Source organism: Rutidosis leptorrhynchoides, chromosome 1 (genome assembly GCF_046630445.1).
Source record: "Rutidosis leptorrhynchoides isolate AG116_Rl617_1_P2 chromosome 1, CSIRO_AGI_Rlap_v1, whole genome shotgun sequence".
Lineage (NCBI taxonomy): Eukaryota > Viridiplantae > Streptophyta > Magnoliopsida > Asterales > Asteraceae > Rutidosis > Rutidosis leptorrhynchoides.
The window spans coordinates 718,253,587-718,314,534 of NC_092333.1; the positions used below are offsets into that span (position 1 = coordinate 718,253,587).

At 34.9% G+C, this 60,948-nt stretch overlaps 3 protein-coding genes, 1 long non-coding RNA gene and 2 pseudogenes across 4 annotated transcripts; 5 read left to right on the plus strand and 1 right to left on the minus strand.

Annotated features, from left to right (window-relative positions):
• The first annotated feature begins 29,054 nt into the window (after nt 1-29,054).
• LOC139886270 (probable receptor-like serine/threonine-protein kinase At4g34500) lies at nt 29,055-34,328 on the plus strand. Its single transcript, XM_071870040.1, has 8 exons — nt 29,055-29,310; nt 29,745-30,161; nt 31,897-32,001; nt 32,682-32,804; nt 33,044-33,214; nt 33,306-33,435; nt 33,684-33,893; nt 34,036-34,328. The coding sequence occupies exons 1-8, from the start codon at nt 29,132-29,134 to the stop codon at nt 34,111-34,113; spliced, it is 1,413 nt and encodes a 470-aa protein (XP_071726141.1). The 5' UTR covers nt 29,055-29,131; the 3' UTR covers nt 34,114-34,328.
• LOC139854582 (cyclase-associated protein 1-like) lies at nt 34,125-37,289 on the plus strand (annotated as a pseudogene).
• Nucleotides 37,290-38,336: 1,047 nt separating this feature from the next.
• Nucleotides 38,337-40,512, plus strand: LOC139886271 (uncharacterized). The gene is made up of 4 exons (XR_011772374.1): nt 38,337-38,671; nt 39,474-39,588; nt 39,869-39,948; nt 40,303-40,512. It is a non-coding gene; the product is annotated as an uncharacterized lncRNA (long non-coding RNA).
• A 5,328-nt stretch (nt 40,513-45,840) lies between these two features.
• On the plus strand, nt 45,841-48,339 carry LOC139886272 (guanine nucleotide-binding protein subunit beta-2-like; annotated as a pseudogene).
• A 1,869-nt stretch (nt 48,340-50,208) lies between these two features.
• LOC139886273 (transcription termination factor MTEF1, chloroplastic) lies at nt 50,209-51,134 on the plus strand. The gene has a single exon (XM_071870041.1). It carries the CDS (start codon nt 50,293-50,295, stop codon nt 51,097-51,099), a length of 807 nt encoding a protein of 268 aa, XP_071726142.1. The 5' UTR covers nt 50,209-50,292; the 3' UTR covers nt 51,100-51,134.
• Nucleotides 51,135-52,076: 942 nt separating this feature from the next.
• On the minus strand, nt 52,077-59,085 carry LOC139886274 (coatomer subunit gamma-2-like). The gene is made up of 18 exons (XM_071870042.1): nt 58,874-59,085; nt 58,536-58,630; nt 58,397-58,447; nt 57,133-57,246; nt 56,830-57,030; nt 56,649-56,750; nt 56,322-56,429; nt 56,008-56,241; nt 55,325-55,575; nt 55,058-55,229; nt 54,550-54,705; nt 54,416-54,466; nt 53,843-53,983; nt 53,554-53,751; nt 53,205-53,336; nt 52,929-53,102; nt 52,586-52,825; nt 52,077-52,497 (listed from the first exon to the last, which is right to left on the minus strand). Exons 1-18 carry the CDS (start codon nt 58,914-58,916, stop codon nt 52,306-52,308), a joined length of 2,655 nt encoding a protein of 884 aa, XP_071726143.1. The 5' UTR covers nt 58,917-59,085; the 3' UTR covers nt 52,077-52,305.
• Between the last annotated feature and the right edge of the window lie 1,863 nt (nt 59,086-60,948).

Sequence of the window (60,948 nt, forward strand, 5' to 3'; positions counted from 1 at the left end):
TTGCATCTCGGAAGGTGCGATTCTATAAGGTGCGCGAGCTACAGGTGCAGCTCCTGGCACTAAGTCAATCTGAAACTCTACTGCTCTCTGCGGCGGTAATCCAGGCAATTCCTCTGGGAAGACATCAGAAAATTCGTTCACAATTCGAACGTCGTTCACGTTCTTCACCTCAGTTTCTACCGCTTTCACATGTGCTAGGACAGCAAAGCGTCCCTTCTTCATAATCTTTTGCGCTTTCACGCAACTAATGAGGTTCAACTTCGAGGTACATCTCTCTCCATAGATAACCAGTGGTTCGCCATCTCCTTGTGGTATGCGAAGTGCTTTATCTCCACAGATAACATCGGCCTTTATCTTGCTCAACCAATCCATACCGACGATCACGTCAAAACTTCCCAGTTTGATAGGTATCAAATCAATTTCGAAATCTGCACCAGCTATGTTGATAATAGCTCCACGACTAATATGGTCAACCTTTTCAAGTTTTCCATTGGCGACCTCGACAAGCATACTTTCCTTCAAAGGAACTAACGACCAATCTAACTTATCACAAAAATGTCTACACACATAGCTCCTATCGGCACCAGTATCAAATAGGACAGAAGCTAAAAGATTGTTGATTTTGAATATACCTGTCACCAAGTCGGGGTTGTCGCGTGCGTCCCTTGCATTAACATTGAAGGCTCTAGCACGTGGTGGTCCGCCATCCTTACGCTTGTTTGGGCACTCTTTTCTGAAATGGCCCGTCTTTCCACACTCATAACATTTCCTAGGCCCATTGTTGTTGTGGTTTGGCTTCACGTTCAAAGTAGTAACCTTACAATCCTTACCAACATGTCCAGTCCGTTGGCATTTCTCACAGACAACATTGCAATACCCGGTGTGGTGCTTATAACACCTCTTGCATTGTGGTAAAGTTCCCTTGTAGTTCGGATTGGAGCTGTTGTTGTTGGGGTTGGTGTTGTTGTTGTTTTGCCTGAACCCTTCATGTCGCTTCGCCGGGTTTTGATCATAGTTCTTACCCCTGTTGTTGTTGTGGTTGTTGTCCCATTTCCTCTTCTCGCCACTACCAGTTTCAAACTTAGCCTTCTCCGGCTCTTCAAGGATGATTTGATTCAAGAGAGTATGCGCCATGCGCATTGCTTCGGGAATGCTTGGTGGTTTGGATGAGGTAACATTACCCTTGATGGACTTAGGAAGTCCCGAGAAGTATTTTTCCAAGCGCTTAAATTCGGGGGTGACCATGGTCGGACACATAAGAGCCAACTCCAAAAACCTACGGTTGTAACTGTTAAGGTCGTTCCCTACGGCCTTTAACTGCATAAATTCGATTTCCATCTTCTGAATTTCGGTTCTCGGACAGTATTCCTCGATCATAGCACATTTAAATTCTTCCCAAGGCGTAGCATACGCCTCATCAATTCCTTGCGCTTGGGCCATGGTATTCCACCATGTAAGCGCGCCATCAGAAAGCGTGCAAGATGCAAATTTCGTTTTGTTAGCTTCCGAACAATTGCTAACCCTGAATACCGATTCCAACTTTTCAAACCATCTGGTGAGACCAACTGGTCCCTCGGTGCCGCTGAAGTTATGCGGTTTGCAGCTCTGGAATTCCTTGTAAGTACACCCATCTCGGACTAGTGGAACGACAGGCGGTGGTACAATTGGAGGGTTCCTTTCTGCTAGAGCAGCAGCAACACGTTCGTTAATCATGTCCTCAATCTGGGCGGCGGTAGGTGTGGTTCTTCCGTTGGCCATGGTATTCTAAACAAAAATTTTGACCCAAGTCAAAATCCAGCATGCAAGTAGTAGTAATACAGTATATAGTGACTAACATGGAATCAAAACATCACATGTTATTAAATAATGCATCTAGGTACAAATACCACAGAATCCTCGTACAGCAATGTAAATAGAACATCGTGCAAGAATTAAATAATGCAAAGTTCCATTCGTTAATAATAATAAGTTTCATACATCTGAATAAGTTCGTACAATACATATGAAATACATGAAACTATGTCTAGATTACATCATGAAATCTAAATACAAGGTCCTACGGTGAAGGCGGGTGAACTGCTCCTCGAGCCAACTGCTCCTCGAGCTCAGTGACTCGAGCTCGGAGAGTCTCAATCTCCCTCATCAGTTCCTCGTTAGAGGGAGCTGGTGGGGCAGGCGGTGCAGGTGGGGCGGGTGGTGCGGGTGGTGCCGGTGGTGCTGATGTAGATGGTCCGGCTCCGGATGTAGACGGTACGTCCCTAGATGTAAGTGGTGCGTATCTGAATCTAGGTGGTACGGTTCCAGGAATAGTCAATACGTAACGGGGAACCTTACGTATCTGTGGGTCGGCAGGGTATGGCACAACTAGTTTACGAGCAGTAACCCTACGTCGATGTCCAAAAGCATCAGTAAAAACACGACCTCCATTCACCCCTGGAATGACGGTGCCATCGAAACGGTACCGCTTCTTCGGCGGGGTGGAGGGTGCCTGAATAGGTCTATCGGCAGGATCCTCATCATTGCTGGAGTCGTCAGATGAGGTGTCGTCTGAAGGAGCATCGGTGGAAGACCCGTCGTCTGAATCATGTGGTGGTGACGCGGGTGGCGGAGGTGGTAATCCGAAATGTCCGAAAGCGGCCAACATCTGTCGGTGTCGGCCTGGCGTAATCACGGCTAGGCGTCCGTCGGGAGTGCGTCGGCAAGGTGTGCGCCAGTGATTACGGAAGGGACCTTCCCCGAACTCCGCGGGGATCTCCATACCACCAATGCGAGCCAGTTGCCTCGGGGGTCTGGAAGCAGACGCTGGGGCAGGTGCGCTAGAGCTAGCTCCAGAAGTAGAAGCGCCGGGATTGCCAGTGGGTGTCGGGGCCGGAATATCGGCAGCAGCAGCAGCAGCAGGTGCAGCAGTAGGTGGAACAACGGGGTCTGAGCCTGTACTGCCCGGAATGTCAATAGGTGGAACGTCCGACATCTGAACAAGGAAAAGTAAATTTTCCCTGTCAATAAGCACGCAAATAATAGGCCAACAGTTTAAATCATGTATAACAGTAAGTAGCATGGCAATATCGGCAAATCGTATGAAAGTAGCATGCAATCGGAAGCAAGTAGCATCATGCAGTAGTGATATCATATAGTAGCATACAGCATATAGCAGTAAAAGTAAGCAGCAGCATGCAGTAAACACAGCGGAAACAAGTAAACTAGCAAGTTGTAGATTAGTCCTATTAGTGAATCCTACTCGGATCGGTCTTAGACTCACTAATGCAACCTAATTCCCTACAACCAATGCTCTGATACCAAATGTGACGCCCCGTACTAAATCATCATGTACGGACCATCATCAACAGGATCATTACAAGGTTAAGTACTATATGCGTTTTCAAAACAGGGTTTGCATTCGTTAATAAAAGTGACGTTATAACAAACGTCGAATGTTTTACAATCCAAAAGTAAGCTTCACTAAGTTGAAGCATTAAATAAGTGTACGTGACCACAAAGGTCGTTACATAACATAGTTTCAAAAGTAAATAAGTTTGAATGCAAGATAAGTAGTCATGCGATAACAACTCTAGGTAGCGGGTTCTACAGCACGACTAGTAAGATAGCGGAAGCGACTTCAAGCACCTGAGAAATACATGCTTAAAAAGGTCAACACAAAGGTTGGTGAGCTATAGTTTAAGTATAACAGTAATGTAAGTAGGCCACGAGATTTCAGTGCTACAACGAGCGTTCAAAAGTATGTAAAAGTATATGCTTAACCGTGGGCACCCGCTAACTAACTTAACGTTTAATGTACCCCCTTAAAGTGCACTTGGCAAGTGCGTATAACCTCGAAGTATTAAACACCCGTTAAATGCTAGCGCTACTAGCCCGAGTGGGGATGTCAAACCCTATGGATCCATATCTAAGATTCGCGTCCACGGTTCAAAAACCGATGATTAAACGTTACCGAGCTAAAGGGAATGTTTCTGCCGTTATATAACCCACACATATATAAAGTTTAAGTACTCATGCCTAGTATGTAACACATAAAATCCGCATGCATTCTCAGTTCCCAAAATAAGTTAAAGTAAAAAGGAAATGCTATAACTCACAATGATAGTAGTAGCGGTAATGTAGTAGTCGGGAAAGGTGTGCAAGTAACGGTCCGAATGTCCTCAACCTAAGTCAAATAGTACTAAATCAGTAAGTCGTCTCAAAAGGTTTATAAGTATGTAATTAAGGTCATAAGGGTCATCATCAATCATCATTAAACAAAAGGTAACAAGTAAGGTTCGTTTATGAAAGTAGTTTAAAACAAAGGCTGACTTGGATCAGTCACCACGGCCTCTACCCTTAGTGAATTAAGGTGAGACCAGTGGCCATGGCTCCGTATATGAGTCCCTTAAGTGTGGTAAAATTTACAGAAGCAAACTCGTCTTGGTTTGACCGTGGCGACGGTCTAAGTGCGAGTAGGTCAGAAATTTCTGCACAACGTTAAAGGACATAGTGACGATCGAAGGGCCATAAATCCTAAACCGTAATTCGGATTAAGACGAGTCCTATATGGAAAGTTATCTACACGAACGGAGATATCTGAAAATCAAGGTTACAGTAGCCCAGGTGTACTGGTCTGTTACAGAAACCAGAAAAACAGAAACTGTACACAGAAATCAGAAAAGTAATTGGACATAGTGACGCTCGGAGGGCCGTAGACTCTAAACCGTAACTCGGATTAAGACGAGTCTTATATGAAAAGTTATCTACTCGAAAAGTTCTATCTAAAAATCAAGGTTAGAACAGCCCAGGTCTACTGGTCTGTTCCAGAAGCATCAGGTCAGTAGGTTTTGGACAGAACAGTGAGTTTTTAAGGGTTCCGGTGGTCTTGGTGCTTGATGTTCATCATGGCTCTCATCCTTGATGCATATAGCTTCAAGTGTACAACTCATTGATGTATCTACATCATCTTAACCAAGTCTTGACCATCATAACCCATGTGCAAGTCTAAGACATGAAGCACAACTCACTTAAGAGTTGTATGATGTTTGATGAACCAAAGTTTCATCAAGGTCTTAGATCTAACACATACATCAACTTTAAAACTAGTCATAAGCTACAAGCTTGAAAATAAACTTAAGTACACAAGATCTTAGGTTGTAGAACTTAGTTCTTAGTAGATCTTGAAGATCTTAGTTTCAAATGTATAGATCTAGTACTTAAGTTAATCAACACAAGTGTGTGAAGTTGTAACTAGCAAGTTAAACTTCTATGTCTTGAACTTACAAAGTTTCAAGTATAATAATCAAGTTTTAACTAGTAAATACTTGACCATGAACATAAATCACAAATTTAACTAAGTAAAAGTGAAACAAATAACTAGATCTACAAGTTTTATGTTTACATTTGTTTCATACTTGAGAAGATCAAACCAAAGTGTAGATCTTAATAGTTCAAGTCAACAATATAAACAATAAGAAAGTTTTGAAACTTATGAACTTGAAAAAATGAAATTAAAGTGAACATAAATAAAGTAAGTAACTAGATCTTTAAGTATTTGTTCATGTTTGTATCATGCTTGAGAAGATTCAACTAAGTTTTGAATCTTAAGAGTTCAAGTCTACAAATCATGAAAACAAAGAAAGATCTTAAGGTTTATGAACTTGAAACATGAAATTACATAATTATGGAACTACAAACTAGTGAGTTTGAGTTCTTGTTCTTGGTTCTTCAAAATCAAAAGAAGAAACCAAGATCTAAGAAGATTCAAGCTAAAGAGACTTGATCTTTACAACAAACAAGTAATAATTACAAACAACAAGTAATAAACAAAAGATGATGATGATTATTGATGTTTATAGTTTCGGTTTTTGCAAGCAAAAGGAAGAAGAAAAAAAGTCTAATACTTACAAGAGGAAGAGAGAAAATTTAGAGAGTTTGAGAGTAGTTTGAATGTGTGAGAGAAAGAAATGAAATGCAAGTAATACAAGTATCAAATAAAAGAGAGAAAAAAATGAACTCCTTTAGTCCCTAGGTGGTGGACGGTTTTGTGGTTCAAAGGGGAGGGTCAAAAATTGCTTTCTTGTGTGGGATAATGGTGAGAGCTAAAATGGGTAACAAGTTAAAAGAAGTCTTGCATGCTTGAGACAACTTTGTCTCTAAATTAGCCTAATTAAACCTTGATTATACTTAACATAAACTAGCTTACTAGAATGGACTTACAAGTCCATTTAAGTGTAGGGTGGGCTTACTAGTCCAAGTCCATTAATTAAAGGCCCAAGTTTAATTAAAGATGCAATTTAAATAATTAAAGCCCAAGTAATTAATCACTGACCTTGATTAATTAAAATGATTAATAATAAATAATCATGAATGTAAATAATATTCTAAAAATATTATTCGCGAAGTTTCGTGTGTCGCAGAGACGTTTCGGGCCCTTAAAAGTCAAGTACGGGCAATCATGGAAACATGTAAATGTAATTATATACATTCGTTTAATCACACGTATTAATAATAATAATTATTAATAAATAAATGTTGGAAAATCCAGGGTCGTTACAATTTTCGTCATTTATATTTACGCTTGACTTAAAATCGACAAACCGATCATTAAACGGTAAATCCCCCTTTTATATATTATTATATATAATTATATATATTTTGTACAAATATAGTTATATAAAAATATAGTGTAAAATAAGCCAGCTCCCTGTGGAACGAACCGGACTTACTAAAAACTATACTACTCTACGATTAGGTACACTGCCTATAGTGTTGTAGCAGAGTTTAGGTATATCCCATTTGTAAATAAATAAATAAAACTTGTATCATATTTTGTCGTATTTCGTAATAATAATAATAGTATTTCGTACACCTCTGTTTCACACATCAATGAGGCTTAAAAGTGGAACTTTAGTTGCCGAGCATACCAGTGAGTTCCAGAGCTTGGTCAACCAGTTATCGTCTGTAGAGATGCCTCTTGGCGATGAAGTTCATGCGTTACTGCTACTTAGTTCTCTTCCTGATAGTTGGGAGACGCTGGTCGTAACACTCAACAACTCAGCCCTGAATGGCAAAATTACCATGTCAATGGTCAAGGATGCCCTATTCAGTGAAGAGGCAAGGAGAAAGGACATGGACAAAGATCAGACCCATACCTTTGTCACAGAGAATCGGGGGAGACAATGAATGAGTAGGAAAAACAAATGGAGAGGCAGAAACAAGAGCAGGGGCAGGTCCCTGATAGCAGAAAACCAATATATAAATGCTATCATTGTGGATTAGAGGGACATATGAAGAAGAACTTCTACAGACTGAAAGAATAACAAGGTCAGAGCAGTTCACAATCGAAGAATAAGGGTGGAGAAACATTAGTTACTATCACCGGTGATGTAGCTTATTGTTCAACTCATGATGAGACATGCCTTCACGTCTCACAAGAAGACACGAAATGGGTGGTAGATACTGCAACATCCTACCACGTGACTCCATACAAGGAATACTTCACAACATACAAAGCTGGTGACTTTGGAGCTGTGAAAATGGGAAATTCCAGCTCCGCTGAGATTGTCGGAATTGGTGATGTCACGATAAATACAAGTTCCGGGAGCACAATCACTCTGATGGATGTCCGCCATGTGCCAGATCTTCGGCTGAATCTACTTTCTGGAGTAGCTCTTGATAAACAGGGCTATGATTGTCATTTCAGTAGAGGCACATAGAAATTGTCAAGAGGCGCTATGATAGTCGCTCGAGAACACATTTGTGGCACACTATACAAAACTCATGTGAAGATCTGTACAGACTTCCTTAATGTTGAAGAAAAAGAGGCGTCACAAAATTTATGGCACCAGAGACTTGGTCACATGAGTGAAAAAGGGTTGTCTACCCTAATAAAGAAGGATCTTATCAATGTAGACAAGGACGCTGCACTACATCTTTGCAATCATTGTCTGTTTGGTAAGCAGTATAGAGTCTCGTTTAATTCCTCTTCAACGAGAAGATCAGAGTTACTCAGTCTGGTGCACTCTGATGTTTGCAGTCCCTTAGAGGTTGAATCAATTGGCGGCAATCGATACTTTCTAACATTTATCGATGATGCTTCTCGAAAGGTGTGGATATATTTCTTGCGGACGAAGGACCGGGTTTTCGATTACTTCAAACAGTTCCATGTCATGGTAGAACGTGAGATGGGAAAGAAGTTAAAGTATCTTCAATCTGACAACGGCAGTGAATACTCTTCCAGGCAGTTCGATGCCTATTGCAGATCATATGGCATCCGACATGAGAAGACAGTTCCACGTACCCCTCAACACAATGGTATAGCAGAAAGAATGAACCGAACAATCATGAAATGTGTTCGGAGCATGCTCAGTATGGATAAGCTGCCAAAGCCATTCTGGGGAGAAACAGTCAGAGCTGCATGTTACTTGATCAACCGATCTCCATCAGTACCATTAGATTTTGAAGTTCCGAAGAAACTTTAGTCTGGAAAGGACCCATCATACTCTCACTTAAGAGTATTTGGATGTTTGGCGTACGCACACGTATCCAAAGAGCTCAGACAGAAGGTGATCAGAAGTATGTACATGGTATTCCATGAAAGCCAGACAATAGAAGATATTGAAAAGCCCACAATATCTCAGAAGTCAAATGTTGCTGCTCAGGTGCCAGAGGCAACAACAGAATCATTTATGAGAAATGAACATACATTGCAAGATGAAATACCGAAAGTAGAAGATAATGAGGAAAATGACGATGCTGAGTAGGAGGAGCCACAACCCCATCTGCCAGACGTTCCAGGACCATCACAAGGCGAAGAAGATGGTAGATCTCCTCAGTATATTCCAGAAGTTCGTAGATCTGAACGAGGTCGGATTCCATCGAGTAGATATCCGGAATCCGAGTACCTTCTACTTACTGAAGATGGAGAACCAGAGAGTTTTCATGAAGCAGTATCTCATAAGGATAAAGAAAAATGGTTGCTCGCAATGCAGGATGAGATGGATTCTCTGCAGAAAAATCAGACTTATGAGATCGTAGAACATCCACAAGGGAAGAAGGCACTGAAAAATAAATGAGTGTTCAAGCTGAAAAAGGATGGCAGTGGAAAAGTGGTGAAATACAAAGCACGACTTGTAGTCAAAGGATTCTAACAGAAGAAAGGGATTGATTTTGATGAGATATTTTCACCAGTAGTCAAGATGACTTCAATTAGAGTCATGCTTAGTTTGGTCACAAGTATGAACTTGGAACCTGAACAGATGGATGTAAAGACAGCTTTTCTTCATGGAGATTTACATGAAGAAATTTACATGGAGCAGCCAGAAGGTTTTGAGGTTTCAGGAGATAACCTCGTATGCAAGTTGAAGAAAAGTTTGTACGGTTTAAAGCAGGCACCTAGGCAGTGGTACAAGAAGTTTGACTCGTGTATGGTGAGTCAAGGGTACAAGAAAACTGCAGCAGATGAGTGTGTCTACATTCAGAAGTTTTCTGAAGGAGATTTCGTTGCTCTTCTACTATATGTAGACGATATTTTAATCGTAGGGAAAGATGCAACGAAGATCAACCAGCTGAAGAAGGAACTCTCTAAGTCTTTTGACATGAAAGACTTAGGACAGGCTCAACAAATTTTGGGAATGCAGAGATAGGAAGAATCGAAGGTTATGGCTATCTCAGGAGAAGTATATTGAATGAGTCCTTTCACGATTCAATATGAACAATGCCAAACCTGTTAGCATTCCATTAGCCAACCATTTCAAGTTAAGCAAGAGTTCTTGTCCCTCATCCAAGGAAGAGATCAGGGAGAAGTCGTCAGTACCATATTCTTCAGCGGTTGGAAGTTTGATGTATGCAATGGTGTGTACGAGGCCCGATATTGCTCACACAGTGGGAACAGTGAGTCGTTTTCTCTCTAACCCCGGGAAAGAGTATTGGAATGCAGTAAAATGGATTCTCAGATATCTTAAAGGTACAACGAAGATATTTCTTTGTTACGGGGGAGCTGATCCAATCTTGGAAGGCTATACAGATGCAGATATGGATGGAGATCCTGATAGTAGAAAATCTACTTCAGGATTCATTTACACTTTTGCAGGGGGAGCTGTTTTCATGACAGTCAAGACTACAGAAGTGTGTTGCATTATCCACAACTGAAGCAGAGTATATTGCTGCCATAGAAGCTGGAAAAGAAATGTTGTGGTTAAAGCGTTATCTACAAGAATTTGGAATCAATCAAAAGGAGTACAAGGTACATCGTGACAGTCAGAGTGCTCTAGATTTGAGTAAGAACTCCAAGTACCATTCCTGTACAAAACATATTGATATTCGCTATCATTGGATACACGAGGTAATTAATCGACAACTGTTGAGACTAGTCAAGATCCACACAAAGGAGAATCATACAGATATGTTGACAAAGGTGGTGACTCGAGAGAAGTTGGAGTTATGCAGAGACATAACAGGAATGTCCGTGGATTCGGCTGGAGGGGAAAATTGATGGTTTCCAGCCTACAATCTAGAAGCCGTGAAACAACCCCAAATTCGTTTACCAAAAACGGAGTACACATTTTTTTTTATATATAATAAGGTAGGTCCCAATAACATCCAAGTATACAAACCATTTCAAAATAGTTATTCATATACAATTTATCATAATAACACGTTAAACGTTTTATCTCGACTCTTGGTTTACAAATGACACCATACATCCTTACGAGAATGTATTTCACATACAAAATTTGACTCTACACAACCAAACGATGCGACCTCAAAACATTTACTCAACACCATGGTTAAGACACAATAGCCCAACCCGATACCAAGAGCATAATCCTGAGAATCTACCAAAACCCCAATCTACGTCCAATATCCAATAGCTACCCCATCGAGCCCAAGTGCTCCTACGCATCTAGTCTAATAAATAGATAGCTTCATAACACAATACATGTAAAAAGGTAAACAACGAGAGGGGTAAGCTTACGCTTAGTGAATGCAATAATTATACATATACATATATAATTTACCTACTTGCAATCACTTACACAATTACCGCTTACACGCTAGCATTTTAATTAGCATATCATCGCAAAGTATAACGCTAAAATCCCCAATACGCAAGCTAGCACAAACAATAGCATATAATCCGAACAATATAATATGCTACACTACAACACATAACACATTGATGTTCACAACATCCATTAGTAATCAAGATTTCAAGGCTAGCCCAACGAATGCTATCGTCAACATCGAACTTAATTCCCATTTGTCCTAATAAATGTGGTATCTTCAACATCGAACTTAAACCCACATATGAGGTATCGTCAACATCAAACTTAAACCCTCATCAAATGTCACTACAATAGTGGTATGACTTCGTCAACATCGAACTTTAAATCCATACATGAGGTATCGTCAACATCGAAATTTAACCCTCATCAAAACAAACAATATACTCTAGGATATGGTATCGTCAACATCGAACTTCAACCCATACCCCACAAGTAAATAAATCATATACATACATATATAATTATTCCACTCACCTTGTGAACTCGAGCATTACAAACCATACGCGAAATCTCCACCACACGCAACCGAGCAAGATTTTACCTATAATACGCATATGGGTATACACATAATCAACATACAACCTCATTTGGACTCTTGACCCACCCAAATGAACCATAAGTGAAAAATACACCCTTTTGCACTTTTAACGCTACCCGAAGGTCTAAAACTAACGAGACTAGTTCCCGCATTCTCAAAATACCCAAATACCAACTTTAACCTTTAAACGCATAATAGTTCGCATTTTACACAAAAACCTATTCCATGGTTGACCAAGTTTGACTTTATTGCCAAAACACCAAATTTCAACCCAAAATCATTTTAAACGATTAACTCACATCCAAACACGTCCTTTAACACTTAACACTAGTGTTTAAATAATCGTTTGACCAAAACTAGTGTCATCATCAAGTTTGACCCAATTCAATTTACCCATTTTGACCAAAGTCATAAAAATGCCCAAACTAACCAATAATCATTAACACAAGTGAAAATGGCCCTAATACACCAATTAAATCAAATCACAAGTGTTAAACACTTAGCTCACCCAATTTGACACATAAACCCTAATTTTGACCCATTTCAAAATTAGTCAACCCAAATACACCCAAAAGGGTTCCAACACTACCAAAATCACTAAACTAAGTGATTACACCCAAAACCAAAGCCTAATCATGGCTAAAATGTTAATCAACTCAAAACCCGCCATGTATAAAAAATAACTAGTTTCCATAAACGCACTTCATCATCTAAATAGGTTTTACAACTAAAAAGCTCAAAACCCTAACTTGAATATCAAAACATAAAGATGAATTTCGGAGTTAGAACTTACCATCACTACCACAACATAGCCATGAATGAGGAGAACAACTTTAACTCTTGAGACCCGACCCGAATCACTCTTCTTCTTCCCCGATTCGAGCTTTCTCTCTCTAAACCCTTTACTCTGTCTCTAGTGTTTGGTGTGTGAGTGGCAAGGACGGAGCATAGTAGTGTTTTGATGGGGCTGAGGCCACCCCAAGATTATTGACCAATAGTATAAAAGTAAGGGTATTTTTGAACAAATTTACTACTTTTATCTTTTTGGCCCTCCCAAGACTCAAATAGCCAAACATCTAGCGGAAAAAAATATAGTATTATCCATCTAATGGTGAACCCGTGTTTACTTTTATACTATTACGGAGTATAATCTAAATAATTATTCGTCTACCTACAGTTTTCATATAAATATAAAAGATTTTTAAGTAAATTTAATTACATTTTACTAGTATTTAACTTGACAGTAAAGTTTCATACTATTGTAAACATTTACTAATTAATAAATAATATACTGACTCTTTAACATGTGAATATTCAAGTTCGGCCTTGAAAATATACAACTTCGGCCCCCTTTGTGAAATTGTTCAAGCTCCGTCACTGGTGAGTGGGAGGGAAGAAATGAGAAGGAAATGAGGTTTGGATAAGATTGGGATCAGTTTTATGGTCAAAAACCCGTCCACATGTGAAATACCAACTTTTCCCTTCATTTAACTCATTAAAAGGCTGAACAGCATCAGATCGTGCCTATTGTCGCGCCACGGAGTAAACCCTCCGCGCCATGGCCCAAAGGGTGATTTTAGATCACATTTTCAAGCTTTCTGACCCACAAAATAGGCATTTGTCGCGCCGTGGCCATTCTGGTCGCACTGTGACAATAGCCTATTTCATTCGAACTTCAACAACTTGTTTTGGCCATAACTTTTTGACGTAACTCCGTTTTCGATGAATCAAGTATCGTTGGAAACGTAATAAGATTTCCTTTCTAATGGTAAGATTTTGAAAATATCAACTCAAACTTTATTTGGGGTCGAAAAGGTACGTACACACCTTGTAACTCAAACAACGTTCAGTTTTCTTCGACATTCGAACAAGCAACACGTACATGCTTGGTACCCTTCATACACACATCGTACAAATCCTCTTTATACAATTATACAACCAAGTATGAACATTCTAAAGATCAATCACGTACCTCGAACATGTATGATGAAAAACGGGATGTTACAAGCCGTAATCTAGATGTTTTTCTCATGAAGAAGAAGCAAACTTGAACACGATGACGGCTAGCAACTTTGTTCTCCGTTCACACCATTCCAAGGAAGTAGCAAAATTGAACTCAATTACGGCTAGCCACCATATTGTGTTCACACTGATCTGCGTTCACACCTTCCACCTCCTCAATGTTTTTCTATAAATAGGGGAGTAAGCCTCATTTGTAATGCATTCAGAAAAGTGTAATCACACCTAGTTAGTGTGTGTGAGTTAAAGTGTAATCATAACCAAGAGTGAATACATCCTAAATAGTGGTGAGATTTCTAGTGTGTTAGTTTGAGAGTTTTTTTTTGTAAGAGTTTTGTAATACTCTGTAATCTATTCTTGTGAGTAATAGAGTTATTTTTTCTCAAATTTGTGTCGACCAACGTCCAGTCGATCCCCTCTTAATCACAACATAACCCACCGTAAATCTCACCAAAATTTGAACTACACCCAAACTACATATAAGAAAACATGTATACCACAATCCTAAACTAACAAAGTAGATTTTGACCAAACCGGTCAGAAAAATACACATGTTGCCACCGAAAAATGCATCACACAAACCATCTTTGAAACCTCTAAATCGCAATATGAGTGAGAATGGTTAATATTGTTGTTGTTGTTGTTGTTGTTATTATTATTAATTACTCCATCCGTCTCATCTTAAGTGTCCACTATTGTCTTTTTAAAGTATTTCTTTGTTAACTTTGACCGTAAATATTTTTATTTATGTTATATAATACTTGATAAAAATTATATGGAATGAAAATACATATAAAACTAAATTCATTCATATAAGTTCCATCAAATATTATATAGCACAAATAGAAATATTTACAGTCAAAGTTGAAAAAGAAATATTTTGAAAAGTCAACAAACAGTGGACATTTAAGATGGGACAAAGAAACTATTAATTATTAATTATTACTCGTATTATTATTATTATTATTATTATTATTATTATTATTATTATTATTATTATTATTATTATTATTATTATTAATTGTTTATTGTTATTGTTGAATTTATGTGTGAAGAGTAGGACCCAAGGTTTTGATAGCAACCTTACCTGGCGTGGAGCGTCCACCATGATTCATACGAACAATGATGCTTCATTTATTGTCCATTAACCACAACACTATGCACGTCAAAACGATCATTTTCCCTTGATTTCATTCTACTTGTTAGAACTAAAAATGTGAAAAGATAAACAATATAACAAAATATCTTCCTATTGCTCAAAATAGTTAATGACTCAAATAACCTTACCTTGCTCGTGGTTTTAGTGCCAATTTGACAGAATATTATTGGCAGATGTTCTATCTTTTTGTATAAAAACTACGAAGTAAACTAGAACTTTAACGAAAACGCGCTAACCATTTTCGAGCAAACAAGTTATTCAGATTTATGCTATTAGAAGAGAACGGATATCTTTACTCGACGCGACAACATAATTAACCATATCATTTCGTCGCCATTTCTCAGCCATTTCTAAGACCACTTAACATACGTTACTAGCGAGATTTGAATTTTAATGATACGCTATTCGGCTAGCGTACAGAAATTCAACAGAAAAGTACATTCGAATGAAGAACCAATAACCATAAACGTGAATAAAAGGCATAAACACCATAAGTTTGAATATAGCGGATAACGGATAGAAGATACAAGACGAGCGGACATCAGTTATATCTAAAAGTCATGTTCTGTATTTTATGAAGTTGACTGGTCAATCTCCGAAATATAAGAGTTGACTCACCAATCAAAGTGTGACGCGTGTCCTTTTATAGAAAAGAACCTTTGACTTTTTGCCTATAAATAGGCTACCCGTGCTCCATTAATTGACAGATCAGGTCATTTGTCAGAGCAGAACTTTCTCTCAATACAAGAGAAAAGAACTTTCTCTCCATACAAGAGAAAATAACTTTCTCTCTAGATGTTTAATCAAGTATGACCTTGACTGGATTCGAAACAAGTATTTGAATCCGGTAATCATAGTTATTCGAAAGAGTTCGCGAAGACCACACCGCTCATTGTTAACGTGATTGTGGTCTGCGCTCGTATCCTATCTGCATTTCAGATTTGGTACTATCAAATTTCAAACCTATTTTGAGGATATAAGGACCACAACCACGTATTGAGTTTTTTTTTTTTTTTTTTTTTTTTCCGAATGATTATTATAACAATGGAAACTTCGGACGCATTTTAGGTCTATATGTTTCGAAACCTAATGCATTTGTAACAAATAAATAATAGTCTAAGAGGCTTTTTATCAAATTCCCACGTTGGTTTTACGTACAATTCTCTCCTACTTTTTGTGGTTTCTGTTATAATAATAATAATAATATAGATATGGATAGTCAATTTTGGTGTATACATATAGTCAATTTTGGTACACAAAGTATGTATTTTTATATTGAGATTTTAGGCTATAAATACTCATGAATGCAAGCATTAAACTTGCACCATTTCTCACACTTACAAAGTGTTTCTTTCTTTCTCTCCATTATCATCTTTGTTCTTACACTTCATTATTAGTATTCTAAATCAAGAATCAAATCACTAAAGGTAGTTATAAGCCTACTGAATTATAACATCAAGAATCAAACCACTAAAGGTAGTTATAAGCCTACTGAATTATAACATCAAGAATCAAACCACTAAAGGTAGTTATAAGCCTACTGAATTATAACACGTTATCAGCACGATAATCTTAATACTAAATATGGTTGGCTCTGCCACCAAAATGATATATGGTCGGTTATACCACCAAAATGATATATGGTCGGTTATACCACCAGAATGATATAGGTCGGTTATACCACCTGAAAAAATATATGGTCGACACTGTCGCCAAATTTTCATTTATGTTTACTAATATTTATATTTTTGTTATATAACATTTATTTATGATTGCTTACACATGGTCGACACTGTCACCTACTTATCATTTATGTTATATTAAATTTATGTTTAATGTTTATATACTTATGAATATAAATTGACTCTAATTTATCATGATGTTTGTTTTAATTTTTGATAATAGAAAATGTCGAATCTGGAAAAGCTTAAATTTACTCCTTTAGAATCAACTGGAAACAACTACATGCCATGGGTTATAAAAGTAAAAATGCATCTTAAATCAATGGGCATTCTTGAAACCATAAATGAAAACAACACTTGTTCTGAAAAAGAACAAGCTACGGCATGTTGCTTTATTCATCAACATATTGATGAATGCTTACAAAATAATTATGTGACTGTAGAAGATCCCCATGTTTTATGGGAAGGTCTCAAAAGCAGATTCAATAATCAAAGAGAAATTTTACTTCCAGCTGCAATGGAACAATGGAGAACATTAAGGTTCCAAGACTTTAAGAAAGTAAATGAATACAGCTCAGCTCTGTATAATACATGTTCACAACTTAAATTCTGTGGACATGAAATTAGTGATGCAGACATGATGGAGAAAACTTTCTCCACAATGAATGCTGCAAACATCACAGTGCAAAGAAATTTGAGAATGCTAAAGTTCAAAACATATCCTGAACTTAATTCATATCTCTTAGTTGCAGAGCAAAATGATGAGCTATTAATGAAAAATCAGCAATCCCGTCCTACTGGTACACTTGCAATCCCTGAAGCAAATACTGCAAATAATTATAAACAGGGACAAGGACGCGGGCAAGGTCGTGGTTATAATAACCATCACCATCATCATGCCAAAAGCCATAACTATGGTAGAAACCATCCTTATGGTAATGGTAATGGGCGTGGACGTGGTCGTGGTCGTGGCCGTGGTGGTCAAAGAAATAGTAATCCACGAAAATATAAATATCAACCACAAAACAAGCCCATTAAACAAGATGTTGAAGAAAATTCTTCTAAAAATTCTGAAGAATCTTGCTACAGATGTGGTAGAATGGGCCACTGGGCTAATACTTGCCGAACATCTAAACATCTTGTTAAGATGTATCAGGATTCGCTGAAAGGTAAAGAAAAGGAAGTAAATTTTGTGGATAATATTGATCCAACAGTCACTGAGAAACCATCTGATTTATATGAAGATTTCTTGAATGTTTAAGTTGTGTGTCTTTTGAAAAATAAACGATTTAATATCGTCTGTCTTTGTCATTATGTTTGCTAAATGTTTCAGTACTATCTATTTGCGTTTAAAATATTGTGTAATATTAATGTACTCACTATTTATTTCTTATATATGAAGTTCAATATGAATTTTGCTGGAATACAACATCAATCAAGTGGTGGAGATCTCTGTATAGCAGACAGTGGAACTACACACACTATACTTAAATCCGAGAAATATTTTATTGATCTAAAACCAACGGAAGGAACTATACATACAATATCAGGACCTGCTAACTTGATAAAAGGGATAGGAAAGGCAAATTTCATACTACCAAATGGTACAAAATTTTTAATAAATGATGCCTTATTTTCTCCCAAGTCAAGCAGAAATTTATTGAGTTTCTCCGACATATACCTTAACGGGTATGATTATCAGTCAGTGACAACAGAAAATGAGAAATATTTAAGTATCACTGACAAGAGTCATGTGGTTGAAAAACTGCCAAGACTTAGTTCTGGATTACATTATACACATATAAATGTACCAGAAATACATATGGTAGTTAACGAAAAATATATTGATCCTGGTGTATTCAGTTTATGGCATAACAGATTAGGCCATCCAGGATCAACAATGATGAAAAGGATTATTGAATGTACTCATGGACATCCACTAAAGGATAGAAAAATCCATCATGATACAATGGTTCCATGTACATCTTGCTCTCTTGGAAAATTGATAACTAGACCCTCACCACTTAAGGTTGAGAAAGAATCACCAATGTTTCTTGAAAGAATTCAAGGTGATATATGTGGACCAATTCATCCACCATGTGGACCATTTAGATATTTCATGGTTCTAATAGACGCATCTAGCAGATGGTCTCATGTTTGTCTGTTATCAAGCCGTAATGTGGCATTTGCAAAATTTCTTGCCCAAATTATTAAATTGAGAGCTCATTTTCCTGATTACACCATTAAAAGGGTGAGACTTGATAATGCTGGTGAATTTACATCTCAAGCATTTAATGACTATTGCATGTCTATAGGAATTGTTGTTGAACATTCTGTTGCTCATGTGCATACACAAAATGGTTTAGCCGAGTCATTGATTAAACGTTTACAGTTAATCGCTAGACCATTGATAATGAGAACAAAACTCCCTGTATCTATATGGGGTCATGCAATTTTACATGCTGCTGCATTGATTCGCATCAGACCAAGTGCAAGTCATAAATATTCCCCCTACAACTTGCTTTTGGTCAAGAGCCAAATATTTCCCATCTTAGAACATTTGGTTGTGCAGTGTATGTTCCAATTGCGACACCACAACGTACAAAAATGGGTCCTCAAAGGAGGTTGGGAATATATGTTGGATATGAAACATCTTCAATATTAAGGTATATTGAACCTATGACAGGTGACGTTTTTACAGCACGTTTTGCTGATTGTCATTTTAATGAAACATTGTTCCCTAGATTAGGGGGAGAAATGAAAAATAAAGAAAATGATGTTTCATGGTGTGAACCTCAATTAAAGTATCTTGATCCTCGCACAAAAGAATGCGAGACAGAAGTTCAAAAGATAATGCATATACAAGAACTTGCAAATCAATTGCCTGATGCATTTACAGATACAAAAACGGTGACAAAATCATATATACCAGCAGTAAATACTCCAGCTCGAATTGAAATTCCAAAAGCTGGCAATAACGTCACTCATGAATCTTTGCCACGTCAGAAACGTGGAAGACCAATCGGTTCAAAGGATAAAAATCCTCGAAAAAGAAAATCAGCTGATAATGAAGTAAAAGAAAGTGTTCAAGAAGAACCACAAATCAGTACTCCTACTGCAGAGGAGATTGATGATGTCAATACAGAAATTGCAATCAATTATGCATATTCAAAAATATTATGGAACCGAAATGAAATGAAAAATCTTGATGAGAAATTTTCATTTAATGTTGCATATGACATCATGAATAATGATGATGATCCAGAACCAACATCTATGGTTGAATGTCAAAATAGACATGATTGGGCTCAATGGAAAGAAGCAATACGAGCTGAATTAGAATCACTCAATAAAAGAAAAGTTTTCGGATCCATCATTCTCACTCCTAAAGATGTGAAACCTGTAGGATACAGATGGATTTTTGTCCGAAAAAGAAATGAGAAAAATGAAGTTACAAGGTATAAAGCTAGACTTGTAGCTCAAGGTTTTTCTCAAAGACCGGGAATTGATTATGAAGAAACTTATTCTCCTGTTATGGATGCAATTACTTTTAGGTACTTAATCAGTCTGGCAGTTTCTAAAAATTTAGAAATGCATCTCATGGATGTTGTGACTGCTTATCTATATGGATCACTTGATAGTGATATATATATGAAGATACCTGAAGGATTTAAGGTACCAGAAGCATCAAATGCAAAACCCAAAGAAATGTATTCGATTAAATTACAAAGATCTTTATATGGGTTAAAACAATCGGGACGTATGTGGTATAACCGATTAAGTGATTACTTGATAAGCAAAGGGTATACAAATAATCTTACTTGCCCTTGTGTTTTCATTAAGAAAACAACATCCGGATATGTGATCATAGCTGTTTATGTTGATGATCTTAACATCATAGGTACAAATAAAGAGATCCATGAAGCCATTCAACTTCTAAAGAAAGAATTTGAAATGAAAGATCTCGGAAAAACCAAGTATTGCCTTGGTTTACAAATTGAGCATATGCCTAATGGTTTACTTGTACATCAAACAACATATACTGAAAAGATTTTGAAACGTTTCAATATGGACAAGGCAAAACCATTAAGTACTCCTATGGTTGTTAGATCACTCAATGTTGAAGCTGATCCATTTCGTCCATGTGAAGATCAAGAAGACATTCTTGGACCAGAAGTACCATATCTTAGTGCAATTGGAGCTCTTATGTATCTTACAAATTGTACAAGACCTGACATTTCTTTTGCAGTTAATTTGTTGGCAAGGTTCAGCTCTGCTCCTACCAAAAGACACTGGAATGGGATCAAACACATATTTCGATACCTTCGAGGAACTACTGATTTAGGATTATTTTATTCTAACGAATCAAAACAAGATTTGGTTGGTTATGCAGATGCAGGTTATTTATCTGATCCACATAAAGCTAAATCTCAAACTGGATATGTATTCCTAAATGGAGGTACTGCAATATCATGGCGTTCTCAAAAACAAACACTTGTTGCTACATCGTCAAATCATGCCGAAGTGATTGCATTACATGAAGCTACTCGAGAATGTTTTTGGTTGAGATCAATGACACAACTCATTACTGATTCTTGTGGACTAGAACGCGATAAAAGTTCAACAACTATCTATGAAGATAATGCAGCTTGCATAGCACAGATGAAAGAAGGGTATATCAAAAGTGACCGAACAAAACACATACCACCTAGATTCTTCTCATACACTCAAAATCTCATTAAGGACAACCAGATTGAAATGAGATATGTGCAATCTAGCAAAAACTCTGCTGATCTTTTCACGAAAGCACTTCCAACTGCTATTTTCAGAACACACGTTCATAACATTGGCATGAGACATGTTCAAAAGATGTAACAGCTGAAGCGATGTCTACTTGAGGGGGAGTCAACTCCATGCTGCACTCTTTTTCCCTTAGCTAAAGTTTTTTCCCACTGGGTTTTCTTTAGCAAGGTTTTTAACGAGGCAGTAATTTATAGTTGATCTTCAACAAAATAAAATTGCTATCCAAGGGGGAGTGTTATAATAATAATAATAATATAGATATGGATAGTCAATTTTGGTGTATACATATAGTCAATTTTGGTACACAAAGTATGTATTTTTATATTGAGATTTTAGGCTATAAATACTCATGAATGCAAGCATTAAACTTGCACCATTTCTCACACTTACAAAGTGTTTCTTTCTTTCTCTCCATTATCATCTTTGTTCTTACACTTCATTATTAGTATTCTAAATCAAGAATCAAATCACTAAAGGTAGTTATAAGCCTACTGAATTATAACATCAAGAATCAAACCACTAAAGGTAGTTATAAGCCTACTGAATTATAACATCAAGAATCAAACCACTAAAGGTAGTTATAAGCCTACTGAATTATAACAGTTTCTTGTAATGAACCATTGAAAATTGAAATATAAATATGATTATCAATTATCAATGGTTTGGGACAACATATTAAAAAATGGTAAATCTCACCTGCTATTATATACTTTCACGTCATTCGATTGGAAACGTTGTATTCTTGTAAAGGTATTGAGGGCATTATGGCAATTTTGTAGGAGATTGCTCGCTTGGAAAATAGGGTGTCAAAAGAAAAGGGTTGCAAGTAAAGCTACATTGTGTAATATATTAGTGTACTAATTACGAGTATATTTTTCATGATAGAAACCATCCGAATGAGGAATTTACCAAAAATATTTGGACAAATATTATTTGGATATAAAGTGTACACTTACTGATAAACATATAAATATATACTCCGTAAGATTTTTTATGTTAATGTTAGATAAAAAAAGAAGATATAAATACTCCTATAATGTTTCGATCGTGAACCATTGCTTGGTTAAGTATTGAGATTCTCGTAGAAGATCTCATGTTCAAATCTCTCTGATATCATATTTTTAATGTGGCAACGGAAGTCACAAAAATTCACGAGATTACCCAGATACAAGGATAGATCATTACAGGGGCAGGGGGTTGTGGGTCCCAATAGAAATAAAATTTGTATCTCTTTGAATTATGAGTGTTTGAGTTTTGAATAAAATAAATCGAATTCCGTATAAAGTAGATTTGATCAAAACGGTGATAACTCACTAAATCTGTAATATCAATCAAATTCACTTTTACTTCAAACTCTCGTGCATACACTTATCCAATTACTTTCCTCCTCCGACTTCTTTAGCTACTTCCGACTTTCTCGCTTTCGCATATGTCGTATTCGGAAGAGCTTGCTTCGTGGCGGAGCGTTAGCAATTAGGGGTGTGCACCATTATATTTGATGTATTATTACATTTTTATTAAACAATAAACATGTTATATACCCTATATACTTTCCACAACCGTTATTCTTAAGTTATATGTAAGTTTATGCTGGTTAGGATTTTTATTTTTAGTGATTTTTGGTTTTAACCGACACTAAATTCGGTTTTCGGTTCGGGTTTGGTTATGGTTTTGATATTTAAATTTGGTTTCGGTTTGGTTTTTGGTTTTGATTTTATAAGTTTCAAAACCGAACGAATAAACCGAAAAATCAAAAACCGAACCGATGAACACCCCTATTAGCAATGCTAAAACCTTGTGAGGGATGAATGTCTTTAATATTTGAAGGTATGGCTTGCTTATCATGAGATTGATTAAAGGAATTGGAATGGGCTCATAAATCGTGCGGGCTTTAGGCAAATCGAAAAGAGGAATTAGCTGATGGAGGGTGCTTGTGAGCTAGAGTCAGGGTGCAGTCGCTATAGCAGTTATGGTGAGTTTCCCTCACGTATATAAAAATAAATCTCAAACAAAATTAGTATTGAAACTTCATAGATCAACCTATGTAACGATATATATATATATATATATATATATATATATATATATATATATATATATATATATATATATATATATATATATATATATATATATATATATATTGTAACACCCGCATTTTGGGCCTAGATGAAATGACCATTGTACCCTGGGGTAGGGCGTAATTAGTGATTTTTATAATTATATGTTTATAATTATTTAGTTGTTTAGTTGAGACCAGTTTGTGACAAGGGTCACAGAACAGGTTGGTTTATTTAATTTGGACTCCGTTAGGACCGCCTAAGGAGATACGAAAGATTATCAGATAAGATAACTGGTAAATACCTGTGTGATATGGGGTATGAGTTTGTAACTCATTTAAGTGTATGTATCTGGATAGTTCTATCCATTTCTCATTTCATCAAACCCACACACGAACGTATACACAAACACACACATAAACCCTAATTTGATTTTGTGAGTCTTTGGATTAATTGAAGCTAGAGATATATTCCTTGTGATTTCGTGATCAATATAAGGTATGCATATCATAGATTCATGCTTTGATTCTTGCTCTAATTGGGTTTTTGTGTTAAATGAGTTTTTGATAGAAATTAGCTCAAATTTAGTTGTTTGATGTTTGTTATGCTCAATTGATGTTAGAAATAGGTTGTATATATGTTTAGTAGCTTCCATGTGCTTAAAATTTGATCAAAATCGCTCAAAAATCGAGTTTTGGGCGAAAAATGTTCGAAATCAGCGTAAGTGTTCGAACCAGTTGCTACAGTGTTTGCTACAGTATTTTGATACAGTATTTTGCTACAGTACCCGAACTGCTACAGTATCACTATTTGCTACATTGTTACTATTTGCTACAGTGTCACTATTTGCTACAGTGTCACTATTTGCTACAGTGTTCGGTATTGCTACAGTGCCCCCGTGTTGCTACAGTACCGAGTTGCTACAGTGTTCGGAAATCACTATTTGCTACAGTGCCTTTTATGAAATTGAAACGGGCGTAACTTTCAAACCGTAACTCCGTTTTTGATGAATAAACTATCGTTAGAATCGTAATAAAGAATACTTTTCAATGGTGAACTTTTAAGAAACTAGATCAAATTGTTTTTGGGTCGGAAAAGGAGTTTTAGTGTGTATGTCGTGTTTTGCACGCACCTGTATGCCATTATTGAATGAAGTCATGATGTAGACTCATAAAATTATGAATATATGGTGTTATGACCTAGTTTATAGTATGATTTGATTATACTATTGATTGAGATATGTATATTGACTTCGTTGTGTTGTTCTCAGGTGATAAGAACAAGGAAGAAGCTCAGAAGTAAGATAACTGAGCTGTAGCTGGTAATCGGTGAGTGGGATTATCTCCGGGTGTAGTATAGAGTAGCAAGTTGTGCTACTATGTTATACTGTTATAGTTGCTATGCTTAGTAGATATGTTTTAATAATGATCATTGTAGAGTTGCCATGCTAGTCGTAGGGACAGTTGTTCGTAGTGGTAGTTGCTTAACAGTTGTGTGCACAAGTTGTAGTTGCCTGTTGGAACCTATTGTTGTTAGGTTCAGCTCAGAGAGGTCAACCTTGTTGTGGTTGGGTCCAGTTGGCTACTGTTTGTTGAGTATAGTGCTGAATGACGCATCACCTGCGTGTGGATTTACTATACTGGGGATTCAGTAGTAAGGACTTTCGGTAGACGCTAGACTGATCAGCTAGTGGTCGTGTGCTCGTACAAGCCGCCGAGTCTCTAGTTGGAGCATAGTTGCTAGTTGATTGTTGCCAGTTGATAGTTACTAGTTATTAGTTGTCAGCTGCCTGTTATTGATTGTTGTAGTTGCTGTAGTTGTACAAGTTGGTACTGTATGCTAGATCTGTTAGATGATTCTATTCACTTAGCCTCGTGCTAACCCCCCTCACCTCCTCCCTTGCAGGTTTTGGATATTAGTGCTGGTAGGGACGGGCGTCGGGTTGACGATATGTTTGACAAGACGAACTCTGATGTCTTAACTTTTATAAATATGTAACTAGTTGTTTAACGTAACACCGGTGGTTTGTAATAAGTAACTAGATAATGATTTGTGATAATCATGTTTGTAATTAACTAAGGGTATTTATGTGAATTAAGTCTTCCGCTGTGTTTTAAAAAAAAAAAATCAGGGTGTTATATATATATATATATATATATATATATATATATATATATATATATATAATTTAACTACATGATATAGTGATCTCGACCCTTCATATGATAAATTTCAAGTTTCGATACTATTCAATTAGACTACATACACTCGGGTAAAAAGTAATCACCCTTTCTAAATTATATTGAATTAATCAGTATTAAAAATAAATAATAATATTTAAAGAAACTTTGAGTTTATTAAATTAACATATGCTTCCTGATATTGACATATTTTAGTGAAACTCATATATGATACGGAGTATATGATTATTAAATGATTTTTATGATATATCATATACTCCCTTATATCCAATATACGGTATATAAGAGCACTGGGAGTGGTGGTAGTCACTTACCCCGTCCCACACAAAGTGACCAGTCCTCCCCTTGAACTTCACTTGGACAAATCACCCCTATATCAGTCGCTCATGCGACGAGGTTTACCCCTCTTTTTTTTTTTTTTGCTTTTCTTTTTCAAAGGAATAATGTATTAAATATTTTAATTATTATTTTAACACACTAACTGACATATGTTATCACTCCCCACTTTTTTTGACTCTGCAAATCACGCCTGACATGCCAAATGACATCAGTCACCACTCTCAGTGCTCTAATAATAATAATAATAATAATAATAATGATAATATAATAATAAATTAATAATTGATGATAATAATAATAATAATAATAATAATAATAATAATAATAATAATAATAATAATAATAATAATAATAATAATTAATAATAATAATAATAATAAAATGAAAAGGACGTTGGTTGAGGATTGCTGTTGTCTTTCTTGTCTTAAAATGGAGGAAATGGTTCTCTTCTCTATTTGGTACACCCGACTTTGTAAACCAATTTTTCACTGTTTGTATTTCGAGAAATTTTATAAATGTTATGGGTTGCATATATTTAAATAAAAATATCTTTTTCTAACAATCCGAAGCGTAAACTTCTCTTAATTTTTTTTTTTTTTTTCTCTTAAATTTTTACGCTACATTCTTTTTATGCATTTTTGTTTTTTTTTATTGAATTTGTTAACATATGCTCATGAATTACTATAAAGAGATAAATGTTTTATAATTAGTTTTAACTAGTTGTGGAGCCCTCGCTTCGGGCTCCGTTTTGAATGCAAGTTAAAAAAAGTCTTTCCTTTTGTGGATCTATTTTGTAAAAACGAATTTTTTTTCGACATCTAACATTGAAGGGTTGTTCCTTTTGTGAAAGTTGCTTCTTTTAGCGTTAAAGTTAGTTGATCTATTTTGTAAAAAAAATATTTTTCGACATCTTTTGGTAGCATTGAAGGGTTGTTCCTTTTAAGAAAGTTGTTTCTTTTATCGTTGGAGACAAAAAAAAATGTAGCACAGTAGTGGCCTATGTGGGTCCTACTGTTTGAGCGCAGTGTAGAAGCCGGTAAAGCGTGGTGGGTGTTTTTGGTGTTAGTGATGAGATAAATAATAATTTATAATATATGTATAAAGTAGAGAGTTCAATTTGTATTTTAATGAAAGTTATGGGGTTGGTTTGTAAAAAATGAAAAACTGAATAATACTATTTATAACAAATAAGACAAATTTTGTCTGTTAGTTATATTGGTAATATGACAAAAACCACTTTTATAATTAGTTTCTTTATTTGTTATATAATATTTTAAATTTAATCTTTATCTACTACAAACATTAAAAGGTAAATGTTAAATTGTATGAATTGAATTAAGTATTAAATACAAATCTTAATATTAACAGAAAAGTTAGACTTAATTGAAAATATCTAAACGTGTGATATATGACAAAAACCACTTTTTATATAGATAAATAAATATTTATACCCGTAGGAAAATTATATTTATATTAAGCATACATTGCAACGGTATTATTAACGTATAGTTCCATTCCACCGACTAGAAGTAAGGAAAATATTACGAAGTAAAAGATAAAATTAAATGTATATATATAAAAAAATAAAATAAATAAACGTTACACTTATTGAACCAAAAGTCTATTAGATGATGTCATGCTCAATTACTTAATTTTTCTTTTCTTTTTAAGTTCTATTCTAAATTCTAAATTCTAATACTACTGGTAGTTCAATCTCAGTTTTAATATTTGTATATCATATCATAGCTTGAATGGCTACTGAGTTGCCCTAGCTGGCAGCCCACCCAGGTTCGAATATGAGTTCCGCCTCGTTCATTCAAAAAGGGAGGTTGACCATGAGGGGTGCCTTCACAGGCAATTCACCCGGTAGCGGGTCTGGCGCTCAGCAGGCTCGTTCCCCCAGGTTTACCCTCTGCGGGGGAGTCCAAAGGATTCGTTCGTAGGGGGTTCCTGAGTCACAAAAAAAAAAAAAAAAAAAAAAAAAAATCTAGAGGTGAAGACAATGGGGGACTGAGCGGTGCTCAGCCTCCCTCGAAGCCTAAATAGAGCCCGAATCTCAATTGCGTTTTATGTTTAAATTATCATATGTCTTCCTCAAAGATGAAGTCTCAAATATATTATTATTTCTAAATAATTGTAAATTAATTTGTCTAATTGTCTAAAACCTATATAATTTACTAGCAACCCATTATTATTTCGAAAATTAGTTTGTTTTACATTGTTATTAATTAAAAATTATAAAATACAGTATATGTTTATCGAGTAAGTCACTCTTATTTTCAAATTCCGACTTTGCCTCTGATCATATCTAACTTTTACTCTCTCCGTCCAACTTAATGTGTCCACATTTTCATTTTGGGATGTCCCATTACAAGTGTCCACTTTGTAATTCAACCAATGAGATTAGGTTATTCTGGAGAGAGAAGAATTCTTATTGGTGAAGAATGAAGTTAGTGAGATTTTCTTAAAAACTATGTGTAAATAGTAAGTGAACACTTGTAATGTGACGGAGAGAGTATATCTTTATCATTAAAAAAAATACAAATATAACACCCACCACAATTTTGCATGAGTATATAATATCCACCACAGACTTGAAGCCATGACTTCAAAATCAGAAGGTCACCTCCATACCGCAAAGTCAATGACTCTTTTATCACGTATAAAATCCGTTGTTAAGCATGGTTTACTCGTTTTAATAACATGATACCTTTTAGACATACTGATAAAACAATTCTTTCTTGTTGAGATAAACGTTTATAACTTTAACTAAATTCATTAGAAACTTACAAACACATCGAGAAAAAAAACTACGGAGTATATTTCATAATAAAGCTAATGATACTTCATTAGTAGATTGTATGTAAGCTTGTAAGATTATAATTAACGAAATCCTAAAAGTAATTTATAAACAAATTAAGATTAATAAAATTTGCTAATGAAATCGGTGACCGAGTTTTAATTGGTTAACTAAGATACTCTTGCCAAACTGATAATTACATTACAAGTTTGACTTTCTAAACACGCCGACGCCAGTGGTAATTCGGTCATTTCACGTAAGCAAATTCATATCTTTACACAATTATACAAAACAGTGGCACAACGGTAATAATTTTAATCTTTAAACCCAATTTATTTAATTTCACATCATTATTATGTCCGTTTAAAGACCTCTGCTCTCATTTCTCTCTTTCTTCTTTAACTATTTTGCTCTTTTCATTAACTACTCTACTTCCCTATTCAAATTACCACTGAATTCCACCACCGATCTCGTCGGAAACAATGGCTGTTTCCGACAACACACCATCCACCACCGGCGGAGTTAGTCTAACCTCTAAAACGACTATATTCGGCCAAAAGTTGTACGTCATCATTGCAATCACCGTCTTAATTGTTACAGTTGCTCTCGTTCTGATCTTCGTTTGTATTCGGCGTAATTTAAATAGCAAACGACGTCGTAGGTACTGATCGTGATATCTTTCGATTTTGCATATTTCGTAGTCTGTTATGTTTAATTGTATTTTAATTTCGACTGTATATTTTTAATTTAAATTATAATCTATGCTATTCGTCTGTGTATATATGTTTTTGAGATTAGATGATGTGTGCATTTAGCTACTTAGCTGTACGTGCTTTGCGTATAATTTACTTTATATCATAAGTCAATAAAATTAAACGTCACTGTAAAATAATTTTGCAGTCTCATTTTTTTCTTATTTGTTTAACCCTAAGTTTTGGTTTACAAAAACTATATATATTTCTGTAAATATTTATTCATCACGCGTTTTAAAGTGAAGGTGTACTGAAGCACACAAACTCCTTTTTATTATAAATGTCCATAAATTCAATATGCACAACTCTAATTATTCTTTGTGTATACATTATCATCGAGCAGGATGCGTCTGAAGTACAGCTCAAGAATGTTACCATTGGTTTCAAACACAAGCACTGTTGAAAAGAATGAAAAGGTTGACAATGTGTCAAAAGTAAGTGTGTTTGAGAAGAAGATGAGTGAGGAGGAAGAGATCAAACCAATAATTCAAGTTGTTGAGGGTAAAATAGGAAGTGATAATACGAATTCAGGAAGTAATGAATCGGGTACGTGGCGGAGTGAAGGGGCGTCTTCGTCTTTATCTGCAGAGGGTTTGAGTAATATGGGTTGGGGGAAATGGTACGGGTTGAATGAACTTGAAATGGCGACAGGTGATTTTGCGGTTGATAATGTGATTGGAGAAGGTGGGTACGGGGTCGTGTATCGAGGTGTGTTACGTGATGGTTCAGTTGTTGCTGTCAAGAATCTGCTTAATAACAAGTTAGTTTTCTTTCCATTTCTGTTATTAATTATTAATTATGAATTCTATTTTTTTCTGATTTAGTTTGGAGTAGTAGATGATCTGAGCTTGTTAGATCTAAAAATTGATGAAGTACTGGTTGCTTTATTGAAAATTAAAAAGAGTCTAGAATCTAACTACTAACGGCGTTTATTAAATTCACTATATTACTTATTGAAGCTAGTAAGCTCAAGTTGATCTCTGTTTCGGAAAACACATAATATAAGCAGACAGCAGTACGCTGAAACCAACTTAATTACCATAATCTATGCATATAAGCAGTTCTGTGAAACCAACTTATTTACCATAAACTCTGCTTAACTTTTGTTTTATATAAAACATAAACAACTATCTTCAAAGCTCACTGAGATTGTTTTTTTTAATAAATATAAAGCAAATGGTAACTTTATCATTCCTTCTTTTTAAAAGAAAAAAAAGGAAAACCTTTGATTTGGGGGATAAATTAAGTACTGTACTATTGCACACATATCTTACTTTATAAAGTGCCATACAATTCTTCCTTTTGGTTGAAATGTAACTCATCTAACATTTAAAATTAAGTATTGTTTAATGTTTAATGTTTATTGTTTATATTGAATTGAATGATTAGAGTATCTTATTCCTTCTAATTTCCTTTAATGTTTTACAGCTTAAACTTGTCTTTTTCTTTTCGTAAAGAACAAAAGAAATGTTTGTTATATACTCGTAGATGGTGTACAGATATAGAAATAATTAAAATGGTTAGGTTTTTGAAGCTGATCCATCTTTGGACTGGAGTAACTTCTATCCTAAGCATATTGGTTCTTCCATCTTAAAAAACTGCTAAATTTGTCTCGAATCTTGATTTTAACAATGATAAAATATCCTATTCATTCTCGAAAAATGTTACTGTATAGATTTATATTAAAATCCCGGGTCAAAATCTAAGCTTGAAAACTGGCATTTTCTAGACAAGATGATTATCAGCTATCATTAGTGGTCAAACTATTAAAGTAACTATGTTAAATTGCTAACATCTGTAAGTAAATAACCAAACTAAAAAATTTCTACTGCACTTTTTATGGCATTAAACCAAAGGCCACTAAGTTGGCTAATTTGATCGGATGAACATTTTCTAACATATGATAAATTGTTTTTAGTTATAATTTTTGCAAGTAAACTGTAGAGTTTTCTCTGATTACTTGCAAGAACTGTCCCTTGATTGCTATAAAAGCCAGTTAAAACTAATAATTGAGATGAAGATTAATATTTTGTAAAATGGATCTGATTACAATCTACATTGAAATTGATCGGTTTTATTAAAATAGAAACTGGATCACATGGTCATAGTTGTAAAATGGATCTGATCACATCTTGTTTGAGAAATTTAGGTGCAGGAAAATGAATTAATGAAATATAATATATATCACGTCCATGAGTTAGGAGACAGAGTTTTGTAACATATTTTTTAATCTCTAATTTTTTAATGTTGCCTACTTGCACTGGTCTTATTTTATTCACTTGATCTGCATCAAGTAACGATACTTCATAATTTAATTATATAGTAAAGGGGCTCGAGGCGACTTTAGATGTAGATGATCTATTTACATTTATTATCTTTATGCAAGTACATTTATTTAATATATTTTGGCACTGTTCTTTCTTCTACGACCAATATAATGTATCTAGTACAGGCTTACCGCTCACTTAGCTTCGTTGATATCACGTGTTCTGTAGGGGGCAGGCAGAGAAGGAATTTAAGGTGGAGGTTGAAGCCATTGGAAAAGTAAGACATAAAAACCTTGTGGGTCTAATTGGATTTTGCGCTGATGGTGCTAAGAGGTAATTAAGGGTTCATTTTCATATAATTTACTCTCTCAACGTTCAAAACTGGCAATGAAATGGTGAATGCAATTATTATTAGTCAGTTTGTAACAGTTATAAATTTTGGTTGATGATATTTCCACCTACTTTTTTGACAAGTCCATTTTATTGTGCATTATTTATGTGTACCATACAAGTCATCAATGCAGAATGTAAGTGGATTATTTGTCCGTATTGTACAAATCCACTTTTATTGTGCATTATTTGTGTGTACTGTATTAGTCAGTTTTTAATTTTATATAAAGTGGTTAGTATGATAAATCTGATTAGGTGTATGAGTTCGATATTAGTTGTAATATTTTGAAATGAATGATTTTGGAAGTTATATGCATTAACAATACACTTTGGATGAATTCCAACCCTTTTGACCCGTTTCCTTATAAGTTACTACATTTTTTATTTATGTGCTTGAACCATTGGTGATAAAACATAGCCGGATAAATGAATCAAAAATACCACCTTTTGTGATTAAGTTATTCAATATTGAAAGATCTGATTGGGTGTATTTAAGCTAAAGTATTGCGTGATCGCTCTTGTAACTGCTAAACAAGTGACGTGAAGACAAAAACTTAAGTGATCAAAAAATTACTACTTGTACTAACTACTAAATAGTGTGGCTGTGTTTCATTGTAAATCAGGTTACTCGTATACGAGTATGTTGACAACGGGAATTTGGAACAATGGTTGCATGGGGAGGTTGGACCTATCAGCCCTTTAACTTGGGATATTCGAATGAAGATTGCAGTCGGGACTGCAAAAGGGTATGCTTTTTCTAACCATAATTGTCTATTATAATAACATTAACCGATTTGTAAGATAAAACATGCAAATAATGTTAGATGTAGGTAAATTGCTGAACCTTTAGTAGTAGGGATGACATCTTCGACCCGTACTTGAGAAAGACCCATTTCATCCCGAACTGATACCAACCCGCCTGTCTTACTAGCTGTAACTATAAGCTCATATGGTTTATGACACTCACAATGTTCATTTGCATTAGGCTAGCATATTTACATGAAGGACTGGAACCAAAAGTTGTACATCGTGATGTTAAATCAAGCAATATTCTCCTGGATAAAAAATTTAATGCTAAAGTATCTGACTTCGGACTAGCCAAGTTGTTAGGATCCGAAAAAAGTTACGTGACAACACGTGTAATGGGCACATTCGGGTTAGTAACTTCACCAATCTTGTTATATTTCAAATACTTTTTTACACATTAAACTTATAGTCTTATCTTATACGACACATTAAATATCCAGATATGTATCGCCTGATTATGCAAGCACAGGGATGTTAAACGAGTGTAGTGATGTCTACAGCTTTGGTGTTTTACTTATGGAAATAGTTACAGGAAGAAGCCCTGTTGATTATACCAAAGCCCCCGGAGAGGTAAGTACTACAATACTAAATATGCCAATTTCGATCCTTTTACTTATTACCCTGTCGATTTAATGTGCTTGTTATATCTTTAAATGGTGAAGCTGTTTTTTTTTTTTTTTTTTTTTTTCCTTTTTTTCAAGAAAAGCTAAAAAGAAAATGTAAAACAGGTTAAAAGTTACCCAAAATGTATATATTTAGATGCATAACGGTAAAGTTTCAAGCTTTTCACCAATATTTTTGTGTTGGATATATTTTAGATGAATTTGGTGGACTGGTTTAAAGGAATGGTGGCAAGTCGTCGGGGTGAAGAGTTAATAGACCCAAAGATTAGCGTACAACCTCCTTCAAGAGCATTAAAGCGCGTGTTATTGGTGTGTCTTCGTTGTATTGACATGGATGCAAATAAGCGCCCAAAGATGGGACAAATTGTGCACATGCTTGAGGCAGATGATTTCCCTTACCGCACAGTGAGTCTTCTGTATTCAGTTACAAATATTAATTTGCCAAATTCAGTTACATTTCACAAAAAAGTAATTTCCGTTAATTCAGTTACATTTATCGGGATCTGTAATATCCTTAAAATCGTGTTTGATATTTTGTATCTTGCAGGAACATCGTCCACCAAGAGACACGACCACTCTCATTACGGGTTCAGATGCTGCAAGTAAAGAGCCTTCAACAAACTAGTTTTCTCGAGTATGTATGTGCGTCTAGTTATCGCAATTTGTTTGTTCTTTGTTGCCAGTTTGACGGTATATACATATGCAAATGCTTCAAAATATTCACACCTCAAACAGCATTGTAAATATAGTGAGTAATTTTCGAGTTGTACTTGATATTGCTATATGTAAACAGATATACTTCACTGTAAACTTAGTAGAAGATCGGCAAAATTACAACTTCGGTACATTTGTTATGGTAAGATATATATAGGGTATTTGTTTCATCTGGGAAGAATATAGTACATAGTCTAGATTTATCTCAATATGGAGATTGAGATTTAGTAACCACGCAGGCTGTTGCCTGAGTGGCCACCGAGTTGCCCAATGAAGTACATCACCCGAATTCAATTCCCGGCTATGTCAAATTGTTCAAAAGAGAGTGTGACTAGAGGGTGCACAACCGTTTAACATTTAATCATTCAATTTTATCAAATGCATAATAAATATGTAAGTCTATTGTGTAGTATAATTAATGTTTAATTCTTTTACTTTGAGCACAAATTGGCCCAACAATATTATTATTATCTCTTTAATCATTTGGAAAACTTAAAAGAGAAAATAGTACTACTAACAAATGACATGTGTCACACGGACAATTGCATTCTAATCATTCCTATGAAACAACCAGTAAACTCACCTATCTACTTTAACGTTTCAAAACCAAAAAACTTGCCACCTTCACAAAACACCAGATCTATTCACAGGAAAAAACTACCTACAATAGAGAGAGATTAATACAAAGATTAGAGGCCGCTGTAACGCGGCTAGAATTGATATCAGTGGGTCGTTCACAGCCACAATCTGTGTCACTTGAGTCGGCATCGGGCTCATCAGAACCGTCCATATTTGCATTTGATGATCTGATCACACAATATGTTGGTAAAGTTTCAGCTATTGGTGACAAGATTGGTGGACAAGTTAAGGATGTTACGAATGTTCTTAGTCAGGCTTTTGCCACTCAAAAGGAGCTTCTTGTCAAAATCAAACAAACTCGGGAGCTACCGTATCGGGTCCCGCCAAAACTTTGAAACCAGGTGCTCCAAATCCTCCGTCATCATCACTTGCGAGCTCGAGTTCTTCATCAGCATCAGCATCATCATCATCTTTATCTAAACCAAAACAAGGAATGGCTGCTGTTTTTCAAGAAATTAGTTCAAAGCCTACTGCTGGTAGTTTTCCTTTCAAAAAATTAATATAATATTGTCTATAAATCCATTTTTCCATTTTGTGTTCTAGTAGAGGTGGCAAAATGGGTAAATTGGGTAACAAAAATGAGTTTCTATCAAATGGGTAGTTTTGTGCCGGTAAAAATGGGTCAGGTCGACCTTCCCTGCAAGACTTTCTTTTTAAAAGTTGTAAATTTCTATAAATAACTACTGTATCATAAAATGAATTATTTAGCAGGTTTTATCTATTGAAAACATAATCGATTTGTTCAACCTAGTTGACCCATTTATAAAGTTAAATTACTTATAAACGTCCGACCCATACATATATAATTTGATTGAAAAACAAACGTAGTATCTAGGTGCATTGAAAAGTTATTGACTTTTCAGTTTCATCTCTTCGGGATTAAGAAAAGTTACAGATGATATGAAGACCAAAAACCGCAGAGATAGAGCTGGATTTGTGAGTACTGGTGGTAAAAGAGGTCCACAAGACTGCACCAGCAACATCTGAAGTTAAACCTCCAAAACTCGAACTTGTGATGGGTCGAAAGTGAGTATATTGAATTCTTTGTAACAATGACTTATTACGTCCGGTTTATTCATGGTGCCTGCGTAACTTTTTACATGATATGCGGATGGGTTGTTGAGCATCAAACGGGCGTGAAGGATTTAATAATTGATGAGTGTGATCCAAGGCAGACAGTTTATATATTTGGATGCAAGGATTCAGGTCTTCAGATCATAGGTTAATCATTTTTTTCTAATATAATTTAATCTATGTTTTTCTTCACTAGGTTTTTTTGTATAAGAAATCTACTTACTTTGTGCAGGAAAAGTTAACATAACTGTTGACAAATGCACAAAAATGGGTGTTGTATCTATGGTCAGTAATAAATTTATAATTTTTTGTCAAAACATGACTGGTACTATAGAAGTGGGAAAATAGGCTGGTATAGGGGTCGTGTAGTGGGTGAAAATGGGTTCGGGTCGTAACTAGTAATTTTTGTACAGGTTGTGTTGACCCAACATTCTAAGTACAAAAAAGTTAATTATGTAGAAATATGATTAAATAACTTATATTATGGAGTATATTAGTACCACCTATATATATATATATGTAATGATTAATGAGGTTTTATATATTTTTAGGCTTTTATGGTTACTTTCAACCCGTTTGACCTATTCCTTTTTCACCCTTATAAATTACTTTATTTACTGGTATGACCTGCTAGAGTTGATTCCAGGACGTTGTTGCTGCTTTTGAGATTGTCAATTGTAACGGCGTTGAGGTGCAATGCCAGGTAAACATGTATCTTAAGTGTAACGGCGTTGAGGTGCAATGCCAGGTAAACATGTATCTTAAGTGTAACCTTAATGAACTTTTAGGCTGTAACAATTGTATAGACCAATAAGTGGGTTAACCACTAGTCCACAACACAATTATTGGTCATAAGCTGACCCATTTGAATGCATGTGATACACAGCAGGTTGCCAGTTATACTTGACCAAATATTCACTTGATTCTTCTATAACAACTGCTAAGGCAAGTGAAGTTAATGTCATGGTTCCTGATGAAGATTCTTATGCCGATCATGTATGTTTCCATCTTATTCTCAGATCTTTTTCAAAGTTTCACTTTTGGGTACTAAACTTAAAGGTGGGTAAATGGGCCGGCGAGATATTTAAAAGTAAACTATTTTAGAGGTTTTTTATATTGGGGATACACTTTGGACGACTTTCAACCTGTTCAACTCGTTCTCATATGCACTCTTTTATACTCATGTGACCCATTTATCCACTAATGGGTTGATATTGGCGTTTCTACCAAGTATGTCTGATGTTTTTTCCTTTTTTTTTTTTTTTTTTTTTTTTTTTTAATTTGCAGGCGGAACACGCATTGCCACAGCAGTACATTCACATGTGCCAGGATAGCCACTTTGTTACAACCCCTGTCTCCCAATCTGGAGGGTAATCGGTCATATAAGAATGCTGCAACTTCAGGCATTTCCAATATCAGAAGATATCGGAATCATGTGATTCCCATCTTATTTACATTTTTGACATTTACACTTTAAAATGATGTTGCTTTCTAGCTTTGAAGCTCGTTCTGATCGACCTTCTCAAGTCATTTAACGGGTCGTGTCTATCATACGTATCAGATCAGATCTTCTTTTCATTCTGAGACAGTGCTATGAATACAGGTACAGGTTATGCGCACCTTAAAGTTTAATGGAATTTGAGAGTAATGGCATTAGGGACAGTGGTTGTACTGTATGCTTATAGTTTTGCCAGTAGTCATTGCTTTGCTAGTAGCCCTACAAAATTACTCTCTAAACGTGCTCCCACATTATACATCTCACATTTTGAATTTTATACTAAAATTCTTTAATCCATATTTACATGTAAAGAAGTATACTTTATATTTATATTTATTACACAACAACAACAACAACAAAACCCAATACCACATAAGTGGTGTATGGGGGAGGTGAGATGTAGACAATCCTTCCCCTAACCGAGAATAAAGACAAGTCATTTCTCCACCCAGAGTGAAAAACACTCTCAAAAGTAGAGAAAGTCATCCCTCTCTCTATTCGACGGATAAAGAGATTGCTTCCGAGTGGACCTCCGGCCAATAAGTAGGCAAAAGTTTTTTATAAAATAAAATAAATTGAGACGCCATGAAAATGGTAAAATCAAATTTTCATGGGTTTTATATTTATTCTTATTCTTATTATAATTATAATTATAATTATAATTATAAATTATAAATTATATTATATTATATTATAATTATAATTATTATATTATATTATATTATATTATTATTATTATTATTATTATTATTAGTATTTTATTTTATTTAATATTCAATAGAGAGTACATTTTTTACTATTCACACCAATATTATATTCGAAAAGAGTATTTTCGTCATTTTACGATCTTAGATTTTTATTTACCCATCATATATCCATGTCTGCCTCTCCAGATGGTTCTACGGTTCGACCATTCTACCACCATCACGTTACCCGCTTCTACTCTCCCCCTCTACTACTTCTGGTAGTTTGTCCATCAAATTCCACACACAACAACCTTCTCCAGCTGATTGTTCACAAAATGAAAACCTAATCACCACCACCCTCTCCAGCCGATACCCTCCGCCACGTACATACGCGAAAAAACGAATCGTGAATCCACCGGGAAATTGATTTGGAGTTCAATCGATCGAACCATCGGCGGTGCTTACTTCGCACACCACATCTTCTGTCGTTTTTCAGTGTCTATGGATTAAGAGTCGCTGGCGACATCCGTTCATTCGATTCCGGTCACACCATCTTAAATCGATTACCTCAGGTACATAGGCTTCATATTCTAAATCCAATTTATGTAAAGTGTTTAGCAGATGATAGAGACTTATGAATCAAACAAAAGAGGTAAAAAAAATTAAACATATCAATATATCATCATACGATTTTGAGGTTTGGCGACTTCTTTCATCAAACAAAACTGATACTTTTATATTGAATGTTTTATCAAAAGGTTTAATTTTTTGGAGTATAACATATGAAATTTAATTATGTGAATTTTAATTTTAATAAACATGTTTATGTTTATGTTTATGTATTTATTTATATGCATATCGTGATTGTAATTGTGACTGTCATAGCTGTATAAACATATTATGTATTTTTTTAATTTAATCTTTCAAAATATAGCCAACCTAACTATATGATGTTTGTTCATTTCATGGTCCGCTTTTAATGCAATAATCGATAATATGTCTGTATAGGGTTTAGGTTTTTTTTCCCTCATTGTGTTGTTTTTAACGAGTACTTCTCATTACTCTTTGACGAAATCAGATAGTCATTGATAGATAGTTTTAACACTTTTATAATGCATTGAAAAGTTGTAGATGTGCGAATTAGGTATATATGCACAGATAATAGATGCACAAGTTCTGATGTTGTTGATTTTACTGCTACAAATGATATTAAACACTTCAATGGAGGCTTTAAGCTATACATTAGTCCACTATGGAGGAATTGTCCACCTATACTTTTATAATGTCCTTATCGTTTTTATTAACTGTTTTTATTTTATCCTGTTAGTCATAGCTAGCTGTTTTTGTGTACGGTATTTTTTTTTCCCTTTGTAGGTTGGAGCCAGACTTAGGATGTCTTCAATATGCGTTCCTTACAAGAAGTGGTGACGAATGGAATTGGGGTCAGCTGGAAAAGTAACTGTCTAGATTCACTTGATACCATAGATAGGTATGTAGTACTCCAACTTTTAGTTCTTTAAACGTGTTTTTAAGTACGCCACTTATATTACATATATTGATATTAATGCTACTGAACAGTTTACGTTTGACACACATTAGTAGAAGTAGGAGTTGTATTAATTACTAATACTTCTAATTGTCTATGATTTCTTCATCAAGTTGTAGGTAAACTTTGTTTTGTAGCAGCAATAATTAGAAAAGATGAACCATTTTTTATGTTGTATCTTAATTTTGAAGTTAGACATAACAATCATTTGTTATATATGCAGGTTTCAACTGTCATGGTTAACAATGATTTTGATTTTGTAAAAACATATTTTTAGTCAAAGAACACAGATTATGGTAAAAGGTAAGGTTTTTTTTTTTTTTTTATTATATATATATATATATATATATATATATATATATATATATATATATATATATATATATATATATATATATTATCTATTTTAGGTTAGATTACCGAGTTGATTATTAGTTGTGGATGCTGATACTTTGGACCATTTATAAGTAAATGGGTCAAAATTGCTCTTATCATAGCTACGATACGTCATGTTAGTATTCTTAGACCCATTTTTGTTTCCTTTTCCCTTATTATGAATTTGGTAGCTGAATTTTTACTCCAAATTGAATATACGTTCTAGATTTTTTACTATACTATTATTGGGTATTGTATATGATGAAATGAAGGGGACTGCAGATATTAAGTTCGAGTGATGGGAAGGTGTGTTGGCTACCAATAGTATGCAAATCCCCTCTAAAGGAACGCTACTTATCTCATTGCCAGTTACAGGACCAGTAGTATGCAAGACCATTCTCACATTCGAAATGTAATAGCTCTACCAATACCTTCGTAAACGATAAATGGAAACGTCGTCCGCCGCGGCAGCGCGCGGCTAACCAAACACTTGTTAAAGTTAAAATTTCAGTGAGGTCTAGAGTTCGAGTCTCACCTGAGGATTTCATAATGCAATTTGAATTGCAGTTAGTTATGGAGTCCTCTGGAGGTATCGCTGTCTGAGTCTGTCCTAGTGGCAGTTCTTCATGGGGTGTTTCTCAAGGGTGACTACACGCAAGCCTTTCCTACGACAGTTGTTCAGCGGAACATCCTTGACACGTGGAACAGATATGATCGGGAGGTGAGAATTCCTTTGGTGGTCCTCCGTATGTAACTCCAATCTCGCTGTTCATAAAATTTTTTTAGTACTTTGTAGTTACCAGAGTTGGTAATTATAGTGTTATCAATTATTATTTTGGATAATTGGTATTTACTGGAAAGCAATGGGTTATTAAATTATACTCAATAACGAGTTTCGAGAGTGCGGAGTGCACGCTCGTTCGGGATAATTCGATAATTTATTAGAAAATTTCACCTTTTGATGAAAAGGTAACAATAAATAATTACATCATTTCATGAAAAGTCGTCTCATTTTTCAAAAGGTGTAAACTAAGAGTTGCACACACGTTAAAAAGTTGCATCCTTTCATCATACACTTTCACCTTCTATATATATATACGGGGGATTTTGCTTTCATTAGAAATACTTATTCCAATTCGGATTTTGTGATAACCGAGGCTTATAAGGTCGAAATACTTAATTGAAAAAGTGATTACACGATTCAAATTATCAAATTAACCCTATTTTCTAACCACCAGTGCAGAATTGTAGGTACTTGCCAAAACATGTTAACAAACAATAATAATAATGAAATCCATCACCAACACATCAAAATACACGTAATATGTGCATCGAAATAAAAATAGAAAGTTATCAACAAGAATAATGTTCAGTGCTTTAAAATCATAGTATCAATGTAGAATATTTATACTTTTATCTCAAAACAAAATTTATACCTCTAACCTTTGTACACAAAATTACAATATACTTGAACCTATCATTAACCAATACATAAAATATAAGCATTCTTCAGTTTACTAAAGCACTAATAGACTAGCGGAAATGCGAACTTCAATCAAGAGTTAAGGGTTCAATCCCTAAATGTGACTTTTGTAATAAAAAAATAAAAAAAAAAGGTTTCATCATAAGTTTTACTTGTTCTACCATTATTATTATTATTATTATTATTATTATTATTATTATTATTATTATTATTATTATTATTATTATTATCTTTCAAAATATGTCTTAATAAATTATAACAAAAAGTTTTTAATATTTTATGCAAGTCTATCACTAAAGACATCTTAGACAATTTTGGTGTTGAACTAGTGAAATGACCCGTGGAATCACGGGTTTGTTTAAACGAAACAGTTTAATAATATGTTTTAGGTATTAAGTGAACGTAAATGTTAAAATTATTTAGTTTAATGACCCGTGGAACCACATAGTCCGACTAAGAAACTCGTCAGCTGAACATTTCATCGAACACCTAAAATGCATATTAAACAATTCTCATCCAATCATAAGAAATAATATTGGTTGTCATTTTATTTTAAAAGTGTAAATTAAAAATATAAATATAAATTTGGTTTCCTTCTGCCTAACTTTTATACCTTCTCGTACTCAATTCAAAATAATTAATTACAATAGTTTAAAATTATTTAATTTTAATAATTAAAATAATTATTAATAAGATTTAATAATAATAATAATTAATTAATAAGATTTAATTTTAATTCAAAATTATTTAGATTAATAACATCACCCACCATGCTTAGATTTTTTTCTTTTTCTTTTTGATTTTTTCTTAACAAAGGAATTAACTTAATAATGACATCATCATTTTAGCAATATAATAGAAACTATAGATTTGAAGTAGTAAGTCGTATTGCTAGGGGCAAATGGCCCGAAAGGGTAACCTATGTTGTTAAATTTGACAATCAAGGTAATCTCCAATTTGCCTAAGCCCGAAAGGGACTCTATTTTAATTTTTGCTCGCTAAAAGGACTGCGGTTTGAAAATTTTAAAATTGGGGTAATTTTCGTCAAATTCATTAACAATCGTTAATGATAAATACATAATTGATCCATGAGGTTTGTTAAAAAATTAGGTCAAAAGTCCTCTTCACCATCTTCATTATAAAATCTCAAAAATTCATGAAAATCACCTCAAAAGCCAACCTATGAGTCAATCATGTATTAATTCGAGCTAATTTGACCCAGTTAATATTTATCAAGTTCATGTTATAGTACAGAATTCTATGGCAAACAACTTGTGTTCATCATCATCACCAAACAGCTTCATCATCATCACCAAACAGCTTCATCTATGGTCTCATGATAACATCACAACAGCTTCATCATCATCACCAAACAGCTTTGTGTTCTTCGTTTTGCAGATTCCGGCGACCATTCCGGCGGCGACAGCTGGTGGTTGGTGGCTGCTAACATGGAAACCACCTCAAAACATGATATAAACGCACCAACTTGTGCAGATTGTAGCGGGTTACCATCACCAATCTTTCTCCATTCTTAGATTTCACAAAAACATAACTAAATCGTGCCCAAATGAACGAATTCGAAAACTATTTTTGAACACAAAAATGGTGAGATCTCGAGCAATACTTCGAATTAGGACCTGAGATTTAGAGGATATAATCACAAAATTATTTCCAACCTTTCCACGTTTTTAGATTTTTCAGATTCGGTCTAATTTTTTAAAACCCCAAAATGAAGCTGTGAATGTACGAATACAATTTGGGATACTGTATGTATTTTTTATTTGATTAATAATTTGAGGACTTTTGAAGCAACTTTTTAACAAACTTCAGGGACCAATCCGATAGTTTTAATAACGACCGTTAATGAATGAGGACCTATGGTACAATTTTATAACAAACATGAGGGACTAATTTTGTATGATTTTTGATGAATATTACCCCAATTTTAAAATTTTCAAACACGAAGTCCTTTTAGCGAGCAAAAATTAAAATAGAGTCCCTTTCGGGCTTAGGCAAATTGGGGGTTACCTTGATTGTCAAATTTGACAACATAGATTACCCTTTCGGGCCATTTGCCCTATTGCTAGGCATATTGGTTGTAGAGTAGGTAAATTCTCCTTTATTTACCTAGGATCTCCTATTTGTGCGAAGATGAGCAAGTTGAATAGTTAGAATCCGGTTCTTGAAAAATTCATAGCTAGACTTTCGGGTTGAAAAATGCGTTCGTTATCTTTTGGAGGAAGTTTGGTCCTAATCAAATCGGTTCTTAATAGTCTCCCATTGTACTACTTTACGTTATTTCGTGCTCCGCCGTGTGTGTTAAAAATACTTGAGAGAGTGTGGAGGGCCTTTTTTGGGGGTTTCTCGGGTTCGGGTCAAAAAATTACTTGGGTCAAATGGAAAAATGTCTTAAACACCTTCGGGAATGGGGGGCTAAATATCGGGACTTTAAATGATAAAAACTTGACTTTATTGGGTAAATGGTGGTGGAGGTTTAAAATCGAAACCGAATCTTTTTGGGTTAAAATCATTAGTAGCATTTACGGGTTCGGCGGTGACTTAATGGGTGAGGATGTAAATACACATTCTCCAACATTAAGTCTTTGGCATAACATTATAAATGCAGGTTCTTGATGAGCTACAAGTGGCGTTCGAAACTCATTCATTAAGATGATTGGTGATGGTGGCTCGACGTCCTTTTGGAACGAACATTGAATTGGTAACGATAAATTGTGAAGTCTATATCCGCGGTTATACAAGTTAGAAATGCAGCAGAATGTTTGTATTCAGGATCGAGTTAGAAAAGAAGAAGGCAACATTATCACTTCGTGGAATTGGTCTAGGATACCTTTGGGCAAAACGGGTTCTGAACTGAAGTCCTTTATTAATCTGTTACGAACGTACGAGTTTAACAACAACAGCATCGACACTTGGAAATGGGTTTTAGCTTCTAATGGACTGTACATAGTCAACAAGCTTACTTCCAATATCGACGAACAAGTCTTAGGTCCTTTCAGCTCTCAACAAAACCTTTTCCAAAAAAGGTAAAAATCTTCATTTGGAAGCTTCTCAAAAAGCGGGTACCGGTTAAAGTGGAACTTGACAATAGGGGTATCGATCTACACTCGGTGAGATGACCACTTTGTGATGACGAGTTGGAAACGGTTGATCACTCCTTCATCTTATGCAAACAAGTGGTTCAAGTGTGGTCTCGAGTTCATAAATGGTGGTGTCTTAGCAACGTGGCTTTCTCAAGTGTCTCAAATCTATGGTGTCCAAACAACTCATCTTCGAGGACATCATTCGGCGATTCACTTTGGCAAGCGATCAAGTGGGTGACGGTGTATCTTATTTGGAAAAATCGAAACAATACGGTGTTTAAAGGAAAAACTTGAAACACCCCGATGGCACTAAATGAGATACAAACCAAATCTTATTTGGGGATTTCTTCTAGAGCAAAAAGGAAAAACTTGGAATGGTTATTGTGGATTTCGAACCCTAATGTATATCTCAACACCTCGTGAACTTAGTGTAACATAGTTCGGGTTTCTATTGTACATAGTTTAGTCACTTCACAACCCTCTAGTTGTAGTGATTTGTTTCGTGTTTGATGTTTATGGCATTTTCGTTGTAAGCCTTACATCCGTTTGTAAATTCTTCGTGTTTTATATAATACCTTGCTATTATATTATATTATACCTATATCTAAAAGGTAAAGAGGAAATGAATAGTACTATTCATCTTTTCACTTTTTTCGAACTTAATCCCTTAACTTTCAATAACATACAAATTGAACCCCCCACTTTATACGTAAAGTTTTTTCAAATTTCACAAACTTAAACCACTAACTTTTATTAAAATACAAATCGAACCCCCACTTTACTAACTTTTTTTTTTAAATAAAACCTGAACGCTAAAAGCAGCAACTTTCACAAAAGGAACAACCCTTCAATGTTATGTCGAAAAAAATCTTTTTTACAAAATAGACCAAGACTTTTTTTTAACTCGCATTCAAAACGGAGCCCCCGACGCGAAGCGAGTGCTCCACAACTAGTTAAAAAAAAAAAGAAGAAGGTGGTTTATACTTTTATACTTAAAAATTCAAACTAAATAAAGTAAATTAAATTTTAGTGGAACCCGCAACACACCTTGTCAGGTCACATCAACACGAATCATGTGCGCCACATCAGACACTCTGTAGGTCCAAAACTGCAAATTGATTCTCATTTTCCCACATAAACACAAACCTACCATTTCAAAAAACCCTAATTTATTCAATCCCCAATGTTCGTCCCAAAATCCGATCACATCCACCAACTTACCTGAATTCTCAACTAATTCGAACAGAACCTCATAATCGAGTTTCAATTCCATTATTTTTTAGCTCAAAATCATGTCTGTAACGGAGCTTAAAGAGCGACACATAGCTGCTACAGAAACCGTGAATTCGCTCAGAGAACGATTAAAGCAGAAACGGCTTCAACTTCTCGATACTGATGGTATAATATTTAGTTCTATTTATTTTTATTATTTTTTAGTCATTGATTACTTTAACTGAATTGTAGTTGCCGGATATGCGAAATCACAAGGGAAGACTCCGGTTGCTTTTGGTCCGACCGATCTCGTTTGTTGTCGGACATTACAAGGACACACTGGGAAGGTAACATTATATATTCATGTAAATTTCTTAAATATATGAAACATTGAAACTTGATTGATAATAGTATGTTAATCGTTAAATATATATATTTACAATAATTAGTTACTTACAAAATCATTAATTTAATTACCTAAGTAAAATATGTAGTTTGTAAAGAAAATGCACTGTAAATAAATACCTTATAGTATATAGAGACTATGCTTTAGATGAAAATGAAGATAGTTGAAGCACATGTCCTGTTCAGTTGTGAAGCTTTAGATGAAAATAAAGATGGTTAAAGTAAATTTCTTGTTTTGTTTGAAGCTTCAGATATTAGTAATTGAACACATTCACAGTGCTTGCAGTTTATGCTATGAAGTAAAATTAGCGCTCCACTTTATGGTTCTGTTTTACGTTATGTGTGATGAGTTGGACCTTTTATGATAGCTTCCATCTTCATGTTGTAATGAATATAATGATTTTTTATCTTCTTCATGTAACCTGTATGTTTCTACATCAAGTATTTCTTCTACCTTGACATGTACTTACTTATAAACATTATAAGAAAACGCTCAGGTTTATTCAATGGATTGGACTATGGAAAAGAATCGAATAGTGAGTGCATCTCAAGATGGAAGATTGATAGTTTGGAACGCTCTCACAAGTCAGAAAACACATGCAATTAAACTACCATGTGCATGGGTGATGACATGTGCGTTCTCTCCAAGTGGACAATCAGTTGCATGTGGAGGTCTTGATAGTGTATGCTCTATCTTTAATCTTAGCTCGCCAATGGATAAAGATGGTAATATACCAGTATCAAGAATGCTGAGTGGACACAAGGGTTACGTGTCGTGTTGTCAGTATGTTCCTGATGAAGATAATCATTTAATAACGAGCTCTGGTGATCAGACGTGTGTCTTATGGGATATAACTACTGGACTTAGAACTTCAGTATTTGGAGGAGAGTTTCAATCAGGACATACTGCTGACGTTTTGAGGTATTTTATTTACCCCAAATAATTATTTGATTCTTTTTTAGCAATTGGTAGAGGTTGATTCTTTTATTTACAAATATGCTTGAATGATTACCTTAAGTCTACTTTTCCAAACTTACAACATTTTTTTTCATATATATTACAGTGTTTCTATTAATGGGTCAAACTCAAGAATGTTTGTATCTGGATCTTGTGATGCAACTGCACGCCTTTGGGACACTCGTGTTGCAAGTAGAGCAGTAAGAACATTCCATGGTCACGAAGGTGATGTAAATTCTGTAAAATTCTTTCCCGATGGAAATAGATTTGGAACTGGATCAGATGATGGAACTTGCAGACTGTATGACATCAGAACTGGACACCAGTTACAAGTTTACCAGCCACATCAGCAGCCAGGTGGCACAGACGCCCCTCTTGTGACGTCTATTGCATTTTCTATATCAGGGAGGCTTCTCTTTGCTGGTTACTCCAATGGTGATTGCTTTGTATGGGATACTTTATTGGCTAAGGTGACTGTTATGCATTATTAATTAATCTGTATTTAAATTAATTTTAGCCTGATTTATGTTTGATAACACAAGTTATAATGTTTGTGGGTTTTTTATATAGCTGGTGTTAAACTTGGGGTCTCTTCAGAATTCACATGAGGCTCGTGTCAGCTGTTTGGGTTTGTCGGCTGATGGCAGTGCGTTATGCACAGGGAGTTGGGATACAAATCTCAAGGTTAGTTATAATTCTGCCATCTCTCTCTCTCTCTCTCTTTTTTTTTTGGTCTAATGTGGTTTATTATGGAAGCCTGTATGATAATGTTTAGAGGTGGTTAAACGGGTGGGTTAGTTAATGGGTCACTTCTACTTATGTTCATCCTGACCTGAATGTTTTCATATAAATAGGTAGAAGTTGCTACCTGTATTATTTTGAGACATGGTATTAGGTTTAAAATCTACTATCTTCAAAACTTAATTTTATTTAAACCAAGAAGCAAACATAAATCATTCATTTTAGCTATTCATTTTAGCTTGCTATAAGTATCTGTTTGATTAACCAATTATAAATGTACAGATTTGGGCTTTTGGAGGACATAGAAGAGTGATTTGAACGGAGAGATGATTGAATTGAATCATGCTGGTGTGTATTGTTGTAACCTTTTGTTTGTGTAGCGAACGTTGACCATTCGAGTAGTAATAGTTGTAAATATGATCCTCTAATTATTCTTACTATTCTAATATCTTCACTGAGTTTATCGCTACTATGCTCTAGGTAATCTAACGAACGTTACCTGATCAGGAGATTTTAACTAATGGCCTCAATATACAAAAAATAAAAATAAAAAAATGATTGAGATTTGAGAGTTTCTGGTTTGTAGTTCTAACTTAACCACTGTTTCAATTTAAATATCCAACTTTTGTACACATTAGTTACATTCCCAATTCGATTATACCATTTTCTGAAAAATCCTGTATCTTATAGTAATTAAATTATTTAGTTATACGAGGATAAAGAAAATCTCTAACCTGTAGAAAACAAAATTTTTGCAAAACAATATAAACGCATAAAAACAAATCCATGATAACTTTAAGTTATTTTACGTCCATATAAAGGGAAAAAATTAATTTTCCTTTATCTTCACAACGACCACACAACGTTTGGACATCTAAACTACATGCATCTTCTTCTTTTTCGTCATCCTACACTCTGTTCTTCAGCTTCATCTTCATAGACTGCAAGACCCATTCTTGATTCTTCAGCCATTTCCTTTAGAACATCGTTTTGAACAATCCAGTACCTAGTTGAGGTCAAGATGAAAACCAAACAAATTGAAATCCATGTACGAGTAAATAATTGATAATATTTCATAAAAAGAACCCTACAGTGGAACTCATAACTCACTTCCCTTGAATAAAAACACAAAAATCATTAATAATTTTTTTTTGCAAGTTAATCATCATGATAGTTAAGATTGAACAACCTAATTAGAGATGTTGGAACTCCATATTATTCTATCTCAGCTTGTAAACTTCAAAACACATACCAGTACATGTCTCAGGTTTGACCGCAGCATCATCTTTCCCATTGACCTATAACAAAAACACAATACAATCCAAATCATTAACAGAAAGTAAACCCTAACAAATACTCCACATTAACCTCACAGAAGCAACAAAATCAACAAATATTATTCAACAAATATTATTCATATCAACAAAATCAACTAAATGCTTATTGTGACGACATCCATTTAAGCCCAATAACATTTGAAATATGAGAAATTGGTCAAAATGGTCTTAAATTCCAAAATGTTTAATGATATGTCTTTCGTATTTGTCATTTTCCCCTCTATTCACGCACCACGCACAATTTGTGGTGCTCTGCGTGTAGTGCGTGTTACCGAGCATTTATCAGAGAATTTTTCCCTCTTCATTCCATATTTGTAGATTGTATATATAAATTACATATAAATATAAGTAGTGCTCTGCCCGTAGTGCGTGTTACCAAGCATTTATCATTTTCCAATAATACATATAAAATTACACGTTCATATGTATTTCTAAGTTTACTGAATAGTGTTGATGCATATTTTAGATTGTTTGTCGAATAGAGTATTAATGTTTATTTATTATGTTATACACCTAGTATGATGTTGATACGCGAAATTCGTAATTTGCAAGGGCATATGAAGACTCATCCGTACGAATGAATGCTACGTTGGAGTTCATGTTGCATTTTTCATTGCGAAGGCTCATTACGTTTGTCAACTTTTCAATATGCATTATGTACAGAAAAATTGAAATTAAAAATAATATTTTCATATATAAAATTAAATTAATCAGGACCAGTGTTTAAATTTAAATATCCTTAAACCTTTTTACAAATTCATTACATCCCAAATAAATAAGATTTCACCTTTTTTAATGAAAACACCATAGCCTGTAGAAACAACAATTAATTTTTGTATATCATAACAATAATAGCAATAGCATATAGTAGCATAGCAATATTATATAAAACACATAAAAACAAATGTTCGATATGTTATGTTATTTACATTCATATACAAGGGAAAAAAACAAAACGGAGTATGATTTTTCCTTTATCTTCTCATTGACCACACACTATGCAATCAAGATATCCAAACTAACTTTCAAACAACCATGTATCTTCTTCTCCCTCGTCATCCTACACTCTGCTCTGTCTCAACTCCATCACACCGCTACCTTCAGTTCAAAACATCTCACCGGACAAACCTCCGCTACCTCAAATCGCTCGGTATCATCTCACCAGGATTATCAACAACTCCGTCTCCGGAAACAGTCTCTCATATTCTATACACCATAGACTACTTTAAATCCAAGGGCTTTTCAGAACCAGATTTTTCAAGAATCGCCTTTCTCTCCCCACATATATTCACCCCATCATTCAATCCAACTGCTACTGAACCGGTTTTCGAGTTTTTAACCAACGAGTTAGCAGCTTCGTTGGAGGACTCATGTGGGTTGATCCTCAAATGCCCTCACATTCTTGAATCGGACCCAGAATACTGCTTGAAACCGACACTCGATTACCTTACAAAATTAGGAATTAAGCAGTTGAACACACCTACAACTTTGAATGCTCATTTATTAGATACAAGAGTGGATAAACTAAAAGAGAAAATGAGGTTCTTGCGAAGCGTTGGGTTTTCCATCGAGGAATCAAGAAGGGTTTGTGGGCGGTTTCCTGCAATATTTGGGTACGGGATAGATCATAATTTGAAACCAAAGTTTGATTATTTGGTTTGGAAAATGAAGAGGAATGGTAGAGAAGAAGTGAACAAGTTCCCACAATATTTTGGGTTCAGTTTGGGAAATAGAATAAAGCCTAGACATTTACATTTGAAGCAGAGGAATGTTGATAGTGAGGTACCATTGAATAGAATGTTGCTATGGAGTGATGTAAGATTTTACAAGAAATGGAAATGAAAAATTATTACTACAAAATCATCAATTCTTTTGTTTATTTCCCCATATAATATAACTAGGTTTTGAGCCCGTGCTTTGCACGGCTGCTCACAAACCGTCAAAAAATAATTATATATAGATACATACGGAGTAATTATTATTTCAAGACCTTACCATTTTGACCACTAAAAGTCGAACGATCATGCATATTTTTTATGCAGTATTACAGACAGTGGCGGAACTTGAACACGGATATAGATGGGCGCGAGTGTAAAAATTTAATAAATTTTTATAATTATTATTTCAAGACCTTACCATTTTGACCACTAAAAGTCAAAGGATCCTCCATATTTTTTTATGTAGTATTACACTATTACATGCATTTAATAAAGTTTTCATTGTCAACGGCGGTAAATAATAAAAAAAAAATCTAATTTTTTATTAAATTTTATTTTAGTGTAAAAAAAAATTTCCGTTAAATTCAGGTGAAGCGGATACTCCCTTTAGATAAAATTATATTCTGCCATCGATTATAGAATGATTTGGATCCATTTTTCTGCCATCGATTATAGAATGATTTGGATCCATCATAAAAATGATAAGTGACAAAAATATATCTTCAAATTAGAATTAAATTCAAATTCAATTGACTACATCCATTGCATGAAATGTTTTTATTAATTTGTCAACATGATTTATGCTATTTCTAAAACTAAAAATATAACCTGTCATTTCAGTTTGTTTGGATTTGCGTATACTAATCTGTATAATTAATCACCAATTAACTAATTTTAATATTTGTTTTATTATTTTGATAGTATATTATATATTATATTTATTTAATTAGAAATTGTGAGAATGTGAAATGTGTAAATTTCACATGGCATAATTTCCAATTAATATGGTGCTAATGACAAGTATGCTTAATTAATCTCTCTTTTATATAAGTATATAGATATAGATACAGATATAGATATAGATATAGATAGCATATAAACTTGAGGCAAACAAGTTTGTTATTTTCTAATAGCAGAAGAGAGTATAAGTTGCCTCGAGGGCAAATAACACGTTCGTTTGGCTACTAGACTACAACATATAAACGGTTACATTAGATGACTTCGACAAGCAACTTCTAAGTTGGATCGCGTCACATAAATGAAAATCGCGATAAGATAAACAAAAAATAGTATAGTAGAATGGACCAGTAAGATGGAAAGTAAAAATGGATTAGTTGGCTACTACATCATGAATTGCATCACTCACAGACTCATCCTCAGATCTAACAGCAAGTTTCATTGCCACTTCTTTGGAACTATCGATTCCAAATGACAGACGAACCAGCACCTTCCCATTACCTATGTATACTCCCGATAACAAACATGTGTGCGATCTTGAGTTAGCTGCAACCACCTCCGTGCCCTGCAAAAAAAATAATAAATAAATAAATAAATAACAATTTAGCTCTGACAAGAACGAAAAACTACTCGAATCGATATATAATACGTACCTCACAAGGTTGCATGCCAAGAAGATTGATGACGGCATTGACAGCTTCACTCAAACTTTCCCTTGGGCCAAGCCCATACTCGTCAACGCGTTCAAAATCAGGGCCCAAACTTTCCCATGCGTTTCTGAAGTTGGAGACGCCAACCTTAAGCATGTAATCGGCTGCAACTATCTCTAAATCCTCAAGTTGGTATTCATCTTCCACACCATCTTCCTCAGCCTCACCCGTCGAGGGATCAACCTGCAATGTTTTTCCCATACGACAAACCTCTTATTTTAATACATCATCATATCATACAAGTAAAGAAATTACTGCAGATGAAAAATTAATTATTATTACAGACCTCTTTAACAAGAAACTTCAACACGTTAGAAAATCTGCCAACAGCTGGGATCCCTTCTGGTTTTTCGAATGCCACAAATGTCTGAGCAGGTGTGTCATATGGTAGGGCTTTCAAGGGCTTGGTTGCCACCTCAGCAAATTCTTCTGCTTCTGAAGCATCCACAACAACAACAACCTAAAACAAAGCCACCATGATTAAATTGAGAGACCCCTTCATGAATATAGAAATTACAGTATTTTGATTACAAAATTAGCAATTATTTAATTGAAAGCTTACATTTTCCAGCAACTGCTCAGGAATTGTATTGGTACAGTTGTACTGGAACACAACATGCTTATCAAATATATGTTTCACAACGTTAACTGCGTATTCTGTTTCAGCTTCAGTGAGCTCCACTGGTGCACAAGACTGTTAACATAATTGAACCATATACAAGAATATCATCAGCCAATATGGATGAAAGGCAGCTAACATATTTGTGAAGATGGTGACATTAATGAGTCGAAAAACAAGTTGAACTGGGCTGAGTTGGGTTAACCCATAAACCCATATCGACCCTTTCCCAGTATGGGTAAGAATGGCCACCCTAGATGTTTCTATTTCAAAAAATAGCATCTAAAAGAACCTTGAAAAGCTGTCCAAAGGTAGAAAACTCCGGAATGGATGATAGTAGCTTCTCAAACGTATCAACAGTAGAAGTGGGGCCAGCTGGTGGCCCACCAAGAGCAGTGGGCTTTTTACCAGCAGATTTTTTCTCCGCAAGTGGCTGACACTTGACTTCCCTGGGCACAGAACTAATATTAAAAGGTTCTTCTGTGGGTTCCTGCAGTAACAATGGGAAACTAATATAAATAAACAGATATTTATGGCAGAAAAAGTTGTACACGAATCACAGATCTTGTGTAGCAACTTACATAGTTCTTCAAACTAGTCTCAAGGTTGACCAATGGGATATCAAAGGATCCAAAGAGAAAGTCTTTCACATCTTCATCAGTTTCAACAACTGAACCATCTCCACCAAGAGTATTTAAATATAGTGTAGCCCTATCACGAACCTGCAAAGATGTGAAAAGGCTTGAAATAATAATATTAATAGCTAGGATCTGTTTGGTTCGATGGAATGGACTGATGAAAGAATGAATTGGAAACTGAAGTGGAACGAGCCATTCATTCCATTGTCAAATGTAGATACAGTGTATAATTTTATCTTAACTTCAGACAGCACAATATTCAACATAAGTTACTAAATCTTTGTTCACATATAATGACAATAAAGCGTAAGAGCAGCTTATCATAACCCCAGATAGTATTATAAACAATTTTTATAATATATAATTAGTTTCTTAAGATATAGATATTGTTTGAAGATTGATGTGAACAGAAGATTCTATAGTCATATAGGGATATGTTGGATTGAACATCTTTAGGATAATGGTGTTAGTCAAAGATTCTATAAATTAAAACTCACTGTTACTAACACAACTGACCTCATCATCACTATCATACAGGCAGCGTCTTAAAAGAACAAATATGCGGGGCTGCAGTACAATATACAGAGGACATTAGTAGCAAATATTTCACCAGGGAGTAATGTCGTTGGAAGATATTAAAATTGAGGTACCTTCAAAGGATCAACCATAGCACCAAACTTAGCCAATGTGCTTACTGCACTGGCTCGAACAGTTGCATTTTCAAGAATGACACGGTTATATATATACCTTATGTATTTGCTGGGATCGGGTGTCTTTGGTCCCTCAACACCAAGAAAATGGAGAATCTGATGATGCATTTAACGAAATAATTTTAAGTAATATATCAATAAAGTAAACAAAATCAATGTTAGAGTTCTAGAGAAATCAACAAGATAATGAAAGTCAAACACGTGATAGAAGTAAACTTCAACCCATTTAATTATGAATGGGTAACATAATACAAATAACCTTAAAGGTAAATGGGCCAGACAGGTTTTATGAATAAGAACTTAAGAAGTCTTGATAATTCAATCATATTTAGCACAAAAATAACAAGTAAGAAGATAATTGTCGGAAGTTCTATGATTTGGACGTAAGGTGTTTTGGGGTTCCCTATCGACCCATTTTGTTACCTCTAGTTAGATATAACATGCTCACCTGTGTTGAAAGATAAGTAAATTCACAGTCCTCAATAAATTCACACAAGTGAAGAAGTCCACATTCTTTTGCATCAGGGATATCCCTTATGAGGATCACAATTGAATCAATGATTGCTTTTTTGTACTCAAATCCCCCTTCTTCCCTCAGGATATTGCTTAAGAAATTCATCCTTGATCAAACAAATAGACAACAAAGGTGTATGAGAGACAGTCATGGTAACTTTCATCTTGATTTTCGAAGAAAGCAAAAAATAATCACACTCACAGTGTTCTGTATTTCAGTGGGAACTTCAAACACAAGGATCTAATAGCATTAACCACAACAATCTTGAACTCATCAGCAATATCTGACATGAAGTTGGTAATTTGTTTCATCAAACGATCAACACCCGATTCATTACCCGTCTTCAGCAGTGTGGTAATGGCAAGGGTAGCAACACTTCTATTTTGGTCTGAAATTAAGCTCTCCATATCAATATTACAGCTAGTTACATCCATTGGATGGGTCATTGCCACCTGCATCATACGGACATCTCAACAATCAGATTATTGGAAGCTTTTCTAATCTCTATTGCTTTCAATCACATATGGATTGTCTTATAATGCACAACCAAAGTGGTTCTATAGGTTTACCAAAGAATAACTAACTCCTATGAACATTTTCATTTTCAGATTCAATAACGTTACTCAGCGTACAAAATTTTACTGATATGTGATCGGGGACCGGAATAGCAACATACCTGTCACAAAGGTGTGTATACGCTTTACAAGTAACAATAAAGAGCCATCAATGTTGAAAATTATTAGATAAAACATGGTGAAAAAGATGATAAAATAATATACGTTTATGACTGATCATCACAAGGGAAAACTCAAGCAGGTGGATAAAAATGATAACATGTAAAACTAACAAGTAATTAAAATTCTTGAAAATGCAAGGATAGTGACCTTGTTTAATGTGCGTACAGCAGCAAACCGAAGCACTGGCTTAGATGAACTTAAAAAGAGCTGTAGGACAGTAATTGCAGGAGTCAGTTCTCGACTAGTAACGCCATTAAGCTCTGTTATGGCTCTGGCTGCTTCAAGTATAACCATTTCAGATTTGTGGCGGAGGCAACCTTCCAAAAATGCATAAAAGGGGCGCTCCCCACTTTGGTCGTATGCGCTAGCCTCCCTAATAACCTAAGGAAAACAGTATCACACATGAAAACCCTACTTTTACAATGAAAAGACGTAACTGACTTCGCATAAATAAATAATACCTGACTAGTATAACGAATTAACAGACATTGAGCCAAAGGTGAACGAACTGAACCCCTTGCCAAGCTGGTAACTAATTTGCTCACAGCTAATCTGTCATTTTGTCGTATCTGCAAAACCATCCCTTTTAGCGTGCTCATGGAGAGTACTAGTATTATTTTAAACTAGTGACTTTTTGTCCGAAAATTCAAACGCTATAACGATCCCTGTCTACTCATTATTTGTTTATACTTGTTAAAGAGTTAATAATGTAATCGATGATTTGTAATTGAAAATCGCAGCAGGATGACAAGTGTATATGGAGAGCATCAAACTTATGTTCACCATACCTGATGGAGCAGAGCAAGAGCATGGAACTGTACAAGTGCGGCCTTTGACTGAACAGCTTCTTGTACCTCATTGCTCCATCGTTTCACAATCTCCGGGTTTGCCTAAGATGCAACAATCGAACTGTGTTAACAATTAGACCCGTAAACAACATAATGCAAATTCCCAAATTCATAGTTATACCTGGAACAAGTGAATACCACTGACAAGGGCTGCACTAGCAACCACAGGATTTTTGTCAACAATAGCTTGTTTTAAGTACCTCTCTAATTGAGTTAGTAGTGTCCCATCCGTTATGCGGCAAAGAACACGGATAGCATTTGCTCGATACACATCTGTCTTGCTATTCATATCCTTCATGAGGGAGCTTGTGACAATGAAAACCTTTCATGAACACGAATATGTGGCATGTCAGCCAAACAAAACCGTAATATTAATAATTAAGATTACGAGAGCATACAAATAAATAAAATCGTTCTATATAACCTCATCTGAAGAAGGAGAGAGCTCCTTTATTATCAAATAAACCATTCTTCTTAGACCAATATCCTTAGACTGGAAAAGTTTTGTCACGGAAAAGAACACTTCTGTTGCTTCAACCTACCAACAAAAAGCAACGGCGAGTTCAAAACTTAAAGTATAAGAATCAATATACAGACAATTGATTCAAAAAACAAACTTGAATAACATGATCAGCTATAAATAGTTCTTCTCGCTTGTATTTATGCATATCACCAAAAACAGCTGATAAACACTGACAAGCTACCAAAATATGAGAAGCAATGCAAGGCCAAGTGACCTTGGGAAGACGTCTATCTAGAGCACGATGGAAATATGGAAATTTCTTAAACATAAAGAATATCCCCTTACTCTCTATGTACTCACTTTCAGCTAATTCAGGAAAAAAAAAATTAGTACAACGCTATCGAGGCAAGTACAACCATCACAGATAGCCTAGTGGTTGGGTCCTGATATATCCTCTCAAGAGGTCTCAGGTTCTAACCTCACTAGCAACATATCTAGGGGTGGCGGAAAACAGGTCGGAAACGGTAACGGGATTAACCGTTAGGCGGCGTACATCTGAGTAAAAAAATTCTCCCTCCATCCATGGTAGCCTGAACAAGGAAAACATCATCCTTTTATAGAGGCAAGTACATATGAAGTATGATATTAGGTCATAATAGTAGACGTTTAGTCGAATTGCATATTCTGTGTAGCGAAAGTCATATTAAGGTAGTTCATTAGATAGAAACATATACACATGACTCTATGGACATTAAACCAAAGCAAGCGTTCTAAGTTTAATTGGTCGATTTGAATTTATGCTCCTACAGCTGCAACTTCTGGTTAATTGCCGCTTTTCTTCAACGTATGTTAGAGTATCTTTAGACGATTTAATTTCTTCGTTTTATTCAATATTGTATGTATTTTTTTCTGCTTTTTAAACCCTGTATTAAGGACTTGTTTGTGGATGCATTTCCTCCCTCAGTTAAAGGTCTGTTTCTAATTAGGGCTTAGCTTTACAAGAGAATATACAATGTTTAGACAAACTCATTTTACAATAACAGAAAAGAAAAATGAAAGAAAATACGTCTGCATACCGTATGTATGACACCATAGATAGCATGTCAAACGAAAACGTATACACAAATTGGTCTATTACTAAAAGTTGCAGGATACGAATATATAAACCTAGCCATATATCTGTATCTATATACACAAATTAATCCGATCAGTTAAGAAATCTAACCTTGGTGAACGTTTCCCCTTGATTTAGAAGATAAAGCAGCTTAGTAATGACCTAACAACATACACAAATCGCAATTCAGAAAATTAAAAATTAAAAACACAATAACACGAATCAAATAACTTAAAAAAATAACAAGCACCTGAGAACACCTCCTTGAATCCAACTGAGAATCATTAAAAACCCTAGCTTCTTGGAGCACAGCTCCTTTCTCAATTCCGAGAAACGGAGAGTACTCTGCGGTATATAATAACAATAATTAATAATTAATTTACTTTTACTTCATCATATATTTCATAACAAAAAAGTCATCGTGATACGTACACGATATACAGTTCTGTGTATGTGTGTGATACACAGTTCTATGTATGTGTGTGTGTGTGTGTGTATATATGATTATATCAATTACAGGATGTGATTTCAGTGATGAAGTTGATTGAAAATAACTGTAAGGATTAAATGAAATGAAGAGAAACGTACCGTCTTCGTCGCGATCATCGTCTTTCTTAGCGAACTGTGACATTGATGACAACTTTGAAACCTAATTTGTGAATTAATCGGAACTTCGGAAGTAGGAAGTATTTTGTGATCTGAATATTTTTAGAGTGAAATTGAAGGTTGTTTGTTTATGAACAAGGGGAATTGATTGAGGGAATAAGGGTTGTGACTTGAAAATTGGGAAATTAGCCCTCTTTTTTGTAAATGATTATGAGTAGTTTTCGAATTCTAGCTTCGCGCGGGACGTTCGATTTTCAATGTATTTTATTGTGTTTAGTTACGGAGCCTGCGAGTGAAAAATAAATATATATATGAAAAGTACCCTAAATATTTAGCGTTTTTTTAAAAGTGTCCGTTTTGCGTATAGTTAGTGACATAATGTTCATAAAATTATTTCGAGTTTAAGGATGGTGTCGGAAAAATTTAACTCGTTGCGAGCGAGAAGATATGATGTTACGATCGCTCCAAATCCATATGGACGAACACGTCATTCATCGATTTCATTGCGAGGTATTTGACCTCTAAATGATACGTTTTGTAAACATTGCATTCTTTTGAAAAGACACACCATAAATGAATATTTAAATCAAAGGTTTTCGACATCTGATGATTTCTACATATAGACAATCACCGTAAATAATAGTTTACAATAGTACTTCCGTTGACAATGCAGTTAAAATAAGATACATGGTGATGATTTGGTGAATGCAACGTTTCCTTGAAAAATATGTCATGTAAGACTCCATGCACATAGCTTGTCTAACATATAAGCAAACAGCGGAAGACTTCTAGGGAACCTGAGAATAAACATGCTAACAAGTGTCAACAAAAAGGTTGGTGAGTTCATAGTTTTAATGTTTTGCATAATCTGTACATAAAGGTGGATCACAAGATTTCAGTTGTTTCATCCAGAAACGTTTATCAAAATATTCTACGAAATTGAGCACCCTGGTAACTAAACTTAACGTATATATAATTTGTACTCTTTGTATAATCATCTTAATAATACACGCAAACCAACGTGTACGCTTCTCAAATAGCATACGTCTGTTAAAAGGCTAGTGCTCTAGCTCGGACGGGGATATCAAGCCCTATGGATCCATATACTACTACTCGCGCCCACCAGTTCTTATAACTGGCAGTTAACAGTTACCAAAGCTAATGGATTTTCGGTTCAAACTCAGTGTAGAATTTAGTATGTACTTGTATCCATTGCGTTTAAAATAAAGTGCATGTATTCTCAGCCCAAAAATATATTGCAAAAGCATTTAAAAAGGGAGCAAATGAAACTCACCTTAGCAGCATATAAAGTCGTTCACCAAAATGTGATCGAAACTCGGATTACCAAATAATCGTAGATCTCAACCTAGAGAACATATGTTGGTCAATAAATGTCTATCAAGCTACGTCAGGTCGTAGTGTATCACAATCCTAATGCTCGAGATCGACATACAAAAGTTATTCAAAGTCGTTTTAAAAAGTCAGTTTTGGACAGTTGTTTAACAAAACGAGATGTACCTTATATAAGGATTCATTTACTCGGTTGGTAATATTCAAAAATCCAATTTATCAATCTCGTAAACAAGTTGTTTAAATCTTAATTGCAGATTCAAAAGCAATTTCAATTAACGTCAATCATAATTCAGTTGATCATATCTTTTAATCCGTTTATCGAAACTATTCGATATCTAAATGAAAAGTTATTGATTTTTCGCCAGCTTTCCAAAAACATGTATATCATATACCTTTTACCAGTAATATATGTATTTAATTAGTGATTCATTATAAATTGTTAATGACGAAATTTAGTATACAAGCATGCATAAACATATATACTCGAGCACTAGACATGTATACACTATTAATATATAAAAGATAAGATATGAATGCTCACTTATCAATATTGAGATTCAATATTGTAGGAAAGTACGTAGACGTAACGGAGATGATAAACACTAGGTTTGATTCATAAATATATCCCCGAACATTACCCATAACCTCCTTGGCAATAACCCATAATTTGCTTAGCTCTAGCTTGTTTGTAAACTTGTTTTGAA

Coding starts and splice junctions, on each gene's coding strand:
- LOC139886270 (XM_071870040.1), top strand. CDS start 29,132: ATGGCTGTTTCCGACAACACACCATCCACCACCGGCGGAGTTAGTCTA. Junction 30,162..31,896: donor AAGAATCTGCTTAATAACAA/GTTAGTTTTCTT, acceptor CGTGTTCTGTAG/GGGGCAGGCAGAGAAGGAAT. Junction 33,215..33,305: donor CGTGTAATGGGCACATTCGG/GTTAGTAACTTC, acceptor TTAAATATCCAG/ATATGTATCGCCTGATTATG.
- LOC139886273 (XM_071870041.1), top strand. CDS start 50,293: ATGTATCTTCTTCTCCCTCGTCATCCTACACTCTGCTCTGTCTCAACT.
- LOC139886274 (XM_071870042.1), bottom strand. CDS start 58,916: ATGTCACAGTTCGCTAAGAAAGACGATGATCGCGACGAAGACG. Junction 56,242..56,321: donor TAATTCGTTATACTAGTCAG/GTATTATTTATT, acceptor TGTTTTCCTTAG/GTTATTAGGGAGGCTAGCGC. Junction 52,498..52,585: donor TTGGCATGCAACCTTGTGAG/GTACGTATTATA, acceptor TTTTTTTTGCAG/GGCACGGAGGTGGTTGCAGC.